The sequence below is a fragment of the Rhopalosiphum maidis genome, chromosome 3 (genome assembly GCF_003676215.2).
Source record: "Rhopalosiphum maidis isolate BTI-1 chromosome 3, ASM367621v3, whole genome shotgun sequence".
In the NCBI taxonomy this organism is placed as follows: domain Eukaryota; kingdom Metazoa; phylum Arthropoda; class Insecta; order Hemiptera; family Aphididae; genus Rhopalosiphum; species Rhopalosiphum maidis.
The window spans coordinates 27,517,945-27,590,033 of record NC_040879.1 but is presented as its reverse complement, the minus strand read 5'-3'; the positions used below and the strand labels follow the sequence as shown (position 1 = coordinate 27,590,033).

General features: G+C 26.5%; 1 protein-coding gene across 2 annotated transcripts; it reads left to right on the top strand.

Annotated features, from left to right (window-relative positions):
- Positions 1-40,744: 40,744 nt before the first annotated feature.
- Positions 40,745-71,220, top strand: LOC113556305 (ribonucleoprotein PTB-binding 2-like). Of its 2 annotated transcripts, none has more exons than XM_026961163.1 (7): positions 40,745-41,327; positions 68,604-69,146; positions 69,233-69,415; positions 69,484-69,574; positions 69,640-69,720; positions 69,792-69,883; positions 69,953-71,220. In XM_026961163.1, the coding sequence occupies exons 1-7, from the start codon at positions 41,052-41,054 to the stop codon at positions 70,865-70,867; spliced, it is 2,181 nt and encodes a 726-aa protein (XP_026816964.1). In that variant the 5' UTR covers positions 40,745-41,051; the 3' UTR covers positions 70,868-71,220. The 2 variants fall into 2 exon arrangements, with proteins under 2 accessions (XP_026816964.1, XP_026816963.1); XM_026961162.1 differs by having other exon boundaries at positions 69,233-69,421.
- Positions 71,221-72,089: the final 869 nt, after the last annotated feature.

The following is a 72,089-nucleotide window of genomic DNA, read 5'->3' as shown; positions in this document are numbered from 1 at the left end:
TGTTATCAATATTTTTTTGTTGTTTTTGATTTTCAATAACTCAACTTAAAAGTATTTAGCCCCTCCCCCATAATCATCATAAATTCATTATTGAAGAAAAGGGGGATAAGTATGCTACAAGTGAATTATTATCCTGTAAGTATAATTTTCAATGAAACCCACAGCCATAATTTTATATTATAGGTATTTTGGTACACGGCAGTCGGAAAAAAACAAAACTCGAATCTTCTGTAGTTCACATTGTGTACACTGTGTACACATTCACACATATAGCAATAACACTTCATATATTTTTATTTTAAGGGGCGATACCTACCTACTATTTTATTACAATCTGTAGGGATTGTATTATTATGATAAGTGTTGTAATCCGAAACGGTTATGTCAAACACGCTGTGTATAGGCATAGATGTGTGCAAATTTTTCTGCGTTTTGTGAATAATTTTAGCAGGGATAAATCTTCTTGATTTACTGTAGGTATGTACACTGTACAGGGTGATTCACTGAGTAATTTATCGGATTTTTTTTTAAAATAAATGTTGATGTTTCTATTTTAAAAGTCAGTTTCCGAGACCTAAGACATTACGCACTAAATATAAAAGATATTATACTTAAATACTTAATATTTTTTTTTTTATATTTACGAAAAAATTTAAACAAGAAATTTGATTAAATAAGAGCGATAAGTATTGTTTTTTTAATTGATTTAAAATTTATAGTAGGTAAGCTATATTAATCTATATGATTATTGATTAGTTACTTCATAATTTGAAATAGTTTTCTGAATTTTCTAAATAATAACTAATAAAAACATGACTCAACAAATATTAAATTTATATCTATTTATTTTATGTAAGTATAACTATTAATTATATCGTCTATATCCAAGTGTCCGATGTATTATCGAGAAATAATATCCTCAGTTCCTCGGCCCCTCGGTATATAAAGTTTAAGATATTTTAACATTTAACAAAAAAAATTATCTCTAATCAATTAAATAGAAAAAAGGTGATTCTCATTTGAAAAATTTAAACTAAATAGTTTCTTAATTTTTTTTTATTACCAAAATTAAAAAGTTTATAAATAAATGTAATACTCTTTTAGTAGGTACATAAATGTTTGTATTATGGATGTATACGATATACCTGTGTAAAAATATTTTTAAGGTGAAATATGAAATAAACAAAACTTTTTAAATAGTTGTAAAAATGAATAATAAATACTTGAGTCACCCGTGACCAGGCTTGTCTCTTTCTGTAAGATTAGCCTTACCCGTCAAAAGTTTTAAGCATATTTTAAAATCAAACTTTGATTAATTTAATTATTAAGGAAAAACGGGAGTAAGCATGTTTGATTAATCACTTTGTATACAGTCATACAGGTTATTTATTGATTATAGTTAAAGTTGTTTTAGCTTAAAATACATGTCTTATGTTTTTATGTTACATATTTTACTTTGAAATCAATAATGATTACTATAATATTTGTAAATAAATCCAAAAATGTAATTAAAAATGATGAGAATTACTTGTACACATGAAAATATGTAGAATTTTTAGATTTTTAGTTATTCAATTTAAAGTCGTTTTTTTTTTAAGTTTTTTATTTTGAATATTTTTTGTTGCAGTTTTCTACAATATTATACTATAATAGTTGGTTTTTACAATACAAAATGTTTGTTTTAATTGTATCAATATATACATATTTTCGTGCGGCCGTGGTAATGCATCGTCAACTTGGTTGCAGCTGCGCTGTCCCTTTATACAATTCTATAAATATCCAAATATTCTATATAGACTTTAGATGTTTAGTGGAGTAATAGTGTTCGTGTGTCGTCAACTGTAGGCAAAAAATAGAAAAAATTTTAAATTGTTTTAGTAAACATTATTTGTTTATTTAAAATCTGTAAAATTAGTTTAGTTTCTAAAAACATAGATAAAACATATTATAGGTACCTGCAATTATTCGTACACAATGCGTATGGTCTTGAACTATATTGACAATATTAAATGTAATTAAAAAAATCTCAATAAATGTTACACCTACTGATATCAAAAAACTTACTAAGTATAGTAGTTTATTAATTTTATGAAATAATAAAAAAAAAATGTTTCATGTTATGAAATATGAATGATTATGTTTGCTCGAATAGGGATGATTGAAGCCGCAGGTTGTTTAAGACATTTTTAATAAAAAACGTGTGTTTAAAACAATATTTTTGGTAAATTTTAAATTAAAATTATCTATGGATTTTTTCTACTCTGCAGGATAATTTTTTTTAAAAGATTTATTTTGTTGAAAATCGACAGTTTTAACGGTTTCAAAATTAAAAACAATGACATCCAAAAAAATTGGGCTAATTGTTGTAGATAAAACTCCAAAACAGAAAATAAACATGGCCCCCTTGGCTTCCTCCCATATTTAGATAGCATTATCATCCTCAGCGTCAAAAACTACACAAGTAAGAATAGAAAATAATAAGTTTTACAAAAAGGTATCCCGTAAGAAAGACATAATCTATATAGTATATATCTGTAAAAATAATAATAATACAATTAAATGATGACTGATGAGTGATGGAGGGATGCTAATTGACTATAATAATTTTTAGGAATTCATTAAAAGGTATATTTTATATGTTTTAAACGTGTAAAAAAAACATCTTTAAAAAACGTGTTTTTTTTCAATCCTGGTTCTAGGAATTTATGCTTTCAATACATAGACATTTTATATTTTTCGTATTTCTTGACAAATTACTCAAATGCATGATTTTAAAGACTACTACAGACATTAATGTCCTAATCGTACGCGTTATATTAATAATATAACTATATGTGTTATGTCTACTTATATAGTTTTATTGTAAACTAGCAAAATAAAAAAAAGTCTAAAAAACATTTCTTAAATTGTTTGTAAGAATTATATTTAAAGTTTTAACATATTTTTTTGCATAATTAAGAGTGCTCTGTTCCAACGTTCTATTGGTAAGTGAAATATACCTGCGTATGCTGCGTAGTGCTTTATAGAATCTTTTCATACGAAGTAAACTTTATCTAATTATCTAAGCATAACATACTTCATATAAAGAAACTACGCGGCTGAAATGTCCGGTAAATGGTAATGACTAATGAGTTATTACTAATGACTATAATGGACCTAATGGATACTAAACCACACCTATCGGATTTTTGTGTGTTATTTAAATATTCATATATTTCCATATTTATTGCATTTTGCACATTTTATTATTTAATGATTAAAATGTATTTGATTAACCAAAAGCCTTTTACTTATTTTCAAGTGGTTCTGTAATAATACAATTTATTTTTTTTTTTTAATATTTACATTTTGTTTTGCAATTATAATAATAATATGCAATAAAATATTTTTTAATTACTACAGAGAGTTAAATTATCTTCTATTATCGTTTTTTTTTAAGGTGACATAACATATTTACCGAAAATAATTATTCATGATATACCTAACTAAGTACTAAATAATACTGTAGGTACTTATTACTGTAAATCGTAATGTACCGTAAATTATTTGCTTAATTATTGTAAAACTTATTTTACATTTTTAAATAGTTATTAATTATTATACATCATATATGTAGGTGCATTATATAAACATTTTAAAACAGTTTCTTTTTTCGTAATACTTATTTCATTCATTAAAGTGTAGTGTAATATGATTTATATTGAATGAAAGCAATAATAATATACTAATATACATAAGTTTAAAATCTATATTAGGTATACATTACACTGTTAAAGAGATTAGCTTAAAAAACGTAATAGAATGTATACTAATATTATACTTAATATGACTATAACTAGTAGACAACAGTAATTAAAATTATCTAAACGATTAAAATTTAAAAAAAGCAACTGGATGTTTTTGTCATGTTGGTGGGCGGTGTCCTACAATGGTGGATATAATATAATAAAGGGACCATTGAAGTATTATCAGATATCACATTCGAAGAATAAATCTAAATAGTGCTCAGTTTTATATTTAAAATTATAACGTAATGAAAACGGCGTTTGATGTTAATTAAATATAATTCAGATTTAATACCTAAGCTACCTAATACCATATCCTTGGAATCTTGGATAAACATTTCTAGGCCATTCCTAAAATTACGAATCTTAAATTTTTAAATAAATATTTTAATGAATAAAAATATTTTACCATTAATGATACATCAATCTAATAAAAATATATATTTATATCTTATTATATCCAATTGTAACTAGAAATTAAATAAAATATTTCTGTAAATACCGTAACACAGTAAAAATAGATTCATAATTCCATAATATAAATACATAAATATCTTAAAAAAATCTAAAATTTCATTGCTTATGCCTTATAGTAAGGTTTATTATAATAATAAAATCCTACCTACATGAGAATTTAAAATTTCAACGAATAATGTTTTTAAGTCATAACAAACTAATTAACATCATTATTTATGTTTAATTAAGTAATTTAGACTAAATTTAAACTTAAAATGCATGTAAAAAATAATTACCTTTATTTTTAGATTTTATGGTTTCATTATGAGTTACTTATAAGGAATCTTGTATTAAATTTTCATAATTAGATATAAAAAAAAAAAAGTTTTTATGAATATCTAACTACAAAATAGTTTTCAATTTTTTGCATTTTTGTTTAAGTTCTAACTCCAAATGCATATAAAATGTTTGATTTTAAACAAGTCAAAATTAATAAATCTGAGTCATTTTTTTATAATTAAGGAAAACAAAAAAAAAATAGGAAAAACGAGAATTTTCACGCTAAACAGATCTTGTCTAAATTAAATTCTTTATTTTGTTATAATAACTTGGAAATTTTCAAGTATTTACATTATAGTTGTCTATGTATGATACAATTTTCAAAATGCTTTCATTTTTTATTTAGCTATTTGTAAACAATTAATACTTTCGATTTTTTTTTGTAATTTCAATAAAAAAATTGTAAATGGGTAAAAATACTTGATAACTTAAGACAAGGTTCTTTGTAAGAGGTTCATTTCCCAATTAAGAAATATCGAAAAGGTATTATCATAATATTTTTTTATAAGTATTTAAATTTATAATTTTGACAAAATTTATGAAAATCTTGAAAAATATAAGTTATTTTTTAAATTAAAATTCATGAAAATGTCTTTGTTTACAAAATATGTTTCAAGATTTGAAAAGGTTCTTTATACATTTTTCAACTCATATAATAAAACAAATTTACATTTTTACAAAAGCCAAATTAATTTTTTTAAATCATTTGAAGTACAAATTTTTACATCATTGGATATTCACCCATATAATAAATATTTCTATTCAAACGATTTTTGTTTTTTTGTCGTACTCATTAAAAATCAAATAACCGTAAATACTTGAAATTTTCACAAAATATTTATACTATCATTTTTATTATATTATTATAAAATTAAAAATATATATATTTTAACTCATTTTGAGCTTGCCAAATTTTCTATTTTTTAGTTTTTATTTATAAATATCGATAAAAAATTATTCACTAAGTCAACATTTTTGATCATTAAATATAAGATTTCATATAAGTTACATACATTTTTTTTATACACATTTTAAATTAGAAATTTGACAAAAAATTGTCAAAATCGCAAAAATTTGCAAGCTATTTTATATTTAGAAATTCATAAAAGCTTTTCTTTTTATAACTATCTATGTTTTAAAAGTTGATACACGATCCCTCATAAATAGTTCATACTTAAACAATTAAATCTAAAAAATAAATAAATGCAATTATTTAACCCTTTAGCGAGAGGCCCAATCATGAACCAAATCATCACTGGTTTACCTTTTCAAAATATATAAATTGACTAAGTATGTATACGATATGTATAGTCGTAAAGGCTACCTCAATAATAATTGTTAGTTTTTATGTTTGTGAAAATATTTAAAATAATGAGGGGTCACTTGATTTTATTAACGGCAAAAAATCCTCGTTAAAATTTATCGAGCTTACTTCTCTAGTTGTATGCAAATAATATATTTACAAGATACCTGTAACTGTTCAAAACAGTTAAAATGTAATTAATTTTTTCATGGGTACATTAATTGTTCAACTATAGATATAGGTGTTAAATAATTTAAGTTATTGTCTGTAGAATTTGAAATTATTTCGATAAATCATTACCTTAGTGTTAAAAATGAACTGTACATGCTACGCTCTAGCTTGAATCATTATCTCAATATAGTCATACATTTTAATTAATTGTGTTTTAAATTTGTTTATAATGAGGTTTATATTTTCTTTTGCGTTGCAATGTTGTTACGAAATTACAATAATATAATCATTATTGATATGATGTACATGCCTCAGACGGGATCGGCTGGGATTCGTTACGTGGTCCAGACATCCAGATGTTGATATGTCTCGCTTTTAACATAATATCAAGCACTAAGCATTAATTCAATCTAACATTATATAATAAACAGCAACAATTTAAATGTCGTTCCCTTTCTATACTATTGTATTTCGTATACGTACTACTATGATGGATAAAATATGTACCACTGGCAATGCAGTGTATCTGTATAATTGTATATATAAGTAATAAGTATACGACTATATGCGAGTATTATATCCAAAATGTACCAACTTAAGTTAGTAACAGATGTTTTTTATTTGTAATAACAGTGCGTGTATTCAGGGATGGATATAGCTAAATAGAGGCCCTTAAATGAAATATATTGTAGCGCCCCAAATAAATAAACAATAACAATAATAAAAATTTAATAAAAATATTATTAAATAATTTTTCAATTTTTAAATTTGTAAAAAAAATTAACATCGTTTTCTAAATAATAATAACTGCGTAGCCTCAGTAAAGATTATAGTGTACTTTGAACTTTCTAAGGTGTAAAGTGGATGTGCTTTCAGCTTTCAACTATACTACGTCTAAACATAATAATGATGGTTGATAGTACTGATAGTTGTTTTTGACGTAGAATTTTGAGCTAATGTATCAATGGTTATGTAAAAACAAATACGATAATATTGTTACGATGGGTCATACACGGCGATCACAGGTCGCACAAAACCCTTAAAATACTGTAACGACTGGTAAATAGAACACTGCTCATTAATTACACATACCTACTATAAGCAAAACGCAATTGCTCATATTATATATGTTAGTTAAATAATAAATGAAATACAAAAATACTAGTATTGTTTTTAAGAAAAATTTAATTTTAAATAGAAAAATAAAGTTTTTATACATAAATTTTAATATGTGTAAATTTAAATTACATATATTTTTTAGATTTGCATTAAATAATTACAAAACAGTGAAGGTCAGTGGCGGATTTAAGGGGGGCCCGAACGGCCTCGCCATTGGCATAAGTTAAATACACATATTTGTATGAATTTGTTAATTACTGAAAAATTTAAGATTTGCGTTTTGGACTATGCCCCCCCCCAACAATTAAATCCTGGATCCACCACTGATCTCTGGACTGCAGCCCACTCAGCTCCTTCCCAAATCCCTAGGTTAGGTCATAGACGCATAAAATAATTTAAAATATAAATATAAAGACTAATAATTTGTAATTTATAAATCACACTTCATTTTCTCTTCAAGATTTAGAATATTTTTGAAGTATTTTCAGTGTAATTTAATACGAAACTTAACAAAATTTCAATTTCGTGTGATTAGATCATAACAATAAGTATAAAGTCATATTAAAATTGTATAAGCACACTGTTATGCAACAAATACCTTTATAGGTACAAAATACTAAGGTATACAAAAATATACTTTTAGGTTATTATATAGATAGTAAGTAATCATAAATTACGAAATATTCTACAAAAATTATATTTTGAAATTATAAAAAAAAATAATTATATCAGTTGTTAGTTATAAGTTATAACTATAAAATAAACATGCTGTGTATATCTAGTAATTAAATGTGTACGTAAATTGCACAATATTTTTAATATAGGTATTGGGCAAAGTAATACCTATATTATTAAATATTTTAAATAATAAGATGTTTTTTAAAACAAAAATATTGCATGTCCACATTATATTATAATTTACGGTTTTATTTTTTATATTTACAAAAATTATAAATAAGTAGATAAAGGTACATAATTTGTTCGTAATATGGTTGTCACCATATTACCAGACATCTATAGTTTATAGTTGTATAATATTTTATTAATATTTAGTTTAGTAGATCATAACTTCAAAAGCCAATCTAAATATGTTCAAAACTATGAGTTACAAATATTACGATCTTTAATTTACGATGGTTTTTCTAAATGTGAAAATAACTTCTCGCTTACAATACTTGGTGACTGATGTCTTGGTACTTTCGAAATGAATGTAAAAATGTTGACATTTGATGTTATAAATTAAATGGGATTTCAACCAAAGAAATAACGACCAAATTAACCATAATCACACGTAGACTATACCTAGGTGCGTTTAGAAATGTTTTTAATGATATTTAAATGACGTAAATCGTTAGAATTAAAACGGGTGAATAGCATGAACAGTTTTTAATATTCAAAGATAAATAATGGTAATGATGTCTAATGTCCAATGGACTAATGGAATATTTGCTTTGAGTATTGTAATCCACTGTAGTAATTACGCGTTTTCTAATCCATGGATAATATTATACAATAATAATATAAAGTAATCAATCATACTATAGAATCATTGTACGTTAATAATTATTATTTGCGTATACGCTTGTAACTACATACGGTATCTACATTGTATATTAAGTCGGTAAGCACCGTTAGTTATTTCTCGTGAGCTCACAATCTACAAATTTATAATATTTACGATTTTTTGGACGGTAAAAAACCTTAAAAGTCGATGTGTGACCCCAATCTAACAAGTGAAAAACCAATTTATTTATTGGTATATTTCGAATCCGATTTTCTGTGTAGCATATTTAATAAAAGGGCACTGGAGGACTGTAGTCTGTAATAAATGTAATACCACGGATAACATGTAAAAAATATTGAAAATATCTAAGTAATTGGAGGAATTTTTTATATAGGTGTTATGAAAATATATGACTATATACTATACTACATTATTACATAATAATATAATGCTTGTCAACCCAGAAATACATTTGCGAAAAATAAGTTATTGACACGTCGTACACTTGCAGGTTATTGCAGACGGTAATAGTCGGCATGTATTCATATTATATAGTAGCTGATTGGAATATACATAATATATATGTATACATTTTATTATACGGTTTCTGTATCATATTGAAATATCAATATAATAATATATACTCACATCGTATGCGTGCTGTTTTTTTTGTATTTTATAATATATACGATTGAATAAATAATAATAATAAAAAGAATATCGAGAAGGACACTTATATGTGCAGCCACCTGCAGCATTTATGCGCTATCCCCAACATTCTATATTGTTAATATTGTTATCATTGTTCCAGTATTCTAATAATTAATTAATTTGATTTCTTCAAAATGTTAAACATAATATTATTATATATATGTAAGCATTATGTTTTATTTTTACAATTTAACAAATTTTACTCCTAAAAAAGTTATCGGTAAGTACCTATACGGTTTACCTGATTTATAATTAGTATGATTATATAGTATTATTCTATAAGACTATAATAACTTAATAAACTAATAATAATTATAATTAAAAATCGTGCAGATTATACATACAGTAGATAACTAATTATTAATTTCCCTAGCTATATAAGTATTATAAACGTGTCAATATTTGACAAAAAAAAAAAATAATAATTATATTAAAGTGATCTGTAGAAAATATATAGAATAAAGCGGATTGAGAGATTATAGGACGTCGAGGTAAAAACGAAAAAAATAAACCTATACCATTACATAACTATAATAACATCAAGTGTATTGGCCATTAGGGGGATATGTACCTATAAGCACCGTTTTATATGTAACCATTTAACGAATATTTACCATAAATAATAAATTATGATACTGATATATTTAAGTGTAGAACAGTGGGACATCAATAAACAGGTGACTCTACAAATACAAGTGCAAACTGTAGAATGTAGTGAATATTAGTATTGGTTATCATATCAATATATACGTCGCTCTGTAAGTTCAACTCAAGTCCCTTAGAGATACTTGATTCAAAATCAACTATTAACCTAAGTACTCCCCCTGTCCAAAAAAATAAATAGGCAATAAAAAATAATATGTTCTTTAAAGAATTAGATATTACATCAGTAACGTGCGCCCAGGCTCGTATTTTAGGTACTGGGTACACCTTCAAATTTTTTAAATGTGATCCTGCAAACTTTGTAACATTACCTATACTGCAGATTTCTATTATGATAATTATTATAAACATTATTATTATATTAATATATAATACCATCATTAAATAAAATACTAAAATTTAAATTTAAAAAGTATATATTGTATAATAATAGTATTTAGTGTAGTATGCAATATGCATTATATAGTATAGTATATTAGACAATCAGACTATATAATAAATACATGTATGAAATAAATTATTATTTAAATTGAAAATATTAATAAACAAAAGATAATACTGCAGTTAAATGATAATAATTCTTTAAGTATTTTAAATTTTGGTTATTTATATATTATTTAGGTTTCATTAGACATTTAAAGTAATGCATAATATGTGCATTTTAAAACATATTATTTATAATTTTTGTATCAATTAAAAAAAGCGTATGAACGACTTTTTGAAATAAGTTTTAGCTGATAATTGATTACGCAATGAATCTCTTACATCCACGGAAATGTATACAGGTAGGGTGAACCAATCTCGTTGGACACCTTTCATCTGTTTTTTTTATCCTTGTAAACGTTGTCGTTAAATTTTCGTAGATATATATGTTCCTACAATATAGCAATACCTTAGTTTTAAATAACAGTATGATTTTAAAGTAAGCAACACAATGTTCAATGCTTATAATATTATGTTGTTACCTAATCGTTAATGCTCATTAAACCTGAAACCATTCTTGTTTATATGCATCTAAAATAATATAGAATTAAAATTAAATAACATTTTTTTAAGACCAAAATTAATTCAAATATTTTTTATTCTATGGTCTATTATTCTATATTAGTTCTTCTATTATCATAATATTTAAAAAGTGTGTATGTTTTAAAAACCCGTATTATAAAAATAAAAATAAAACACTGTAGATACAATAAGTTTAAATCTAAATAACATATATAGCGATAATTTATTTGAAATCATGACAGCTAATGGGTGCACAATAATGAAAACCAAAAAAATAATAATCGTATTTATATCATTATTGTCAACACTATATTATAAATAAAAATACCTATAAAAATAAGACCTTAAGAACGCCTAAATATTTTAAGTAAGTAATAGATATTTTATTATAATTTAGCGTTTTAAATTTTCGCTAAGGATATTAATTTGCATTAAGCAGTTTATATGAGTTTTTCTTTTATCATGGAATTTAACTTAATAATTTGACTTTTAAATATTATTTAATTATTTAATTTAATATCAAACATTTTATCTATCTGTTGGAAGAACTTAATGCGAATAAACGATTCCATATAAAAACGTGGCTCGTGTCATAAATAATACAACTATAATGAATATACGAGAGTACATATTTTATAATATTAAAATATAAATGTTCAGACTGTTATGAACTAGATAATATACACAATATTTAAATTTTGATTCTAATATTAAACATTAAACGCTATTCGTAATAGTTAACTATAATTATAATAATATCTATTTTGAAAATTGTGTTCTAGTTCTTGGATAAAAATCAACACATAGTCATTATAGATTATACTAAGGTTCATACATTTTACGACTAACTGTTGACTGAATGCATTTCACGCAGAATATGATACAATTATTTAAAAACTTTAATCGTACAATACGTATTTAATACTTTAAAGTATTGATTTTAAGTATTGATACTTTCGGGATTTAGCGTTTTCGGTATAGGTTATAGGTACCTATCTGGCTATCCGTAAACATTTTAGTATTATAAATTTATAATAATTCAATATAAAAAAATAACGATTATTTTGTTTTTTGATTTACACACGTAACTAGTAACAAATATGATTGAGTCGCAATAATTGATTAATTTCATTAATATAAGTTAATATACTAATTCTACAAAAAGTAAGTACATTTTAATATTGGCATATTGCTTTAATTTAGTATATTAATATAGTAAATAAAATTAAAATTAAATATTTGTATTGATAAAATAAAATAAGTATTAACATATAATATTTCATACTTATACATTTACTTCTTCATACTGTGTTTGTTCCAAAAACGATTTTATTAGATAGCAAGTCATGATGGAATTCTCATGTTTAAATGGATAACATAATGTTTATGTCACATATATAGGTAACGTATGTACTCGTATATGTATATATATATATATATATACATAGTATATGTACACGATAATATTATATTTGAGGTGTATTGTATTACAAGTGTATAACATCTTTATTTCCATTAAAGGATTTAAAATATTGAATTCCGATGTTTGATATTAAATCACTATCAGTATTTAGTAAGATTTTAACTACTGATTTTTCCATTATTGTTTTTCTTATAAAATCTTGTAATTTATTCAGTCTGCAAATAATTGTTTTAGTTAAGGCTAAGTAATATATATATATTTGTTTTGTCAATATTTTCAGATTCTATACATTTAGTATTTTTTAGTGCAAAAACAGGTACGAGAACATAAGTGACGATAACTAAACAAAACGATGATTTATAGTATTGAAATAGTGTTATAAGTAATTTGCTTCGTATTTCTTAAATAATTTGACCATAAAAAATATTTTTTCTCGAGTAGGTAAGTACCTATTCATGTTTATGATTGTTCACAAAACACGTAAATTCCTTAGATTCTATTTAATTTATTTCACGCGTAAAAAAAGCATTTGTAAACCCTATATTCCTACAACTTACTTTTATCGTTGATTTTTCATCATTTAACCTTTGTAAAAAACAGTATTATACTATATTTTCTTTTATACTATAAATATTAACTAGTATAACTTATAAGAATTAAAAAGTTATATTCTTCAAATTTTTAATGAAAATACTGTTTTTTCTAAGTCTGTTGTAAATTGTTTAGTATAGACTCTTTTTTAAAACCGCTTGAGACACAGATCGCTTAATTAAGACAGTTTGTGTATATATCTATTAATTTTTAAATTTTAATAATAAAAAAAATCATATTATAATTTATTTCTTACGTTCTTATTTTTATAATATTATAAAGATAACTATTCATTGACAATAAAATATATGTGATACCTAATAAATAATTTAATGTTAAAACCAGTTTTTAGTTATGTTACCATACATTTTAGATTTCGAATGAAGCTATGAGGAATGTGTTTGTTTTACAATGAGGTTCTTTTCTTTATTTGTATTTTCTTTTTCTGCGAATGTTTTTTTTTGAATAGAAGAAGTGCCTGAAAAGTTTCACATCGCACTTTTAGATCAGAAACCGTATTTCAAGAATTTTCAATAGTCAATTTCTGGATTTTATGCGTACTATAGAGCAATAAAGTCATGTAGCCACTAAGCCACCTACTATATACTATACTTAATTAGGCACATGTCTTGGCTATATAGCTCATAAGCTTAAAATATTAGCCTTGGCTCGTTCAAAGGTGAATCAGCTCAGATATATGGTGGATATCTGCTGTCATTCTCAATAAAATATAATATAAAATATAATCATAAAACGTTGATAATTTTTAATGGCTATTCGCTATTGTTAATAATAGTTTGTGAAATACATAAAAAATATTAGTAAAAAGTAAATATCCAATCCAGAAAAGTATAATTTTAATTAATATAAAATTTCAGATTAATTTTTATCGTACTCAAATTTAAATCCCAATTTTCCAATTTGTCCAATTAGAATTACGAACTATATTTATCGCTGAATATCCCGATGTCCTACAGTATTATAAATATGAAATATATTTCAATTTTCTGTCAAAATGTTGTATATTTTAGAATGAGTTCGAGTAGTTGAAGTTTATTGTCTTACTATATAAATCGCCAAAACAAATTATCTAACTCCGTTTGCCATTATTCACTGTTGTACAATTATTATACACAATGCAGTGCACTGTACTTATTTGACTTAATTTATAATAAAGTTGGATAATAACAATAAGCAATAAGATATTAATAATTGTACAGCTATTATAGTTATCAATGATAACTTATCATGAATCCAATTAGATTTAAGTTTATAATGTTTATACTGTATATAATAGAATATATACTGTGTAGTTCTCTTAAATGATAATCAACCGTCATCGTAGTTGTTACGAAAAAATACGATGCAATAAAACTAAATTTCCACTAAAGTCGATCACTTTTGTTTTTGAAATAGAAAATACACTCTACATATTTGAAAATTTAAAAAGCATCATATTTTAAACTGAAACATATTGTACAACGGATACAATATTAAACCAGACAATTAATTTATTTTTGCAAAATCAATATATAAAACTATAAAAGCGCATATACTAACTTTGCACTTTTGAAAATCGTGGATAATTAATCACATCCGTAGGGGGCTTAACATTATTGTCTTGTCCATTAACGTAAACACACATTTTTAGACGCTTCTACCTACTAGTTAGCCTATGGCTTTTGAGCTATCAAACAAAATAGACAATTTGCGCTATTGAGTATCTCCATAGCAGTAGAAATATATACAGCTATATGGGGTTTCAGATGCAAAATCCCCGTGGGTCACACTTTTGACTAATATACTGTAGCTCAAGGTTTATGAGCTAATCGCACCGCACTACTGCCCACAGTGATAGCTGATGAGTGATCACTGTTGCGAAAAAAATTTGAGAAGTTTTAACTATGGTACAGGTTTTAAGATTTATTTATTGCATTCAAATTGAACACATAAAATTCACAACATTTCGCCATATTTGAATTGAAGCGAACGGAGCGAAACGTGTGCTGAACGTCCCTGCAGTATCTGCAGTGGTTATTGTCTGAAGTTTATTTTGTTTTTATCTCGTATTTATCTCTATCTCTCACTCATTAGTGTATGTAAATTATTTACTGCGCAGCGTAATCATAATACTCTACATTGCAACTGTTTAAAAAATTATGACTGAAAACGACCAAAATATTTAATAGGCGTGACACGGTATTTATCAATACCTATACGTGCAATTTGTATTTGTAGTTTTTGTTTTTTCACATGACCATCACGGAGGCACAGACCAACTGCTATAGATAATAATTAAAAAAGACCAGACTCGGCTTGTGATATGTTTCTATCTACTAAAACACCAACACTGATACAACACTATAACCATATTTATTTTATTTTGAAACGACGTTTTGTTTTTCAATTTATTCAAAACTAATATTGCACAGATTTCACAATACTTCACACACCGAGCATGCTGTATATTATGCTGTATAATATAGAACACAATTTTTTTCACTTTATTGTATTATTATGAAACTGTGGAGTAATTATTGTTATATATGCCTTGAGATAAAAATGTTCACAAATCACAGATATATCGTAACATATAATTATAAATATTAAAACAATATAATATAATCTCCTGCAGTGTTTCTACACTTTAATGCGAAATATAACTATACATATAGATGGTGCTCATCTGTTTTTATATTATATTTCAAGAATCATACACAATACTACATCTGTCATCATTTGTTTTATTATAAATTCTATAATATTATAAAGTCAATTCTGCACTAGGTATCTCGAAACTAATTGCAACGTGAAATGATGAACTTACTTATTTAAGGTTAGTAAACTATAATTTTAGTAATAACGATACTGTAACTTGTTGTGCTTTCCTCCGGTTGGATACTTGTGGATAGCAAATTAAATAAAAAACAAAAGATAATTTAATATATTTCTACATCACGAATAATTTTTATGATGATATTATACTTACTTATTTTTAATCTATATTTCTTGGTTTCATATCGTGTTGTTTTAATTAAATTTTGATTCCAATCATTAACTATACTCAGTCTACTTTAACATAATTTTTTTTACAAAATAATAAATCAATATTTTTGAGAAATCTGTACCTATTATCATCATAATATATAAATTGATTAATTAATGTGATAATAATCTTATTATATTAATTATAACCTTATTTTTATTACATTGCCTCTTTCCTTGTACTATATTTGAATATAATACATATAGATAGAAATAAAGTACATTAACATTATTACTATTGTGGTGTAAGTAAAAATAACAATTCATTAAGCAAATAAGTTAACATAATAAAATAATTTGTATTGGTGCATCAGTTAAATCAACAGTCAATACATAATTGTGAGACAAAAATTAAAAGTCTATGTAAAAATAAATATATAGTGAAATTAAAATAATAAAAACGTACACAATAAATGTATGTACAATGTATATTTATATTAAAATTAAATACATTTATTATATACCTATACGCTATACGGCTATACAATAAAAAGGTAAATAATTAAATCTTTATAGTATCTTCAAAGTATGAACAATCCTACGGGTGTATTGTGTGTATAAACTCTCTTCATTTTTATTTTATTATTAATGATTTTATTTAAAACAAAATATGCGTTAATATCTATGGGATTTCGGATTTTTATAAACTTGCAAAATAATTCAGGAAAACATTTTAAAATATGAAACATACATTTTGGATTCAGCCATACAATTAATTATTATGTAATATAATATAAATTTGTATCGAATCAATTTTTAAATAAACAGTTTCTTAAAAAATACACAAAAACACGAAAATTTGAGCCCTGGTTATGAGTGTTGAGATATAAAAATTACCGTGGATAAATACCCGAGATGGTTGCACAAATCAAGAGAGGTTAGTGAGTGGAGCAAAAGTAACAGTTTTACCTTTACATTATAATCCATTATAATACTAGGTATACTATAAATTGTTTAAAAATGTGTTATATTTATAATTACATCGACGTGCTCGTTTTCTTTAAATCGTTAAAAAACATCATTTTTCCAAAAATCTATTTTTTTTTAAATATTTTACTGCTATAATACTTCTAATTTTTTCAAATGATGACATACATTTTTAATTGTTTATTCCCAAGAATAATGTTTTAAATTATTTATTTATTTTTTATAAATTGAAATACTCCAAGTAATGTAAAATAACGAAATATAAAATTAAAATTAGATGTTATAATTCAGAAGAGTTTAACTAATAAAAATAGTTAAAATATAACTTTTTTTTCCAAAAATGTTGTTTTTATGACTGAAAATTATGTAACAGAAATATTTTTTTATAAAATACCTGTTAAAATTATTACATAGTAGACTACTGTAAATATTTTATTTATAGTATATATGAGCTTAGTGAGTTGAAAATTTACAATCCCTTCAATACGACACTGTGTGGCGATAAATGTGGTAATTAAATCATGGAATTAATACATTTTTTTTCTGAATTGTAGATATTTTTAAAAATAATAATTTATCACGTTCATCGACTCCTTAAAAACTATCACTTTCATTAAATACAACTACACAAAAAAATTGTAATACTGGTCATTGTTTGATATTAATTGTATCAGATTGAAACAATCCTTCCTTTAAAATAACACATTACTTATTACACTTAATCAACATATGTGTTCGAGTAATTGCAACAGCTACGCCTTAACACTATAGTCGCTTAATAATATAAATATTATTAACATAAGACTGAACAGTAAAAACATTTTTTGATTTATTTAAAGACACTCCTACACTCCTTAATCCTTTGCGAAGAAAGATTATATTTTCAAATGTTATAAATAGGCAAAACATATCTTAGTTGACTTTCAATTAGATACAATCGTATAGCATGATGCTGTATTGTTAATATTGTTTTGATATGTAAAAAGTAAATTTATCTCTATTATTTGTTTACGCCGTGGATGTAAATTTTATTTAATATTAAACTGATATATCACTATATACTATCACTTATCAGGCACAATTAGATCGTCCAAAAGAGTTTTGGTTCATGTTAAATGTATCATAAACCTTAGGAAAATTAGATTATAAATCTATCCATATAAGTAACCACGCATGTTCATTGCCTATGTGTGAATTTTCAAGGCGTACCACTATTAGGATGCTATTGTACTCAAGCTCTCATTCTATGGAGTGTGAAAATTAATGAAATAATACGTAGGTAATATTATACTTTATATTATATGATATATCATGTATTATATTACATAATATTTTGATGGTTTAAATAAAATACACCAACAAGCAACAGTACAGTGTATACAATATTGTTAATACATTTATTAAGACAATAAAACTCAAGAATAAGGCAAAGTACATTTGACTTCTGGAAATGTTTTTTTGAAAAAAAAAAGTTTTTATTTTCTTATTTTACTTAGTCTTTTATATTTTTAGTATTTTAAGCACCTCATGCAATTTTGAAAACTTTGCACCTATGCAAGCAAATAGCTTAATATTTTGATGGGATTTGAGCTTTTTATTCTTTCGTAATTTTGACAAATAATAACTGATGTCACCTTTTCCCACACCAGAAACATATTCGTTAAAATAAAAAAAATGATTGTTTTTTAAGTATCTTAGTAGTATCCAAGTATGATATATTGTATACTTTTTTTAAACGGCGTTCATTTTTTACAAATGTATTTATAGTATTATCGTATGTATATTTTTTTGAATATTATGTACCTCTTAATTGAAGAAAAAAAATAATATGTACCTATCGTATCTATAGGTTAGGTACCTACTAGGTTCTATTTAATGAAGACTTAATTTATAAAAGGGTGCAAAACCCTCCTAACATCTATCCTTCACTTTTTTACACCTATAGTCTAATTATTATGAAATACAATAAATTTCCGTTATAACGAAAAAAAATTCGGTCCTCTGGAGTTCGTTGTAACGGGATTTTACTGTATTACTAAAATAGGTAAAAATTATTTATCATACACACATTGCTGTAGTTGAATATGTTCATTCTATTTTAGTTTTTAAATTTCTGTTTATAAATTCACAATGATATGGAGTACACAAATAATATTAACTAATAACGTTATAGGTAAGTACATATATAAATATTCCATTATCTTCATAAACACTTAGGAGACTGGTTAAAAATTAAAGTGCTTCAATGTATTATTTTTCAAGTGGCTTGTTTGGTTAGAAGACTGTATTGAGTAACAAGCAATTACACATTTTCAAAATATGTTCACCGTTAAATGTTAATTATTCGTTTACCGTATGGACAATATAGACACCATTATAGACATTATTTTAGAAGCACATTTAAGTACCTATCCAAATAACTATCGAATACTTTTATTTCATTTTTTAAAGCCTCCAAATGCTAAAATAAATTTGAGATCTTATAAGCTAGATACCAGTTTTGATTGAATATTATGAACTTTTATTTGTATACAGGGTGATTCTTTTTCGAACAACACTTAAAAAAAATACTTTTTCATAACCGTTAATAAACTTTAAAATAATGTGTGTTGTTTGATAAAAGAATCACCCAGTATAAGTAGTATTTACAATAGGTGAAAAAAATTATATTATATTATTTTCTAAAACAAAAACAGAAAAAAAACATCAATCATGACTCATGATAATATTATAGAATACGAATCATATGATTATACGATAATAATCGCTTCCGAGTTTAAAAACACACCCACCTAATCAAAACAATGACCTATATTTGCTGCATAAAAGAATGTCCGCCTTTTGTCTTTTCTCTTGTAACTATAATAATTATAATTTATAATTCATACAAATAACGATGGTATGTGATATGTACGGAAACGCGTTGTTACATAATTTCATTTTCACATTCTAAGCAATACAAAAATATATGAATTTTCTTATAATTTTTATTATAGTTCTATATAAATTTTTTTATCATACATGTACGGAATGTTTAATTTCCAATGCCGGTTTAAGTGTTAGAAAATAAAAGATTTTCCGTCCAGCGGACAGTAAAATATGCTTATTAATTATTATACTGTCCAAAACAGGTTAATAAACGTATTGATACACTTTATTCAATATAGTGTTTCTCCAACTGTGCTCCAAGGGTAGAAACAGCATAAAATTATTTATTGTTAAAAATGTTGGAACCTACTTAAGAGAACGAAAACGTCGTACCTGCTTGTGTTTTCTTTGTTTTACTAACTAATAACATGACAAACTTTACGTTAAGAAAAATCCGCTTTACTATGTTATTTTTAATATAAGAGTGATCTATTATGAAATTTAAAGGTAAAATATTTATTCAGAGAACTGTGTATAATTTTTTTATATTTTAATTTTTTTTAAGCAAATTGTAAGGATTTAAAATATACAAAAATGTACAACTTTAAAACGCTCATAATTTTCATTAATTAATTATATTCACGCTTTTTATTAAAGGTTAGATTATTTGAGAAACTGTTGTACAATTTACTCAGTTACTTACTCGTGCAATGAACATATTTATTTGTACGGTCAAGGTAATATGGTAATTTCATTTCACGTATTCATTGAATGGTCATTTGATAAAATTGTGTCAAAGCAGAATGAGTGTATTATACAAATATATTTAAATTAATTATATATAACCTATATTTTTAAGTATACAATATACCAACCGCTGTAGCGACTTATATACGATCATGACTAAATATATGAAAATACGAGTATAATATCAATTAAATGAGATTTTAAAATGTTTTCCAAGAATTTGAAAACATATAAGTTGTATTAAGTACTTACCATATTACCTAGTACCTAAACAACTAGAGAACAAAAATAAGTGACATGTAAAATATTTTTAAATCGTAATATCTGTTAAAACATTTACCGATGAGTCTACCTACCCAATATTAATTTGTTTATAATGCCCTATAAAGTAAAAGTTAATTATAATATATTTCATATATAACATATTATAATACCCGTGTGATATTTAGTGTCTGTAGTACACTAGTGACTAGTACCTATATATGAACTTTGACATAACATTGTATAGGCATGCATAGCATACGTTTAAACCAGCATTTCCCAAACTGTGTTCCGCCAACCCCTAGGGGTTCGTGACCATAAATTGAAAATATTATATTTAAAAACAAAAATACAAATGTAATACCATATTACACTGGAAAATATCGAGCTTAAAACAAAATTATCCAAAAATATCAGAAGTCTCAATAGTACCATTGATTATGCTTTTTTTAATAACGTATTTCTGTGAGAAATGATTTTCTATTCGTGTGTTTACTAAAAATAAATATAAAAATCGATTACAAGAAGAATCAAATTTACGAATCCCACTATTTAATATAGATCCTAATATACCTGATTTTGGTATCGAAGAAATAATACCACCCATTGTCACATTCAACCTTTTTTATACTAATTATATAAATTATATTTTTATCTAATTATTTTTCCTTATTAATTCAGTTTTATATCAAAAAAATATCTAGGTACATTAACAGTTAAGAAAATAAAGCAATATAATTTATACATCATAATCATTATTATTGTTTTTTTATTTTTATTAAGGATTCTCGAATCATATTTATTATCTCTAAATTTAAAGGGTTCATCGAAAGAAAAGTTTGGGAAAGCTGGTATAAACAATTTAATAGATAAATTAATTATTGATACCTACACTAACTACCTATACAAACTTGCAGTATTCTAGTACAAGTAAATTGAAGTAATACAACTAAACAATAAATAAAACTATAAGATTATAAAATTCAAAGAAAAAACACATGCAGACACAGGGAAACACTATAAGCTTACGTTCAAGTGTATATGCGTGTTGTATTTAAACATTTTTTTATTCATCATTGAATATTGTTCTCAAAAAGAAAATTTCACTTAAAATAAATGGACAGTCTACATTGGCTACATTCCACTATCATCTAAGTTATTCTATAAATTCTTATTTTTTCAGTAGGTTTAATTTGTATTTAAGTCATACCAAATAATTAATTAATCAAATCCTGATTGAATACGAATATATTGAACATATCGTACTGATATACAATGTGAAGTTATAGTATTTCCGTCGACCGACAATCGAATTATGTCCGATTGACTTTATAATATACACTAAGATTGTGCGCATATATTAATATTTTGAACCGTTAATTTATATGGAATTTTTCCAGTAAATTAGGTCGTCCAAAACCAGTACCTACTTTGTAACTTTTCACTACCAATCCTATAACCATTACGTAATGCGTACAGGTATTTAGATTTTTGTTGATTTTTATTATCCAGCCATTCCATGATATTTACGAAAACCGGCTTCCGGAATATCAAAGGTATGTAACAACTTAAAATTCTATTCATTTTTAAAATAGATATCTACATCATACATTTTGCAAAATAAATTAAAAATATATTGGTGTATTTATTTCAATTTTTGATCTATATAGGGCATAGGTACAACTAACAGTATTATTAGCATAACGAAATTAATAATTAATTCTTAATTTTTATAATCTTTCTTAAACACATACTTAAATAGAACTTTTTCGTTTTTTTATAGACTGAAGGTCGACAATTATTTTTAGTGTATGGGAGGATGGTTTTATATATATTTTATTCTGCTAATAACTTTGTGTTTATAGGCTTATGGCCAATAATATTTAGCACTATATTTTTCTACTATATAATTAAATTTTTTGTTAAAGTTGTTAAACGGAAATATTTTATTTTAAATTCGTGAACTACGGTTAATTAATGCACTTTGATAAGATAAAAAAATAATCATGAAATTGTTTTATACAAATTGAAAATAAAATTCCATGTTCAATATTATTACGATAAACAATAATACGATTGCCTACGTGTTCTTTTCTGCTTTATAAACAATGTCGATATAAATTCTAGATTTCAAGACCACATTATAACAAAAGTAATTTCAAAAAATAGAATTTTATTTTAAAAATTTGGGGGTTATACAGTTTTTACGTTTTATAATTATTTATTAATGAAATACAAAACAGTTCATTCATTTACAAATACAAAAAAAATATAACACGAAAATTTATTTTTGTAATAGTCTTATATCATACACATAAATTATAGGAAAAAAAAAATTATAATTAACGTTCTAGAATCTAAATAAAATGAGTAATAAATAGACATTTTCAAACATTTTAGTTTTGTTTTGTAAATGTCGAGAAAGAATGTTTCTCTTTGTCAACATTTAGAGAATTGGAAAATTCAATACAAAGTTCCTTATAAGTTATGATTACACTAATTAAAAAGTATTAATAATATATAATCACAATATTTTTTCAAAAATATTTAAATCATTTTGCTTAATATAGTTAAAAATTTAAACAATTTTAAGTATTCAAATGTTTAACGTTAGAACATTTTTTCGCTTTATTAAAAAGCTTATAATAATACAAAGACACAAGTTTAAAGGTTTCTCAAAATTTGTTATGTAAAAAATTAAAGATACATAAACAAAATTTTTTTTATACGTTTTTAAAATTCAAATGATCACAAAAATCGTCAAAAAAACGAAAATTGTCATGTAATATTTTGTTTAAAATGTAATACGTGGTACTTCATAAGCCTACAGGCACGTACTTGAAGGGGCGATGGTGGCGATCACCCACCCCCAAGAGCCCAAAGTTTAGTCTATTTTAGTATGTATCTTATAACTTATAAGTAAATGAAGAAAGAAATGAGAAGTTATAAAAGTAAAAATTGTTAAAATATGCACAAAAAACAAAAACAAAAAATATGCCAAAAATATACATAACATTTTTAATTATAATTAAAAATGAAAAAAAAATGGGCAAGTGGGTATCGGTCTGCTGTATAGTAGAAATGGAGAGTAGGTCACTGGTTACTATAATGGATGTGTTAAATTTGAATGCAATGACGGGTATTATTGTATACAAAAAACGATTCTGAACGGAGATGATTTTTTAGTCAATGATAATTAGTTGAATATTATATATTATTATTTATCACCTATATTTAAATTGTAATATATCGTTATTTTATGCGATTTAGTAAAAAATTAAATTTCATACGCTCATAAAATGTTTACTATATTGACGCTGGAATTTTATTTTGCAGTTACTTGAAGGAAAACTTATAAATAACCTTATATTGGATTTTTGAACCTTAAGTATAAATCACAAAAATTTTATAAATTTTTAACTTCAAAATTCCTTGTAAATTTTCGTGATTTTGATATATTTCGTAAACATTTGAACTTTAAATGCTTATAAAAAAAAATTGTAACTAACGATTTTGATTTTTTTTTACTACGATAAGTACAACTTATAAAAAACCTTACATTAAATTTTGAAGATTTTTTGGATAGCCAAATTTTTTTATTGGCATTTTAAGAAAAAAAACTTAGAAAAGTCGAAAAATTTCAATTGTCTATAAGTAGCTTAAAAAAGGTCAAAATATTTTGAAAATTTAATCGTAAATAGATAACCATAATATAAATATTTTGTGAAAATTTCAAGTATTTACAATGATTCGTTTTTGAGTTACAGCAAAATCAAAAAATCGATTTTGTTTTTCCGTTATTATTTCAGGGTTTCCTGGCGCTTTTGAAAACTACTGGAAATTTTTTTACCTTCCTCCCCCCCAAAAAAGTACAAACTAGATGAATTTTTCTATTTAAAGAGGGGCTGAAGTTAAAAATCGAAGCATTATTACTACTTCAAAACGTGATGACAGACACAAAAAAAAAAACACACATCATTGTAAAATCAATACATTTATCACTCCGTTCAAAATCTAAAAATTAAATTATATAAAAATAATATAATATAATACAATATTTATAAACAACGTCAAAATGTCTAAATGTATCTAATCGACAGCTTCTTGTTTCAACATCTGTACTCTGTAAATTTAACATTATATTATTATATAAATTTTTGTAAATATTGTGACACTCACATTTAATTTTTATTGTTTTTTCATACCTGTAAATTTGTAAAGTTGGACAACTGGAACTTTTTTAAGATAGTCAACGTGTAATCGACAACGATTGTTCGAGAGTATATTTTTATATTTTTATTTGAGTATAATATTTGATAAAAATATTTAATTTAATTATAATCTTCGATAATATTTACTGAATATGCATTTTTATGCACAAAAAAATGTTTAATATTTTATTTTTAAAAAATGTACCCAGATATGCAAAAATATGCAAAACAAACAACAAAAATGAACTCTCTGTGTTATGAAACGGATGTATAGCTCAACTATAGCTATATATAGAAGGCATATACAAAAATATGCAAGTCCTATAACTTCTCATCCCTAATTATTAATATTTATTATTAAAAATGTGGAATGACCAACCTTTTTTATATAAGAGACAAGAATACACCGGCACAAATGTATTATGATGGAGGATTTGGATTATTCCTAAAAAAATTAATCGCCTCTCCCAAGATAAGGTTCCAGATACGTGCCTGTTCATAAGTAGTTCATAGTTTCATACTAAACCATTTATCTAAAAAATATAACTATACAGTACCTGCTATAAAGCAGAGCGGTTTCTTACTTTACCCCTTTTATAAATATAATAATAAATAATATATTCTTGTATCGCTTGTATGTATATTCCATAGGCGTGCGCAGACTTTAGTCGCTGCAGAATGTGCAATTGATAAAATGAGCTCCCACAAAATAAATCTTCATATCATTGCCAAAAAATATAAGGTTTTTCAAAAAAAAAAATATTTATGTTTAAAAATAAAACATAGATAGGTACTTTTATAAAATAGTGTTTATTAAAAATGATACATTTTCATGATTCTTGTCACATAAATGAGCCGTAAATATCTATCGTGCCTAGTTTTACTTACATATTTGTTATTTTTATAGTACTACTAAAAAATTGTATTATGATAATTTGGTCATATGCAATTTAAAAAATGGCTGCACCCGGCCTACAGAATGTGCAAGCCATACCCTGCGGCCTGCATACCCCTGCGCATTTCATAACGTATTTCAATTAAACTTCTATAATATAATGATATGTCTTCAAAACTCGACTTTATTTGAAATTTAGAATATTAAAAAATGTTATTATAAGTAAAGTAATAATTACAGAGATCATAGGAATACAGTTATATCAAGGCTGGGCAAGTTAATGATTTTTTTTAACTCAGTTAAGTTAATATGCATCAATAAAAAGAAGTTAAAAGTTAATACACATTTTTTTAAACTTTTTATGAAGTTAAAAATAATTTTTTTTTTTATTTGTTAGCGTACTTTATTTACACAACTAAATTACAGACTTATGCTTATACTTCATACAACATACAGTAGTTATATATAGTATGTGTTTTATTTAATTTTTTTTCGTTAGAAACCAAAAAAAAAAAAGTCATTTAAATAATAGTTAAGGTGCCTAAAAGCTGAAAATAATTAATTTACATTATTAAATAAAGTCTTTCATACAGATGTTTTTTGTGTGTTTGTAATAGAGTATTAGTGTATTTTTTAATAAAGAATCACAAAATATTCTATTAAATTGATAATAAGGTATTTAATATACATATTAAAACAGTTTAGTTGTTTCTATCATTATATCATTATAAAAATTCACAATAAAAATATTTTTTGACAAAAAAACGACTGAAATAGTGAATGTAAAAAAAAAATTAACCTAACTTATTTCTTAAAATGAAAAATAAATTCGTTAATTTCACGTTAATTAAAAAATAAATTTAGTAAGTTAATAGTTAAGTTAATGAAAATCCAAACGTAACTAGTTAAGTTAATAAGTTAAAATTAACTTAACTTTTAACTTATTAACTCGTTAATGCTCAGCCTTGAGTTATATAGACCAGTTTAAAAAAGCAATAGTATACAGAAATATCGTTAGTATAGGTATGTAAGTAAATTGATTCAAATATACAATGGAAATTATTTAAATATCAAACTAGATTTACATTCATGCATTAATCAAATAAACAATATTTAAAAAATATTTTACGTAATTCAAACTTCGGGGACACTAAGTTCGTTTTTTTTCCCCATATCGATGACTACTGCGTAGTAGAGTGTCTCCTTTACTAAAAAAATTGGAAATGATATTATTTTTGTTATTATACATGTTGGGGCAATCGACAATCCTACAGTCGATGACCGACATGATTAGTATTTCTTCGTGTTTAAATATGGTAATAAATTACACTTAAAAATCTATTTGTATATTGTGCATAACAGTATATAGGTATGTTACAAGAAGATTATTCTTGAATCTTGAGTAGGTATGTACGTCCAAATTAAAATGTGTAAACTAGTTTTTTTTTTTTAGATGTAGGTACCGTTACTTTTATGCTCGTCGCTCATGTATACATATAAATATTACGAAACACTGCAACGGTTAAATAAATAAAATTAAGTATTAAAAAACCGAAGAAGTCGCTCTGCTGTATAGTAGACTTCGAGTGTTCATTGTCAATAAGTAGGTCACTGTAATGTATACAAAAACGATTCTGAACAGAGACGGTCTGTGGTCTATCAGCCTATTTTTGTAAGGCTATTGTATCTATATTATTTAATTATTTATATTGCGTTATACTTATATTGGTAATTTATTTTTATTTAAATAATATACAGGATTGAGGAGGATAGGTTAACTAATTTTTAACAAAAACAATTAGTATATAATATTATATTACAATAAAATAGCTTAAAATTAATCTAAATATTTTGAAAACTTCAGTGTGTACTTATAGTAAATAAAAACATACATAAAAAAACAAATTTAAGTCCCAACAGATAATATTATTTTTAAAAACAAATAAAAACTAAAATCAATATTTTTTTTTTTTTTGTTCAAACTCCAATCCCCCGTGCATATCTAAGTATTTTGCCACTCTTATCCCTACAAGCTACAATATAAGTTTATTGCAGCATTAATTATTAAATATAAGTAGTAAGTACCAATACAATTTATAAAAAAAAATAGAACGATAAATATTTTATTATATTGTTTTTTAAATAAAAAAAATAATAGGTAAGTAATAAATACATATATAACACAAACAATATACTACATAAAAAATATAAAAAAACTCATTTATAATTTAAAAATTTGAAACAGTTATACAATGTACGCCGTTTATAAAACTCACTTTGGGACTATTCCGTTAAGTCAATAAATAATTAATAATTATATAATGCTTATACTCGTATTATATGTATATTAAAATTATCACTTTGTTCTCTGTGAGTTTTTTGATAAGAAATATTTTCATTTTTTCCGCCATTGGACCACCCTTTTGTCACCTTGAAGTTAAATTTTCCGATATTTTTTACCAATTTTCAGCTTTTTGGCGTAAATATCATTATTACTGACTTTCATAAAATATTCTTTCAACGTATCATTATGATAAGATGTACATTTAAGCTACTACAACACAAATAACTTTTTAAAACTAATTTATTTAAAATTTTTACAAAATATGTCTACATTTTCTACCATTTATTTTTACGAACCATCTTACAACCGAATGATAAGGCATTGAGGCATATAACAAAGTTTTGAATCTTATAAGCGTTTTAAGTGTTTAAACCTCATATCTGTAAGTTGTATGATCAGCGTTCATTGTAATACATCATGTATTAAATAAATAAATTATCATTATATATTTATAAGTAAACTATTGCCTATTGGTATAGATCAATTCACAGTTGTACGTAATCGATTAATGTTTGTATGCTATGACTAATTTGTACATAAAATAAATAATAGTAATAATAATTGTTTTATAAATGAGACGTGAATAATGTTTTTTTTATAGCCATAATAATCGACGGTCAACGATAGACGAGTCAATAAGCCGTTTTCAGGGAAAAACTAATGTTTCGTAAAAAAATAATAAAAACGAACCAAATAAATTGCTGCCCGCATACTGTGGTCTATGATTGTATAATACAGCTATGACGTATACAACTTATTTTACATTTATTTTGTATGCGTTTTAAGTACAAATATAAAATAATTTTTTTCAAGAAAGTCAAAAATACCTTACAAATCTTTCCACCCGGGGTTATAGCCCTTGATAACCACGTATATATAAATACGTTTCTGTGCCTACTGGAAGTTAGATGGGAAAAATGGTGCATTTTTAAGCCAAATAAATTATAAATAAATTATTTATTCCAAGTATATTTTATTGAACAATTATTTTGATCTATTATTTTTTATTTCCAAGATGAATAATCCAAAGATTGTGTATGCTACCCAATCAGGAGAATTCAAATAGAATCATACCTAACTATTCAGCAATCATAATACTATATTATTATTTTATTTTGTCAGTAATTCTTTTAAAATCTAAAGAGGTAGAGTTTAATAGATAACTTATAAGTTATAATATCATATGTTTGTATATTACTATATTTTTTATAAAATTAAAAAAATGCAATAAATAGTTTAAAATGACGTAAATAATTTGATCTTGCGTTTTATATTTTTATTCGTATTTATTATAAATTATAATTGTACGTATACGCGTAGTATACCTCTACTACGGCTCTTCATTATAATTACAGCTACCTACTTGATAGTAATAAAATAACTAAATTAGCTTAACATGCGAACATTATTTCAATATTTGTATTTTTTTGTCTTATAAATAAAGTATAATTTTATAGGGTATAATTAACGCACCTCATTAATGCATGGTCAATGGTTACAACTAATTAATTAACACAATTAACTTACTTTTGATTTCACAAAACACTATAATATATAGGTATCTTGTACACAATTAATAGTCAAACATATATGGTGTTATGATCTTTCACATACACATAAGATCCTTTTAGATTCTAAGTGAATCAAAAATAAAAAAATAATAAAGTGCTTTTTTTCACTTTTTTGTTTTTATACCATTTTTGGAGTAGTAAAACTATTTTAATTTGAGTGTGATTTCTAGTAAAAAGTTAGATCTAGTTAGTATCGATGAGGGAGATAAAATTTTCATAGTAATCGGGAAAAATCAACAATTTTTAAAAAAGTTTGAAATCGTTACTATAAGTTCCATCTCATAAATTGTTTTTGATGGAATTAAAAAAAAATAATGGCTACATTAATATATTTTTTTTTATAGGCATTCAAAGTTAAACATTTTTTTTAAGATTCATCTAGAATTCTAGAACGCCAGAATATGCAATTTTTTTTTAATTAAACTAGCTGCTGGATGGCCGTCGTAATTGTCGGAGAGTAATCTTTACTTATTGATAGGTATTTAATTTTAAAGAATGTAGTTGAATGTCTTCTCAAAAGCAAATGTTGTTTTTTGTATTGATACCAATAATTTGGTGGTATTTTTCATGTCTGATGTGTATTTTTTTTAAATTTAGTAAAGTTGTCGAAAGCTTAGTATAAGTGTCTAGTTACTCTTGTTATCACTTATCAATTTGAAATATTTTATAGCTGGTTTATCTAGGTAAGCAAACGACGGCGACACTTTAGTGATTTTGTTTTTTATATAATTATATGTATATAACTACACAACATAATGTAAAGCTGATTTATGACTGTGTGAGTGTCTATAGTTATCAGACATCTATAATGGTCTAATGAAAATCGATTCCTAGCTGTTTTTGAAATCCACCTGCGGCGGATAGAATTTCGCTTTAAGGGCAAGTAGATAACCTAAAAAAATAGTTCGTATCACATATCATCCACGTAAAAAAAATAATATTATTTATAGTATAGGCACACGGGAAATAAAGGTAAAACAACAAAGTAAAAATAGTCGAGAAAACCCAGAGGGGGAAGGAAAAAACTTTTTTAAAAATTAGAAAAAGTTTTTAACTAACCAGGTCAGGTAAGCTTGATCAGGAAGAATGGTAATCATAACTTTGTTATTCCTTGTTTAAATATGTAATTTTGTCTAAATTTGATCTTCTAATGTCTATAACAGAAAAAGTTTACGTTGTTTAAACAGATATAGTAACAACTTATAAGAAACCTTGTAATAGTTGTACTAAATGTCTAAATGTTTAAACTTTTTAACACAACATTTTAATAAATATTATAATTTATACTATAATAAATTTTAGCAAAACTTTTTTTATCGGCAATAATTAAAAAAAAATATTTTACATGTCTATAAATAGCTCAAAAAGAGCCAAAATAATAAATATTGAAAATATTATCATGCATAAAAAAATTACAATATAAACATTTGGTGAAAATGTATTGAAAAGTATTATTACATTAAATGGTCATTTGTTTTTAAGATACACCAAAAAACCAAAAAAGTAGTATAGGACTTTGAAATCGTAAAAGTTGCATATATTTTTAATATATGCTTTTTGATTTATAACAAACAAAGATATAAATCTGAGCTACACAACGGTGAGTTATTTAAAATGCATCTTTTTTCATCTTTAGGGAAAAAGTACTTGTTTAATTAATTTTCATACTCCTACATTGATTGATTTTTTTCTTAAACCATATATTTTAAATAATATTGAATATGTAACTCATTAATATTTAATGCAAGTATTTTTTGTCATCGTAACAGTTAACTATATTATCTACTAATTCAACGACAAAAGTGCGATGCGTATTTATTTAATCTTTATCACATTAATATACGTCAAAGTTTAAGTTTTCTGCCTTATTTTTCAATATTATACAATTATTTGTGCATATTTTATCTTTTTTAACTCCTAAAACTACAAGCCATATCTACAGAGTGTCTTACGAAGATCTGACAAATTAAATAACTTTTGTTCTAATCAATATTTAAAAAAAATTTTTTTTTTATATAATTCATAGATACTTGCGCTACATTTTTAGTATACATTTTTTATTTTTTAATTCTGAAAATAAAAAACCAAAAAATTGATAAAAAATTTCCAAAATATTCGAAAATAGCCAATTTGTGAATCTAATTTTAAAAAAAATTTAGATGATAAAAACATTTATTTAAGTCCAGTAGCTGATTTTTTACAATTTTTTTAAAGATCAATATTCTTGTTAAGTAAATTACGATCTAGTTAATAAAAAAATAATTAGATTTTAACATGCACTTATTTAAAAATATTTATATAAAATATTTAAAAAAAAAATTAAATTTTTTGAAATTATAATGTTTCTACATAAACTAAGTCGTAATTTACCTAACGAGAATATTGATATTTAAAAAAATTGTAAAACATCAGCCACTGGACTTAAAAAATGTTTTATCATCTAAATTTTTTTTTAAATCAGATTTACAAATTGGCTATTTTGAATATTTTTAAATTTCTTTTAATCAATTTTTAAGTTTTTTATTTTCTGTATTAAAAAAAAAAAAATGTATACTAAAAATGTAGCGCAAGTGCCTATGACTTATATTTAAAAGAAATTTTATAAAAATATTAATTAGAACAAAAATTATTTCATTATTTAATTTGTCAGATCTCCGTGAGACACCCTATACCTGATGACAATGACAAACAAAAAAATACATATCATTGTAAGATATATGTATTTATCGCTCCGTTCAAGGTGTATTTATTTATTTATTATTATTATTATTATTATTATTTCTTTTTGATAAATACACTTTGGCTCCGTTATTCAGAGTCTAAATATATATTTATTATTTACTTAAGCATGATGTTTTGAAATTACAATTGTATAGACGATGGACTATGCACTCTGTGTTTAAATAATACGTATTGGATATTATATCAGCTTTTATTTTCCTATCTTTATATAACATAATATTTTTTGTAGACTGGATTATTTTTTATGCCTGTTTTTCATTAAAACTGAGTCTAGTGAAATCCTGGTTATGTAATAACTTAATATATTGATATGCAGATAGTTGGATATCAGAAACGCCCTCGCATAATTTGCTCTCCAGATGCCATACATTTGTGATATATGATCCGTAGTCAGTACTGCAGTGAGCTATGCGCCTATGGGCTGTGACACCAAGTTTCAGCATGACCCCACGGCTCTCATCGTATTCATTATTTTCTTTAATCAAACATGTTTGTATTGTCGATGAAATTAAAAATTCTTTACATTTTCAAAAAAAAAAAAATTTATTTATTTTATTTGTAATAAAATTAAACAAAATAAATATATTGTTATTAGATATTTCTGGTACACTGGTACTCATCATCACGATAGTTTGCGATTCTAAAGTTACCTACAAATTATAATTTAAACTATGTGCTGTCATTGGAAATAATGTAATATTTTGTGTGTATGCATGTGTATAATAAAAAATTTACTTAAACATTAAAAGACTGTAATTTATAATAACTAGAATTAGGATATTGATGATTTTTGCATTTTTTCCTTTAATTCTATACAATGCTATTCTAGCTAAAAATTTGATTTATGCTCTCTTGATGCAGAATATTCCAATTTTATTTTGCATTTTTTTGTGTTTTAACGTCATTTTTCAACATTTTCAAGTCATTTTTTCATCTTTTAAGTCATTTTTTGTAGTTTTTGTACCATGTGGGGCAATTTTAGATTTTAGAGCAAGTGTTAAACTCAAGTTTGGAAACTAATTTAATTTATATTTTACTTTTTAATTTATTTTTAATAATTTTATATAATGCTTAAAATGTAAATGTATACTATTTTATTAATATTATAATCTACAACTCATATTTTAAATTACTAATACACCCATATCACGCTCATATCTCTAATAAACATTATTAATTATAAATACATTTTTTTCACTTACTTAATTAGTTTGTTAGACCATTTTTAAGGTAATTTTTTGAAGCTTTTAGGGCATTTTTGCATTTTTATAGGGCATTTTTGTGTGTTTTTTAGGTCATCAACATCCTAACTCCAATAATAATCGACCTACCTTATTTACCTATAAGACTATAACAGTATAACTTAACATTTTACTCTTTGAATAATCTATAAATATATTAAGTAGCCCTTTATATAAATTATATAAAACTGTATAGCTTTCTAAAACTATTTAAAATAAACATAGCACATTTTTTTTACAAAAGTTCAAAGTCCAGCATTTTACAAAATTCATCAAGACGTGAAAGTATTCAAATTATTTAATAGTGAAAAAATTGTACAATTTTAAATTGTAATACCTATATAAGATTCAAAAAATGTTAATACAAGCTTACTGTTTTTCTTACAGCAATTCAAAAATAACGAAATTCAAATAATAATAGCACATTTTTTTTACAGCTGTTTAAAATTAACATTATGGGATAATGGATATTTTCACGAAAAAAAATTATTTTTCTTCTAAAAATAGTAATTTTATTACAAAAATATTGATTTCAAAATATTTTTAGTATTTACACCAAGAACTTTATTAATTTATGATACGTTGATATTCATTTATAAGATAAAATAATAACAATAATATATACGATGATTTCGTTAAAAATTAGTTTAAATTCAACCTTCTGTATGTTATAAATATAGTAATATTAATAAATTATAAAATTCTCTTAGTATTATTAGAGGCTGACACGCTCAAAATTGTTTTTACTTATTTTTCAAATACAATATAATTTATTTTTAAATTTAATAATTTAAATTTAACACACCCATTACAGTGACCTAGAAGATGTAACTCAATGACAACTGGACGTCACACACTCGAAATCTACTATACTATTACAGCAAAGCATCTTCCTCAATTTTCTTTTTATCATTTTATATGTTGCAAAATCCAATAACTAAAGAATAAAATGTGTACTTAATAAACTTTTTCAGAAAAAACTTTAGGAATTTTTGGTCTTGATATTTTTTAGATTTGTTTTTATTTTTATTAAGACCAGTTCATTAAATTACTCCTCAGTTATGATCACAAAATTAAAAGTTACAAATATTTATGAACTTTCGCATAAAATCATATGAACTTTTCATGTTGAACATATAATATGGTCGATGGACGCATGACCAATTGTCCCTTATCCTTGAAGATAGTATTTAAACGAAAAATAACGAATAAATTAATTATTTTGTTGATATATTAAATATTAGTTATAGAAACACGAAAAATTCCACTATTAGCAAAATTGTTATTTTCTGTACACCATAAGAGTATAAACATTTTTGAAATCAGACTATGACTAGAAAATGTTGACACGCATAAATTTGGTGAAAATCACGAGTATTGAAGTATGTGAACTTCAATAGCTTCTAAGAAATGTGCGACTATGAATTTTTGATATTTTTAAACTGTTGTAATAAATTTGTATGCAAGGAACCTTGTTTAATACTCAAACTTTAGGCATTAAGTTTAAAGGCAGGTATTCATATAAGTATAGGTATATAATACTATACTCATTTTATTTATATTTTTTATTTATAAATTCTAATATCTATACATAACCATTGATTTTTATGAATTAACATGAAAAATGATCTAAAATATTAGTAGGTACATTATAAACCTATCTAAACCTATATTTAATGTCTATATAGAATTGTTTAACGATGTTTGCCAAATTATCCATTAACCAATCTATTTCAATAATGTAAATACAAATCGTTAAGGTACCTATTATTGTATTATTTATAGAACATTTATATTGTTCGTTCCTTATGTATTTACTTTTCAACTTAAGTACTTGTCGATTAACACAAAAGAACATTGGTAAAAATAGCTAATGCTGCGGTATCTCATAAATAATATATCAAAAATAACATAGCTTTTATGCAGTATATTCGTCATTTTTCTTCGTGAAATATTTTCATAATGGTTTTTGCACAACATATGGATATATTATTTATAATCAATAATCTTCGTCAGAACAAAAAAAAACAAATTATAAATAATTTAACTTGTAAACGCTATAAAGTTTAAATGTTTAATGAATTGGTTCGGATGAAATCGTTAACGTTCTATTATATATTAACGTAAAAACGTATTTTTAATTATTTGACATATGTCATTAACTATTAAACGAGTAATAAACAAAGTGGGTAAATAAAATTGAAAAAAAAAAATAATTATTTAAAATTTTCATATGTTTGAAAAAATTATTATTATTATAGCCTATTTTAGGAATTACATTTTTAAATATAAATTTTAATTTTGATATATTATAACTACGTATATAGCTAATATGTTTTAAACTATGAACTTAATTAACAATCCGTAATTTAATAAAAACTGATTTAAAATGATCAATTGTACGTTTCCTTTAATAGATATAGGGTATAGTAATATAAACATTACTCTATGGAACTTAATTAATAATGGTTTTTTTTATTTTATTTTATTGTGTCAATATACTTAATATAACTTTATAAGATGTCGTTTCTGCTTTTGATGTCTTTGTCTTATACTAGCGTAACATGGCAAGTTTACGTACCTGATTCTTATTACAGAGTTTAGATTTATTAATAGTTAATATTAGAGCGCATTTACATATCAATATATCATCAAATTTGTAGAGGAGAATATAAACTGTGATTGAAGATTTTTTAAGACGAATAACGAATTATATGAATTTGAAATTATTTAAATACTTATGGTAATCGCTAAAAAATTACAACATTTTAATTTTAAAGATGGGTACACACGAACATACAATTGTAATAACATGAGTATTATACATATATATCAAATTTCAAATTTCATTTTTATTTTTTTCTATGTTTTCATAAACTATTTGTAAAATTATATATTATTACCAATAACAGGAAATGTCTATATTATATTATCATACTATTTTTCATTTTAATCTATCTTACGAGAAAAACTTCTGAAGCCGCACCCCCCCCCACCAAAAAAAAAAATATATATATTTCCTAGCTCATCTCGTCAATATAATAAATTATATTAAAAAGTGTTAATTGAAATTTCTACTCCCTCCTCCCTCAGATTTTTAACCATATTTATGACTGTATAATATATATAATAAGTAATAACTATACTATATGGACTATATAGTAGATATATAACTATTATAGCAGCGTTTCCCATTAGAATTTTGGAAAAGGCCGAATATTAATTTTGAAAATTACTCGCGGGCCGCATGCAGTGAATTAATTTGATTTGCGCAATGTTGACCTTTAAAATATAAGTGGGTGCAAATATTTAGTTACTAGGTAGTTACATTTTTAATGATAATAATCAAGGCATTTAAGAACAATAAGATGGAACAAATAAAATATATTGTAATATAATGTATATATTATTATATCAATTATCAAAGTAAAACAACAAAATAAGTATTTTGTTTTATTTTTTCTAAAAATGTAGAATGTTGGATTTTAGAATGACGTATGATTCTGTTTCAGTGATACCAGTGCTAGTTATACAAAATTTATTAAATGGCCGCGTAATGTGAACCGCTGGTATACGTATAATATATTATAATATAATAATATTTTCAATACGATATTTGTGATTTAAAATTTTTATAAATTTCATTATATTATGATATTTACATTTTTGATATATTTCTTTTATTTCAAAATAAAATAAAAATATGAAAAAAAAACTCGTCGAGCATATAATATATACATATATTTAATACTACACTCTTTTTACAAATTTTATAATAATTAATAAATGTTTTACTCTAGTATTACATTATTACCTATTTATAAGCTATAGTAAGAATTATAAGCGTAGATTTATCGTGTTATCTAAGTGTTAGACAAGAGACAACACATGCGGGTACAACGTCCTGTTTAAATATGTTAATCATTAATTCAATTATTTATAATAATTAACTATATAAATAAAAATTATATTTATTTTACAATATTGCATACTTTAATGATGATTTATTTAAATGTCCCGAGCTCTCACATAAGTACATATTTTGTACATTTTACCATTTCACAATATTTTTTTTATTTTTACGTATTGATAAACCTTTTATAGTATTAATAGTAGTATTAATAAGTACTAATTAAAAATAGGATTTCTTATCGAATAAATAAGACTATACTACCAACTACATATTTTACTGATACACTTACTTGAAACTTTAGGAACACTCCTGCATTTCTGTTCGATAAATGTTTAGAGAAAAAAAAAATTAGAAAAATTTATAAAATTTTACGTTTATTACTTTATTTTTAAATTTTAAGATACAGAGTAAAAAGTTTTGGAAATTTATTTTAAATAAAAATGTGTGTAATTAACTGTTTTTTTAACTATCCGTTTTTTAAGATTAACAAGTGAAAAATATACTATTGAAATAGAAATTATATAAACGATATAGTTTCGTTCCTCAGATTCTCAATACCTATTTAAATATTTAGAAAATAAATGGTCAAATCGTTTAGTTAGTTGCAACGTACCTAAAGTGGCACATAGCAGTTTGTGGAACCACTCTGAAAAATAATTTATGAGAGGGATAAATGATTAATGTATTAATCAACCAGACTTGAAAAATCTTTTTTCTTTTCATTCAGTCCTTGCTCTTTGGTACATTCAATACTTATATCGTAATAGATTATAACTTAAATTAATCATTTTTAATAGTCCTATGCCCCTATTGCCTATAGTCTGGTAATACGATGAACAACCCATTGTTTTCCGTTATTCGTTTGCCGAAACATGTCATATACAGGTTAGTACTTGGCTCTTAGCGATAGGTACTGTTGTAATGTTAAGATTAAAAATATATACTTATAATATTGCTTGTTTTACAATAGTTAAAATATCAATGCATTTACAGTGAAATGTAGGGACCTATAAATTAGTGATATGAAAATACTGTTAACCATTGCTCTGAGACGATCTTGAAGGCAACTCAAAATAGTAAAACTATTTAGTCACATTTAGTCACACTATCATAATATATATATTATGTATATTATGCAGTAAATTATAATATTAGGTACTAGAATTTTTCATGAGCTGCGTTGCGATTAAGAATACGCCACACTCGCGTCCCGCACGTATTGTTTCCATCTTACAAACGTATAACTTATTAACATGGTAAATTATTGTCGTTCAGTATAGAATCAATTTTGTGTGTTTCGCAGCTAAACTTTAGTTTAAAGATTATAATAAAATTACCTATTATCAAACTCAACGGTGAAAACATTATCTGTGTTCTCTTGTCAGCTCTTTACGGTATTTTAATTTTTAAGCAAATTGTGAGAATGTAAAATATTTACATTTAAAAATGTTCACATGGTTCAGTTAAAAACTAAAATATCTAAAAAAAACCAAAGAGAGAACACCTTGTTCTCGCCTTTAGGCTTTAAGTTTGATAATATGTAATTTCACTTATTTTAATTCTAATATTATTTAACTAAACACAACATTGATTCTACTGAACGAAAATTTGCCATATATTACGTTTGTGAGACGGAGACAACATAATATGCGGGTGTGACGTCCTCTTAAGACATAAGTAGTAATTATATTATTGAAAGTCCACTATGAGGGCACCCGACTTAACAATAATTAAAATTATTATGATTAAAAACAAATGATGACGTAAAGCAGAAAAAATAAGGCCCCGGGCGCGTATTTAGGAATTAGGAAGGCTAACTGATTCGGAACTATTGGACATAGTCACTCGAAATTGATGAGTTTCTATTTTCATAGATTGTGTAGTTCCTATGTTCCCTATACTATTGTATAGGCAATATTTATAAAACAACATTTTTATTTATTAATTATACTTAAGTTAATTAAGTTAATATGTATGATGTATCTCAAAAAAAAATATAACGCAATAATCTATGTATATTTGTTAAACTATTAATGTTTTATACATAAGTACTATTATTTATAATTAATAATTATTAATGTTTTAAATTGTGCTTGCAAACAATAATTACTTTTTACAAAAAAAAATTCAAAAATGTATTTATGCCATTAAATTTCTATTCCTATACAGTATACTATAACTGCCAGTATCTTGATTTCCATATTATTTTGTACTTTGGCCTTTAGCGTATAATGCAGTCATTTATAGAAACATATTTTAAGGTATATTTAATAAAAAATTATTAGAAAAACATTATATTATTAAACTTTAAATATTATTTGTTATGCATTTACGTGGCTAGCGACTGTAGTAATATAATGTATATTTTATAAGTATTTCCCACGACAGTACAGGAAACGTAAAACAACACGTTTTACGGGATCTCGCCGATTTCGGGCGACTATGCCCGAAAATCTGAAATCAGTTAATCTTTTGAAAATCGCTCTCCGGGCTGATAACTTTTGCCGCCACAATAAAACCGGCACGCGCGACTCCGTACGCTGCCCTGCCGTTGTCGTCATCGTGTCACACGTTCCGTTTGCCACCGCCGCGCTACCAGCGGCCGCGTCGTCGTTGTCCGGCGTCGTCGCTATGCCGTCTTCACCGGCCGCCGAACATGTGCGTTCGGAGTGCGCGCGCCGAACGGCGGCGGCACATAACCATACACACGCGCGCGCGCGCACACACATTTACAAACTCGTGCGCACGCAACACACAGTCACTCGTACACACGTACAGATTTACACGTTCTCGCACGCACACATACACGTGAAATGTGCGGCGTGGGGTACTGCGCGTGCGTGGCCCGGTTCACCTCCTCTCCGACACCGCGCCGCCGCAACCGGCCAGGTATTTCATTGTCACTCGTCTTGGCGCTCTCGAACGTCGTCCGGTACCGTCGCCAACTCGAGAATATTATAACACCGACGACGACGACGACGACGACGACCGATGAAGACGACCGTTTCGATACAGTAAAATTATTGTTATAATAAATATTTTTCGAACGTTTAAACGACTGATTCTTTTCAACCACGTTCGCGTCAATCGCCTAACCATTACGTACTGCAACTACGACGAAGGCGATCAAAAAAATAAAAAACCGTTAAGTCACACGTTTTTTTCAAACGACGCGCAAAACATATCTGTGGTGACCGGTTCGTGTTGTACCACACGATGACGACGGAAACCGCCAAATCGGTGTTCACCGTCGAGGGACACCCGTGTTTCAAGTACAAGCTCAACGATCCAAAGGCGTTTTGGAACAGTGCTGGTGCCGGCGTCGGAATCTCCGGCAACCACCAAGTACTGCAGGCAACTGCATCTACCGAACGATTTTGGGAAGAAGAACCGGAAGAAGAGATTAAACGGAAAGTGCAAGATGCCAAAATCAAATTTCACAAGGACAGACAGCTGCAAGTCAAGCATTTGCCTAGAAACGTTAGCGAGGAGGTGAGTAATGTCGACCGCAGAGTAACATATTGAATTATAGTAGGTACTAAGTAGTAGTAGATAGTTTGGTAACTAGTAAGTACCTTTATAAAATATACTAAAGTAATTAGCAAGTAAGCAAGTTCTAGTAGTAGTCGTTACTTAGCAATAAATAGTTCGGCAACGTTTTTTTTGTGTTTTGTAATGATTATAATACGTATGTACAATAATTGCTTACAACCGAACGATATTTTATAATCTTCGACACCGGAAATAGAACCGGGAAATGCCCTGGGGTCATGTTTTTGTGTGCCCGCTAGGCGGTCCTTAAACGTTGGCCTTTAGATTCGGCCTCGTCTGTCCCGAAACTACGTCATCGTCTCTACAAAGATGATTTTCGACCTTAATCCTAACGTTTTTATAATAATCGCACCATTGTTTGTTGTGCGGCTGGATTGATGCACGACGGCCACGCGCACACCGAACCAAGATAATCGATCTAAATTTAATTGCGGCTTCCGACATAAATTGCAATTATGGGTTGACAATTTTACATTATCATTGACAGCTCATACGACAAGCTCGTATCGCATCGATTCGGATTTCCCCAAGTTAAAACTGGTTACGTATGTGTCATGTCGCGCGAATATTCTCATTGAAAGCAATCTCGTTATTATTATCATTATTATTGCAACGCATCGTTTTAACGTAAAATAGAGAATTGATTAATAGCTACAGGTACTACTTCCGACGATGCTAGTAATAATCGTATGTCTATTTAAACAAGGAGGTACCTTACTTATAAATATCCAACGACTAATATATAATATTATTTTCGCGTTAGTACGTTGTAACTTATGCTGCATGACGAGTTATTCGAATAATATTAATTTTAATAACGTACTCTGCGAAATTGTATTTTTAATTTTTGTTTTATACCGACTGCCGTTCTTACATATCCATTTTGCGAAAATGCCTTTTGTGATGTAAATTAACTGGGGTGGTATTATAAAATGTTTTGAGTATATTATGTTAAAAATTGTATACAGAGACCGTTGCGGATACGATACCGGAACGGGAGTGAGTCTCCCGTATTTTTTTAAATGGTGTATCCGTATTCAATCTGGTATCTAATTATTATCATTATTTAGTTAATACTATTTTCCATTTTAACTTTTATTTTTAAGAAAACAATTATGAATATGTAACATTTTTATCCTCCTTATTTTTTTTAGATGACTGGCGTAATTATTAAGTAGGTACCTATAATATACGAATACAAACTTCGACAATATTCGTGTTTATTTAACTAATTGCATTAGTATTAAAGATATTTTAAACAATAAAAACAAATTTTAAATTGTTAAAGATTGTTTTGTACGCATATGAAATAGAATTAAAAGCCGATTTAACAATTTATAATATTTAAATAATAAATATGTGTAATGTATATTTGTCTACACTTAATGTTTATTTACGATTATAAGAAACGTTGAAAAGATATTTAATATAGATTATTATATTCGTGTAAACGTTAGCTACTTTTATTTTATATATTATACAGGTATATTTACTAAAAAATATTATTAGTATTGATATTAAAAAAAAACAAAGAATGCTATGATTAAATATTGAATTAATGTATGAACCTTAAAATCAATTAATTTGTTCATATACACTAGAATAAATTAGGAAAAAAATGTATTCAACTCTGTTACCTTAGTAAAAAATATTCATATCATAAATATTTTTATGTTAATGCTTTAAAAAAATTAGCACATCTGAAATTATTTTTGAGTTAAAAATAATAATAATGTACCTATCTGATATATTAGTAAAACGTGTGATAAAACCAATCAACAGTATATTTATTATAAATTACAATTTTGCAGTTATCTGGTTACTACTAAAATTTATCGATCGTAAAATAATAAATGTGTACCTACACAAAAATATAAAATATTAGAGGATATCTGATCATGTTTTTTTTAAAGAAATTAAGATGTAAATGATATTTAATTATAAAGTGTTATATAATTGTGTATAACAATATAACAATATTTAACATCAATAAAAATAATATTTGTATCTTTTTATTACAAAATTTCCATTAAAGAATTTTATTTTAATAAATTTAAATTTTGAGAATAATGAAATGTCTTATTTAATGACTTATTTGTTCCCTGTATTAGTGAAAATTTGGGTGACTAGTTTTCTTACATTTCTGGAAAACTTGAATGTAGTGATGTATTTATTTTTGTTTCATTGTCATAAACGATTCGTATAAAACGAAAATGATCTATTATTAATTAGACTAAATTATATTATTTGACTTAATAATCATTCCTTAATAGCTATTTAGTTATATTTTTCTTTCTAATTTAAATACTATTTGTGTGATGCAATCGACAAATATAAAGTAATAGGTAATCACAATTTTACATTTTTAAATCGGTATATCCACTCGAGTTCGTATTTGCCACATTTACAATATTAAATGCTAATTACGTTTTAATTATTATTTTTAAATTATTATCTCATCAGAATTAGACTCGTTAGTTGTCACAATGCAATCTATTTTGTGCTACTTTTTTGGCAAGGTCTTCATAATATTTCATAAAGGAATATCTATTACGATTTGTTATGATTAATTTTTAAGATACATCTCTTATCAGTTTAATCACGCAGTATAATATGTAAGGTATTTTAGTTGTCATATTTTGGCATTATGATATTTTGTTATTTTGTTATTTTACTACGTTTTATTTTAATTTAAAATGTTATCTAATAGTATAAATAGTATGACCGCCTATTTAATTACATTTATTTATGATTTTTGATATTAAATAAATATTAATAAAAAGAAGTTCAAATTTAAAATTCAAAAAATATAACGAGTTTGTTGCCCTCTTTGTTTTGGCCTTGTATCTACTTCAAATTATTATACATGAAAAATATTTTTACCCAAATCACTACAAAATTACCGGTTATTACATCTTATTACTAACGCGTTGAATTTAGTTGACTGGATATTTTATTTACCCATCACTAGAATGAATTTTATAAAACATTAGCCATTTGATATCGATCAGATAATCAATGGCCCCGTCAATTTATTGAATATTTTAAAGTTGAAGTTCAATATTTTATTTAGGTTCGAATGTTAAGACATTACCTTACGCCTATACTATATTAAAAAATCTTAATAAATTAAAAATACACAATAATGTTCGAAGTAATGTAATTCAAACAACAAATTCAAGTTAATTGGAAAGATTCAATATTTTGAATTCTTTGGTTCTAAAATCGAGTAAAATGCTTTTAAACACTAAATTCATTCGTCATTTGTATATCATATTTAGGTACATATAATATTATGTGTATTGTATCTATATAATATGTAGGTGTACGGTCGTAGTGTAGGGTATTCAATATACTCAGCTCTATGAGAGAATTTAATTAATATATTACAAAAAAATCTGTTATATATAACTATATTATATTATATAATATTAGTAAATCACTTATTTTTTTTATTTTGTTAAAGACTATTATAAAAAATAATTCAATCACGTCGTTATTTTTTTCTCAAACTCAGCAATTGAGTCCCTGACCCTTCAATATTTATTTTATTTTACAGTAATTTTCTAGTACTGAGAAAATATTTTCTTCAATATTCACCCCTTGAGTAATTCGGATGTGCTTTTATTAGAACTGAATTCATGTATTCTGAGAAGGAATTAAGTCACAAATAAAATAGAATATTTTATTTCGTTGTTTATTTTCTATAAATTCAATTCATATACTTAACCTTTATGTATTCATGATGTAAAAAGTATAAAGCACACATAATTTATAAAAATAAATAATTGTAATTGAAATCAAATTATAATGATTATACCCGCTTAACTAGCATCTAAATGTCATTAAAAGCATATTTTTACTAATGAACGCTCTAATGAAACGAATCTTGGAATATTTGCAAAAAATGTCTGTTCAATGTGTAGTACCATGAAATGTATTTTTATCTTAATTAGCATACTTTAAAATAAACAACAAAAAAAGTATGTAAATGCTATAGTCCATATTATTTGTCTATGCTCTCTAATCATTAGGTACCTACTTGTTTTTGTTAAATCATTATTATAATATAAATTATTATTTGTCTAATAATTTTGTACAAAAGTAGTAACGATTCATTTATACATTTATAACCAGTTACTACAAGTTTCTCAAGTGCTTTATGACTCACGTTTCACAATTTCAATAAAATAAACGATGACGTGAATTCAATATAAAACCATGAACCCTGACCCGATACATGACAATTCGCGCATCGTACATACGCTACTTATAACAAACCTACATAATAATATATTTATTAAATATTATGTTACGCATGTTAACTATCCTGTTGTCCTGTTGATCATAGTTTATATCAATAAAATAATTGTTATACTAATATTAACTTATACATAATAAGCATCTAAAAAATATTAATAATTTCTATTTTTGTTATATATTTTTTGTGTACTACATATTAGTACCTAGGGTATGGGTTTATAATATACCCATTGCTTTGGATAATTTTATAAAATTTAAATTCAACATGGTTTTTAACGCGATCTTCGGACTTATATTTCATTTCGTCAGTAGGTGGGAGAGAAATTACGTGACTTGAAAACGTGATTACTTGATATTTTATTTGAAAACAAGGATGAAATTGAAGAGTTAGACCTTGATGGATTTAGGCATGTAATTTTTTGCGCTCTTGACAAATGTGTAAAACGAAAAGCCCGTTCTCTATTCCAAGGTAACTACGTGGTCAATGAGTGTATTTCGATTTTTGATTTTTAATTTACAAACCAAAGTATGAAGTAAAGAATACTAGGTATATTATGTTTTATTGTTTTTTCTACAATTTTTGAATTTGTAAAAAATATTATATAAAATGTATTTTATATTTTATAAATTTGATTCGCGTGGTTTAGTTTTCTTGAATTCTCAAGCGCCAAGCCTAATACTTATTTGTACCTAACTTAATTTTTTTTTTTAAATAAAGTATACGGCTTAATAGGAAATGTTCTTATTCTTATTCAATTCGGTGCAATTATTTAAATCGTAATGGCCCAATCTTTTCCATTGTTATTCCTGAAGACAGAAAAAGGAGGAGTTTGAACCCACAAGTTTTCTATTCATTATCATTTTTTCCTCGGTGCTAGTGAGTCGCATAACCCATATTCATAAATGTGCGTGGGCTTATAGATAATTATTTCATCTGATACTTGTTTAGACTTAGATGTGTGGGAAAAATACATAGTGCGTTTATTTCCTCTTATTTTAAAGGTTTTTTTTACTAAAATTACTTTTTTTATTATATGTAAATTAATACACACAATTATAACAGTTCGTCAAAACCGCTAACATGCAGTTTCAAAAAAAAAAAAAAATGTCTATTTACAGATTCAAAATAGCACACTATTTCAAGAATAAATTTACATTAGTAGATGAATAGATGATTTATAAAATAGTAAAAAAACAACATTAAATTGAAATAAATATTGTACAAATATAAGTTAGGATATTTGTCGGCTTGTCGCATTAGTAAAGAGCCATGTCTTTGTTGACAAATCCTAAGCAATTAAGAACTATTTTTCGTATTTTTTAATTGCACGAAACTGAGTCGGATAATTTAAAATTATTGATTAAAAGCTGATAAATTATTTAATCCACTCCCAAATTTTTATAAGTATTTTAATAAAGAGCCAAACTTCTCAAATCCAAAATCCAAATGCTACATTTATTTTATAATTTCGTGGACAGGATGCTGAGTATTTTTTGTTTTTTTGTTTAGGTATACTTGATTAAGATAGTTGTCATTTTATGTATACTAGTATATATAAATAACATTTATTTTATTTTATTTTTTTATTTTTACATATATGAAAAATATATAGCGTATATAAATACGCTTTTAATATTATATTAATTTTGGAAATTAATCATGTGGTTTTTATTATTATTTAACACAAATTAAATTATTCTTTGTGCAAAAAAAAATATACACAAATATAATTTAATATTTTTTATTATTTTATTTGTGTGTGCTTAATTATTTACATTTATTTAGCGTTTTGTAAAATTATATTAATCATTTCGTTATTGGCAAATGTGTTTGAACATAAAAAAACATGTTCATTTTCTTTTTATTTCAGATATATAAATAAATAATAGTATACGCATATGAAAAGTCTTTAATATATTGTAACGTTATGGCTTTGGTCGTCCATGGTGTAAGTAATCACTAAAAATTATAACTACTGCTTTCGCACAACACACGAATCTATGTATAGAAACTAATTATAATGTTGTTCTTTCTTGTTTATCTCTCATTAATGGTAAAATTAACATCTTTATTATGATCATTGCTAATTATAAAAGAATTATAAATATAAATATTATACACAATTATTTAAATAATTGATTATTATTACTAAATAATATCAGGTATTGAGTAATATAGTTTGAACTTGGAAGTCAATGAATGGCGATGGTTGATGATAATTTTGTATCAACGCAATGGAGTAAATATAATGAAGTCGATTAAAACCACGATTTATTGTAATACATATAATACATTTGAAAGTCGCTCATATGTGACGGTACCACCGTCCCTTATACTATTCCCGTGCATTTTAAACTATAATAGTCTCAAACTCTCATGTATAAAATAGGAAAGAGAATTGAAATCGTTTACACACAACACACTTTATATTTCTCATATATTTTATAGGCAATATATTGTTGACCTGAGTATTCATGTACTGGAGGTTCAGGAGATATTTTACTAGATATTTTCGGTTTGTTATCTTCCGACGGCCGAAACGCCCGAAATCAACGATGTTATTTTAAAATTACTGATAAATAAAAATAATAGTGCCTATAATACCACCAAAAAACGTAATAATATATAATTTTACATTAGATCATACCTTAAATTAAATTTTATTTGGTCATTTAAAAATATATCCAAACGTTTTTTAACTGAAATTGTAATCAACGCTTACCTTGCTTATTATGCATGTCACGCCATTGGATTAATATATAATATATTAACTCCAATAGGTTTGGCAATACATAGATAACTATTATATAGTTTTTTACATTATTCTACTGTTAAATTTTTGGCCGTTCCGAAGAAATATCATTTCCGCGGCGTTATGATAATATCGGATACAAATGATACGAAACTTTCAATACTAATACCACGTGTTTGCACCGCGTCTCGCCTTCACAAGGTTACCTATCGTAATAATTATTATATTATTGTAATACAACATACGGTATACCCGTATGGTATGACGCGCGCATAATATTATTATAATACTATAAACAATTTTTATAATATTTGTGTAATAATCTCGTAGCCGTAACGGTGTTTTCTTCGTTGCACAAATAAACGACTATGTATACGAACGCACACAATAAATATAAAAAATTATCTTATTATCATATTGTGTGTGAGCGTACGTCTAAATGTGTAATATTACTTGGAAAATTCATTTTTAAAAAGAAAACAATTATTGTTCTTTTATATACTGTATCCGTCGAACATATGGGTAATGCAGCAAACCTATGTATCAGATTTTTATTACAGTTTATATTTTATAGTTAATAAATATTAGGGCAAATTTATTAATCATCGAAGTATAGTGATTTTTTTCAAATTTTTATTTTATAACGAGTTAATAAATACTTAATCAGTAATTTTTTAAATTCATATAACTTGCTTTAACAGTTATATTCCACTCTTTCAATTCAATAACGAGTAAATTTTAATTAATATTAACTTGTGTTTATGTATATAAAAAAACTAGTAACAATCCGGTTCGTAAATTTTCAGTTGCTCGTGTGTTGGTCTCTGTTTTACTAACGTATAAAGGTAAATTTAAAGTTTAAATGAAATTTTGTTATTCTTAATATTAGAATAAATTGACTTATCATTAATTTTAAAAATAATAATATCATCTAATGACCCTCGTGAGGTTTCTTTTTACATTTTAATTTTGAAAATTGTAAAATTTTAAAACGCCGTCACAAGTCGTGAAAATCGGTGTTTTTTGTTTTGTTTTTTTTCTACTGCTCTCCCCTCCCCTTTTAACTCAAGTAACGTTCTACCGCCGACCATGATATTATCATACACACACACAACATCGTTTTAATAATATTATGCCTACTGTAACAATAATAATATCGACGACGCTCGCACAATAGGCGCGCATCGCCCCCGCCGCCGTTACACCTGTTGCACCGACGACGACCGACTACGCGAGGTGTAACGAAATACTACTCGAGGCGCATCGGCGGTGGGTTCAACCGTGTATAAAACGCGGACGGGTAAAAAAGACCGTGTCGGTCGACGGGGGGGGGGGGAGTTTGGTCGCTACCGTCGAAAAAAAAAATATTAATTTTTTTTCTTTTCGGAGAGAAAAAAATAATATTATTATATTTAACGCGTTTCTTATGGTCCGTTGACGGCGGCGGCGGCCGGTTACTACACTCTTGCTCGGCGGTTATACTATAATATAATAATAATATTATTATTATTATAGTCATAGTCGGACGGTGGCGGCGGCGGTGGTGGTAGTAGCCAACCTGCTGATGCGGCGACCGAAGAACAACGGCGGCGGCGGCGGCGGCGGAACCTTGAAACCGTCGCCGGTCAATGGCACCGGTCCGCCAAGTTCAGTACCACGGGCACTACACTTGCGTGTCCGCCACTGCCGGTTGTTAATATTCTGCGCGTGCGTGCGAGTGTAAGCAACTAGGAATAGTAGTGGTAATAGTATTGATAGTAATAGTAATAGTTGTTGTTGTTGTTGTTGCGCTATTTGTGCGTTATAATGGACGGTCGTGCAAAGAATACCTCCCCCTCCCCATTTGCCGCGCGTTGAAGCTGCCGCCGACGGAGGAAAAGCCTCTTTGCTCCCTACCCCTCCTCGGACGCCGCTCACGATTTCCCTACGACCCCGGCTGGTAGGTACAGATAACCGCCGCCGTGTCGTATTTGTATATTGTGTGCGGCGCAGCGCAATATGACATCGGCACACGGTTTTCAGCCGTTACGGTCGACGACGCGCTGAAATTGTAGATGGCCTTGTTTCGTCTTTTCTCGTCGATGTCCACCAACCGAATTCGGCTCCTGGGTTGACTTTGGTCGTCTCCCCACCAACAAAAATAAAATTAACCAAATACTTTGACTGTGTTTTATTTGCACACACGAAACATGTTTAGACCATAAATCGGTGTATAATCCGTAGATCGTTGTGTAGGAAAAATAAACGCGGATTAGGAATCGTATGAAGCGAGACAAGTCTTATTAGTTATTTTATATAATATCGAAATAAATTATATTATACGTTGTATAAATATTCAGCTTTGATTTCATTACTCAAATTATCATTAAAATTATTATTTTATGAAAATAACTAATATAAATAAATAAAGGTAATTTCGTAAGAAATAATTTTAGTCAAGTTTTACGTCCCCCCTTGGAGATTGAAAGAACTAGTTACGTCTAGGAGGAGATGTAACCCCGATCAATTTTCTCGTTCAGTAGTGTTCCGATCTCGGTTTAGTACTGCGATTAATAAAACCACATTACTATTATAAACAATAGGTATTCCTGCAATAGAAAAGGGGGTTTGCCGTATACATATTTTTGTTTCTTGTAATCGACTGGAAGAAAATTACATTTTATTCTTGTTGTGTATGGTGTCGTTGCACTTCCGGTTATCTAGGTGTATCGGCCAAACCAGTTTGACACGTGTAAAAATATGCAACTTATCGTTCCCACAACCTTGCCGATTGAACAGTGGAGTATTATGCGAAACCACTAATTTGTTTGATTGGTTAAATACTTTTTCATAGGAATATTAATATACAACGATGATTCCCATGTCTTCAATATATCGTCATATTGTTTTATGATAATAACTCAAAACTTTATGCTCGTGTGCGCGCGTTTGTACGTTCTCGCCATTTGGTTTGCTATGCTATTAATACATTATTATTTATTATATACTCGTAGTTGTTTATGATCGTTTTCTTCCTGTGATAATATACAGTTCAATGTAATTGCTTTTCTTGTTTCTATAATAGTAGCTCCAAGTTGTTGGGGTCCAACGAACGTCACTGTTTAGTTTACCGCGATACTATATAGAACAATAGTTTTTGAAATTTTCTACGATTATACTGTGATTAAAGATCGATTTTTTATGTATATTTATATCGGCGTAATAATTATAAAAAACTAGGCATCTACTTATCAAAATAGAGCGTTTATTTCGATGTGACTAATCTGTCTTGGTTTTTTCTTTAAATGTTATTGTCATATTAATGATGTCCATCGTTGCATTATAGTCCATGAAAAAGTAACTTATTGTTCTAAATTCAATCAGAGATCTTTTTTAGGTTAATGGGACTTGCAGGAAATAAATGACTTTTCTTTGTGCCATATACATACTACACACGGAAAGTATACTAAAGTTTTGCGCGTGTTTATCATATTGTATTAATTACTCGGCGTGTGTCAATGTACGTCAATGACCTACCGCGGAGGCCACGGGTTGTCCAAAATATATTATTATTATTTGCTTCTTTTGTCCCGAGGCTCAAATTGACCTATAAAATGTTGAGCATAACTAACGGAGGCGAGACTAAATGGTTCACATATGACACACGCAGTATATAATACACCACTTCAACTTATTATAGTATTTTAAAGCGCATATAATATTAATATTACCATTTTATTAAAAAAAAAAATAACTGCACTTATAAATGACTTATTAGTTATTTCTCGACATTGTTTACGCCCCTTTCATTTGATTTAATGTAAAATCCAAGTACGATTTTTTTTTTATTCTGTTTACGATTTTCTCTGTGTTGTACTATTTTTTTTAAAGTTATCTATAAAAATGCATAAAAGAATAATATTATACTTCATGCCGTTAGTATTTTTGTTTTATTTTTTTTTTCATTTAAATGCGTTTATTATATTATAATATTATAAGATAATAATGTGCTGATTTAGAACTGATAAGTTTTACTTATAGCCGTTGTCATAAGTTGTATTTTTGTGTAAGAATAATAATTATGTTGCACTTGAATTTGGTTTATCTTTAAACGTTCATTACACAATATAAATTATAATATTATTAAATTTAATAATAGTACACGATTTAAAATCTAAACGCAAGGTACAACAGGTACTGATAATCGAAATAGATTTATATGCCTTGCATAATATAAACTTATAATATACTTATATACTAGGTTATATATGTAGGCATTGTTTTCATTAGTTCACATATAGTTAGATTTTCATGACGTTTGATTTTATTTTTACTATGTAACTATGCTAATTTTGTTGCTAATTGTTTTATATTTTTATTCAAATATATGACATTTATTGTATCATTATCAGTTGATCAATAAATTTTTGAATTAGACGTTTTCTTGTCATAAAAACTTGATATTTAAATTAACTGCAGAGCTTATGTAGCCTTAAAACGCAATGAATCATCTTAATGGTATTTTTTGGGACTTATTAAATTAATACAGTCAAAACCAGTTCTTAAACAACAATAATAAACCCCCATTTATACAGCTTTTCCTTTCTTATTAGATTTTTTTTTATTATTTATTTTTCAAATTCCAAACCCTTGCATAATAAATCTGGCACTCGCGCAAAATAAAAACATCAGAGATTATTAATATACGAACAAACGCGTAGTTATCTATCACCTTATAACGAAAGTAGTTTAATATTATTATATCAATTCATATAATATTTTATGCTTGAGTGGCTAGGCAAAGGGGCTGTATTTCAGAATTATATCTAGTTGTCCCGACAAATGGTCTTAAATTTAGAGACATTAGCTAAATGTGTTATAACTCCTTAACTTCCTAACCTTAAATAACAAAAAATAATATATGTATCTGTCTCACTTAAAAAAAAATTAATTAATAGGATGCTGTATTCCTAATTTGTGTTTTAGTTTAGATCTTGTTTATTAATTTATTAATTATTGTTTATTAATATCACAAAATAAATAATAAATATTTTATTAATTTTTAAAATAATATCAATATAACTCATAATAATATATATCATTTTTAAAATTTCAATTAATTTTGCGTATTTTTCTTTTAACTTTAATTCGTACTATGTTCAATTAGAGCCATGATTAAACAGTCAAATGACTTAAAATTCGGCCTATCCAAATCGGATGTTAAAAATACGTCTTACCATTGAAAAAAATGGTTTTTGTATTTCGTAAGTGATATAATGAAAAGAAGGTCAACGTTTGAAAATCGACAAAAAGTATGTACTTACCGCTTGCCGCAGTATTCCTTATCTCATCCTGAAAACGCCATATTCATCTGAAGTCATTATATAGACAGAAATATTTCTTGTTGCAATATTTAAAATGAATAAAACAAGGAAACGTGCTGTATATAAGATATAATATTTATTTATAACTATTATACATTATCATGTTCTATTTTCATTTAGTAATTTCTTGTTGGGTTTAAAAATTACTTTTAAATAATTTTTTTTTTTACAATACCGTGTTATTAATTATTTTTTCGTTCAGTGATTACTAATACCTAATATTATTAATTGTTTTATATAGTTTCAAATTACCGTTATTACAATGCTGAAACGCACGTACGAATTCGTATTGAAATCGTTTTGAATGTATGTTTTTTTCACGTATCATCCTTCCAAATCTGTTGAGACGTTGGGAGTACTGTTTGGTAGGTATGTTGTAAGGACTAGTGTGTCGATCGGATTTCGATAGTATAATAATAATAACAACAATAATAATATAATAATAATGGCGAGTGGTGTCCATCCATTGTGTCTTGTATTTTTGTACAATTTTTTTTCAAAAAAAATGTTATCATATTTTCTTCTTTTGGTCGAATCGGTCGACGACATGCACGTCGTCGCTACTCGCTTATGGTGTTTCAACGCGACCGTGCGAATTCGCCATGAAAAAAATCATGTATTAAATAATCACGGTCCAGAGAACGCGTCTAAATGACATATTATTAACCATACTATGTCATATTCGTTCCATTATTATTATTAATGTGTGTGCACACGATAATATATTATATCAAATATATATAAATCGACATCAGAATATAATCATCGTTCGTATACCGTTGGTTCGTTCACCCGGACGGCCGGACTGCTCAGTATAATAATAATATAATGTTGTATTGCTATTATTACTATTGTTATTATATATCTGGTAAAGAAATCGTTCGAGGAATCGGTTCATCGTCGTTCCGACGGTGTACGACACGCAGTCGGCCAGTTGACCCAGAGCGAATAGTCTGCGTCGATAGCGGCAAATAGTGGTGGTCGCCAAATAACGGTTTTGTCATTTATGCGTGTGGTTTGGGCTAGATAGTACATAAATACATAATATAATATTATATACCCATTTACCATTATACCATATTATATATTATAGTATATACCAGGTATGTTATAATGGTTAAATTTTTAAATCTACCGAACGGTACTGCAGTAGAAAACCGACCTGTAAACGCTGTTTATAACCCAGTTAACGAAAACTAAAAAATACCTTATTAATCGTCTGTATCTACGATAAAGAATATTACATATTAAATTGTGATAGGAGAAGTAACAAAGGAATGCTTAGCTCGAAAAACACTATACGTTGTAACAGTAAATAATTAAGTCATGAGGACGTCCTCGTCTTGGACGGCGTTAGAGTGGTTAGGACCACCACCACCACTTCAACACCGTCGAGACGATAGTGCATTGAACCCGTTGACTTCTTAAGAATTGACTTCAAGAAACTTTCAGCCAAGTATACATATATAACGAAATCTTTGAGTTTAGGAATTTCGAGGTTTTTCAGTCTTTGTGTATATTTAGTTTTCTTGCTAACTATAGATCATCATTTATTATAGTGTTATACTGTTATTCTTAAGGTTATATTTTAAAATGTTTGCAATTTATTCAAGTGAGTTTGTGTACATTTGTCCCAAATAGGACAATGTAAGCAGTGGGCGCAGTATTTGCTTATAAATTACCTGTCCGTAATACGTAAAAGTATATTCTATTAATACTATTATAATACTTATTATTATATTATTTAAAGTTACTCCAGAATGGTCTAATATGTGTGTTTCGCTAATGATTAATTTAACTACGCACTCGACCACGCATTAATAATAATATTATTTTATTGTCTTGTCGATCGCTTAGACAATGTCGTTAACATTACAATTCTCATTGGAATTGCTATTAAACATTAAATCGTAATATTTCAATGTAACCGATTACCGATTTATAGCTTCGAATATTATTACAATTTTATTGATTATAAATTATTTATAACTATTTTGTATGATGGATGTTCTATATACTTGGGGTGAATTTCAAAGTCGATGAATTAAGAAAAACTATCATAGATTATGATAAAAATGCAATATAATATATACCAATTTTAAATATACATATTTAAACCCGCGATGTGCGCGTATTTGCTTTAAGTATTATAATTGTATTGACTAACGTAGTGAATCGATAATTGGTTAATTTAATTCTGCGTTCTGTTATTTTTTTATATTTCGTTGCGTCAACTAATAATAATATTTATTATTAATATATTATACTTAATACTACTGTATTTATTAACCGGTAAATGATTGGTAACTTAGTCAAAAAAATTCCTCGGTAAAGCTGATGCGAGTGATATTAGTTTTCACCGCCTTTATTTGAATTTTGTGGTTAATTAAACAATGTTTGTTAAAAAAATTAAAATGTAAAAACTTTTGAAGTTGAATATTGATTTTAAATACACGTTTTATTAAATGGACCTTTTAATAAATTTCATTTTATAACCCAATTGTTAATACAATGAAGACATTTATTGACAGTTCTCAGAGAAGTATATCACTTCAATTAATTTTTTTTTTTTTTTTGCTTCCTACCTATAACTATTTACATATTATATTCCCTGTACATTACTGATTATAGTTCGAATAATCAAATTTACCGCTTTGCTTACGTTCGCCCATCTTTCTTTTCTTAATTTTATTCAGTTCTATTTCACTTCTACTTACTTATCAGTTGTTTACTTATGTATTACTGTACTTAAGCCTAGCCCGTATTTATCAAAAACAACGTTTATTTATAAATTGCTTGATGTGTAGATTAAAAAAAAAAAATCTAGTAAATTAGCTATTACCTAAGTATACCTTTAAAAATCAAATTTACAGTCGATAAAAAAAATAATTCCCAATTTATTTAAATTGTCTTTAGTTAATCACAATATCAACTAAAATCAAACATTAAAAAAACAAGTGACTTTTCTGTGGGTAGAACTTCTTTCAGTGGGGTTTTTGATTTGTTTTGATAGTTTGATTCGAATGATTTCCAAATAAAATAAAATATACTCGACCGATGTAAATTCGGAAATCAACTTATTTATAATACATCTTGTGTCGAATCGCCATTGGTTTTTTTCGCATGTTATTTTTTTTCGGTTGTGGTCTGTACGTGCTAAACGCTCGAATATCGTACCGGCTGAACCAAAAATTCATAATATAATATAATACGATAAAAATCGAACATGAACACGTTTTTGCGCGTATTACACAGTCGTGTAGCATTCGATTGAAATAACGATAAAAAAAAACCATCAGAATTTCGACCGAACAATAATCCGTATTCTTACCTTTACGGTTTTGAACAATAACTTACTTGTACAAAATAGGTAATATGTTATAAATTTTGTATTTCTTATATAAATACATAACAAAGTGGTAACAATGTGACATGTATTATATTTTACTTTATATAAAATATAATAATATTATACATAATATAAATCGTCCCGTTCGTCTGAAGATGCAAGTCACGAAGAGTTAGGCACGTACGTCGTTCATCTGAGGATGGATAGGAGTAATACGATTATACAAGAATAATAATCACAAGTCTTTTGATATTATACGTTTTAGCTATAGGTCTGCGATGGTGTATAATTTATTACATAAAGAAAAACATGAAAAGCGCTGCGTGTGTTCAGATATTGCGATTTCTGGGAACAACCCCGATTTTAAGTGTTACCCCCATGGCGATTGTATAGTGTGCTATGGGTTGGTAAATCGCATCGGTGACTGCACCTCATTGTCGCTGCACCGACCTCACACACCTGATTCTTCCTGCAGTCTTGTAGGTCACAACGACGTCTGGACGGCGCCTGACATTCGGTTTCTGCCACTTTTCTAGACTCGAAATATTATCGTGTGCGCGTTTGTTCATCGATATTGAATAAGTTCAATAACGAATCACTCACTTTTACAACAAAACACAACATATCGATACATTTTGAGATATTTACTGAATTCAGGATATAATTTTTTAATTTTAAACAACTTTTCAAAGCAAAATAGCCATATTATTTACTTTATGATATAATTGTATTACGTTTTTTTAACTAATTCAGTAATCATATGAAAGTCAAAATGCATTATTATTGTATTTCAATTTGTGGAAATCTTACGTTAAGTTTGATTTTTGTGTAATGTGTATTTAAATAATCATCAATATATTTTATAACTTAAGGATTTCAGAGAGAATTTAATTTAAAATACATTAGAAACAAATTCTTTATAATATTTTAGTTTTAAACTAATCGATTTTTTTCAAAACTATACGTTTTGAGTTGAATTGGTGTGCGAAGTTATAGCCCGATTTTCGGATTTTTTGTTCAGCTTATACTGTATGTTACTACTTACTACAGGTATTCGGTTAATATTGCTATCAAAAGAATAGGACAATTTCTGCCACACGAACGGTATATATTTAAAAAATAAAAAATAAATAAAGGAATTCCAAACTGATAGTTTTAAATGTTAATAAGACCTATTACAATTTTTAAAACAAATTAATTTTATTATACAGTTAATATAACTGCTACTTTTGTACTACTATGAAAAATGTTGTAATAATAATTCAATATAATTAATTGATAAAAATGACATTTGTTTTTGGTATGTTCAAATCACCAAATCGGTTTCTCATCATGCTTACCATTATTATTTAACACTGAATAAATAGAACGTGTGTCTAGCGTGTTTCTCATAGTGTCGTCGTTAGTTTTCATCTTTTTCATTAATTGTATTTTTTTTAAATACGATAAAAGAGAAAATAAAACGGCGTGTACACTCTAATTAACAATATTCTTTTTTTGCTTAAATAAGTACTGATATTGTTTATGTTTTTAATACGTTTTTTTCTTCCTCGAAACATCGAACCATGTGGAAAAACTGAGTACATATAACTTCATTAATAATATACCGAATGCAAAATAATATTTATACTTTTACTTATGTTAAGTATATATTGGGGTATATATCATATGGTACTTTTCTTATTGATAATTTTGATAATTTGAAATGTATAGTTGAATATTTAAATTACACCACGAACTCTCGTTTCCTTCACAAGCCATCATAGATCCTGAAGATTAACCTTTTTTATATTTATTTTAATATTTTAGTCTTGATACTAATTTCAATATTTTGTATTGAAATATTGTATCATTGTAAATAATAAAACTAATTTGTATTACTAAGAAATGACAATAAATATTATTATTATTATGTTCTATATTAAAACCTCTCGAATGATTGGTGTAGTTAACTCGTAAGTATTTAATTTAAATGTTTAAATATCATTTACAAAACGTATTATTTTTAACTTGTTTTTACCAACACGTATTATGCTTGACTTTTTTTTATGTACATCGCAAATGTGTCAAAAAGTATAACAACGAATCCGTAGTATCGAATTGCAGCAAAGTAAGATGTTATATCATTATTATCGCATGATACATCATTTATACATTATATTTTTATAATGAAAAAAAAATAATAATTTGTAGATAATATTATGGAAGTAAGAAAAAAAATGCAAACGTCGTGTCCCGGAATTCTGCGCGTGTATTTAAGATAAAGAATACGATAAGAATACAGTAAACGACAAAGTAACGCGCTGCAAAATATTATAATTGAACAATATTATAATATTGTCACGGCGCAACATAGTAATATCATGTTTAGTTATAAACTAAATGCGCTAACGGGTCACGAGGGATGGGTTTCACGCGTTCGTTTTAAATATTACGATTTATTTCTATAGCGACACTTATCGTAATGCATAATGTGTAACAATAATAATAACTATTATTATTATGCATTTATGCTACTCGTGTCCAGTGATATATCTAAAAATTGATGATATTTTCTTTTTTCCACTTTTCCAGTCTCATCTGATGATCCACAACGGTCGACAGCCTTGTAGATGAGTGTATATTATACTTTATCCTTGAACACAATTTTTTTGTTTTTAATCCGGCCGAATACCGTTAATTCACCTTAATAGTATCCAGATTCAAACTATCGATTTGACACATCAGCTCTATGATCGTCATTCTTGTATATTTTTTTTAAAAAAACTCGACATTCTTTAGCATGCGTCTTATCGTCGTCACTCGTACACGATAATAATATATGTAATATTAAATCACGTAACCTAATGTTTGTAGCGTATAATATCGTATACTAATTTTATGTACCTATAAGTTATAACAGTATATACCTAACCTGTATTATATATTATTATATTATACACGCATGATAAATAATATACTGACGCCGAAGAACCGTTAGAATTAAAAATCATGTGTGTGTCTTACAAAAGTACCGTTCTCTAGGGACTTGTCGAGAAGATTCCTTCCCCCCTCCTAACACTATCTCTCTCGCTGTCTCTCTCGCACTGTGCTCCGTGTTCTTGTCCTTGGGCGAGTTAACGCTCTTGTCGATTGTGCCCACAGTTGAATTTTTCGTTATTTTTCGAACATTTACACGGTGTGTTATACAAACGATTCTTCGTTTTAAGGACATTCTATTGACAGTATTGAGAACACGGTCGGAATTCTTATTGTGTATTTTTTCCGAAATTCGTTTAGTCGGTTTGAATGGTATTTTCTTTTTCAACAATATTCATATTATATATTATTATGAGTTATTATACGTATATAGATGTTGTATAATTCGTAAAATGTTTAATGTACTTTAATATCTTGGCTATTTTTTCCCCGCACATTTTATTCCTTATGCCTACTGTTGCATTCCATTTTTCTTTATTACAGACGAACACAACAAAAAGTTTATTTATTTTTTTATCGCGTGATATAGTTATTAATTATCATTATTGTTCCTCACTTGCTAGTGTCATATCTTGTTAAAAAATAATACGAAAAAATAATTTTACACCTTTTAATATTAAAATTAAAAAAAAAAAATTATAACGTGGATTGTGATGACTTTATCAACAATTTGTATAGATTTTAGTTGAAAATTGTAATATTTTATTTTTCATATTACATTTTTCAAGTTTGTTGACATCTTAATTTGATTGTACACTGTAATTATTAATTACTAATTAGCAATTATATTCTTTACAATTTTATCTCTGGGAATTCGGTTTTAAGTCATTAATACGTTTTTGGTTTCCCAAATTGAATCATTTGTAAATAATTATCGTCTTGGTTTCCGCGCCTGATAAAAAATAAGATATTATGTATATAGGTACATTTCGTAGGTATTGTATTATTTGAGATTATTACTACCTATATTGTTGATGATTTAGATATGCAAATAATATTGATTCGATATATTAGTGATCAAAACAATATTAATCGTGTATTTTTTTTTATGAAGCTATAAACTGGTGTGTAATTTAATTGATCATTTTCAAATGCACTGTTTATAATAAAAGTTGAAACTATATTGTAATATATGGCAATATGCCTATATTTATTATAGTATTATACTATTATCACCCATTTTTAAGCGTATTTATTATTAATCTATCGTCGTGGACGAATGGATACAAACTAGTTTTTATTGTAATACGCCTTTTTAGAATAATACAAATAAATTTATATATTTTTCACCTCATCTAAATTTGTATCCTATAACGATTATGAATGTGTAAGCATTTAACTTTTTTACGACCTGTTCGAAAACTGTGTATGACACTGTTATTTAAAATCTCTGAATGAATTGATTAGTTAATTCTTCTCCGTGTACGAAAAGTTTCGAAAGTTCGACATTTTGTTGTTTGTATAGAATAGAAAAGTATAATATATCGATGACTGTTATATTTTTGTCTTACAATCAACAGCATTTCATTAGCAATAGTAATATGAAACGAGTTTGTCTATAAGGTCGTATTAAAAAAGAAAAAGAAAAAACCAATTAAATATATCATGAATTGAATCACTGTATTATTTTGCTTTGCCGACATAAAGAGCAGCGCGTGCGTCGTCTCGTTGACATAGATTTGTTATTATTATCAATCAATTGACTCGTCACAAACACATCCCGTCGACAAAATAATAATAATTTACGTTGCATTGGTCTATATGTGCTCTAAGAAAAATGGTATTCATTAACGCTCTGTATACATCATTTTAGCTTTATATATATTATTACGAAGTATTACATTTTAACGTACGGGAACAGTGTCACATAGTAGCCATAATTTTGTTTGTTTGGTATTGTAGGTATCTACTGTTCGTTTTTCGATGTAACCATCGACCCGATTCGACGAAAAGTACACAAAATATTATACACACGTAGTTTTAACAAAAATGTAAACTGCTTTTTTTGTCAGTAAATTGAGTCACACAACGGATGACACAATAGTCACCAGCAATATTATAATTACAATTGTGTAATATTATACCCTCTCTGATCTCTCGTCATCATGTCTGTTAATGTAATGGTTAACGAATTTTACATTATTTATATTTTACGATCAGATAATAAATGGTATTAAACATATCACATATTATAAAGCTTTTGCTTGTGTACATAAAATATATGTAGTTATTATGTCAGTGGCACAATTAAGTATACTTGGACCCCAAAACTTTTGGAGCTCTACATTTAAACTACAAATTGTTTTATAAAATTCGACGTTTTTCTTTGATAGTTTCATTTAACTTAAACTCTAATAGTTTTTTAATTTATTTTACTGATATTAACGTTAATGATTTTTAAATTGATTCAAAATTATGAAACCAAATAGTTAACTCGTATAAAACAAATATTGTATACCTATTGGCTATTGCTTATCGTATAACTCGTCAGTGTTGATTTCTTAAAGTAAGAACAAAAAAAATAGACTATAGTGTACAAATTTATCATTTATCTTCTTTTTTTATTAAATTTTGATTAAAATAATCTTCTCATTACGATTCGATCCATACACTACGCACATTTTCTGTCAATTTCGCCACTGTTTATGATTATTATAGTTGTGGTGATGGGAGTTTAAACCTCATTTGGGAAAAATATGGCTGTAACTCAAATAACTAGCTCTATCCATTGTGTTGTAAATAATAGATTAAAAATAATATTTCCGTCTGATGATGATTTCTGAACTAGCCTGCACTTATTATATTCTTAAAAAATGGTCCAGTTACATCTGTTAGAACGACATACAACAAACACACATTAGTATACTTATATAATATTTAAAATGTTCACACGTAGCAATAATGGCAATAATTTAAAAGGTGTATAGAAATTTTGAAATAAATCTTCAAGTTTTTGCGAAGTATTAATTTTTTATTACTCAAAGTCAAACGCACTAGATACTCAATACGGTATTACGGTTTATTATTTTACTATACGCTGATGTATCATAAACAAATTCACATTAACATAGGAGAATTTGCTTCGTGTGACACATTTTGAGAAGCAGCACAATTTAAAGTATCCATTAAAAATTAGGTAGATATATGTATTTTAATAATGAATTATAAATAATTTTTATTTTATTAACAGTTCAAAATATATTATGTTCAATTATCATGAAAATGTGTTTAAATAATTTATAAACTGAAGCCAAAAAAACTTGAATGAAACATGACACAATTGACACACGTGTATTTGCATTGATTACTTAAGTAGTTGATTTAGTTTAACAATGTATATTGTATTACGTTTTCTTATCGTTTTCTGTTATAAATTATAATTAATGTATGAGGCTATAATATTGGTATACAAATTTTTTTTATACTCACTTACTTATATCTAATCTTATTTTTGATTTAATATTTGGGATTTTTGTTTGTAATATTAATCTACAACTAACAGTACCTATGTTATGAACAGTTTACGAGTGTCTAGTGCACAGAGTTAGTTATAGTTGCTGTAAACTACTATTTGTGCTTGTCGTCTTATTGTAATTGGCTTGTAACGCAACATTTTCGGACTTAATAGTACTTAATATTATGAAAAAAAATTAGTATTCGTTAAATAAGACATCTTTTTTCAAGGGTAAATTTATGAAATATTATATAATGATAAAAATTAAGTACTGTAATCACCATCTATTGTCAATAAAGTAGAATTTTAGTAAATAATTTGACCGTTAAAGTAAGCCACGTACTTTGAATTTGGATTTTAATAATTACTATCCACTGATCTATATTGTGTTTGGGAAAAAGACTGATTCATACTATATTTTTATCAAAGTGTAAGAATTGATTTGTTGAAGCTGTCAGAAAAAATAATTTATAGATTCCATATTATTGTGTAATGTTTAAGTAAAAATATTTATAATATAATATGTATTTACTATTTATAGATATTTGTGTATGCATGAAATTGTATAACAAAAATTAGTTTGATAAAATTCCCTACGAATTATCATTATTTTAGCGAGGTATTTGAGTGTGGTGCCCTCTTAAATTCGTTTGTGATTCGAATTAGAATTATTCTCGGACTACGTCGATATTATAGTCTATAAAATACTATACATTTATAATTATAACTATCGTGTTTTAGGCGATGGAATATTTTGCATAACTCTCTGCTGAGATAATAAATAATTTCCACTCGTGGTACGCTGCCGTTAATAAACTTTCGGCGATTGGTTTCTTCAGCGTATAGCAGATAAACGAAAATAACGAGTGCCATCTGTGTAGTTCTCCCGTATTTATATGGTTTTCGCGACCGAGAAAATTCGATCATTATTTATACGATTACGACCAATATTATTAAACACAACTGCAGTGGGTTTTTTCTCGTGATTACTTATATCATGACTTATCATCGTTTAAAATACGTAAAGCACAATAATTATCGTCGTTTGAGATGACATCGCATCACGTTCATCGCGCCCGCGCCAGCGTTGCGATATTTATGACTATCGCAAAATAATTGTGATAGAGTAACAATAGTCTACTGCAGTTATTAAATTATACGCAGAGTAATTCACCGAGCGTGATCCCTCTCCCATGTTTTTAAAAAAAAATCTTATTAATAATTAATATGAAAAAATTTGAATCTCATTTGTAAAGAATATTAGTTTTTGAAAATATAGTCATTAAGTATACTTAACAAGTCGGCGTCAGATTTTGTGATTCTTTTTGTACAATATATTATACTGTATGGTCTTTTGGTAAATGGGGAAAAAATTATAGATATTATATCACAGACTTTTTTTTATGGGAAAAAATAAAGAAAAAAAATGACATATATAATTTTTAGAATCCAGCCATCTTTTCCACTTTTTTTTAATCTTGTTTTACGGTTTGGGACAGAATATCAGTAATATATGAGTGGGCTACGGCCTGATTAAACATCGCGAGAAGTGTGTTCTGGGGTTTCGCTCTTAAGACACGATAATAACAAAACTAAAAAGAAAATAAATTATTATATACTCCTATGGCCCATAATGCATGTAAAATGGCAGCAGTAAAACTTTAATATTATATTACGACGTTGTGCGTATGTTATAATAACAATAATAATAATAATAATGATCATAAATTTGTTTACAGATAATGTATCTATTGTTCTTGCTGTTCTGTATGCTACTTTCTCAGGGGTGTCTTTAAAACAGCAATACGATTTTCCCATTCGCAGTGAAAAATAATAGATATAAAAATAATAGAGTTTATAAATATTTACTTATTATATAGACTCAATAGTCAAAAAAATTGTATCAATAATTTGATAATTATTAATTTTACAATATTACAAATAATTTAAAATAAGTTAAACGATACTTGATGCAAAATAACTAATTATTTTAATGAAATTACTTAGCAAGGTTATGATTATACGGTTAAAAACAATAAAATTAATATTTTATTTTTTTTTTTATATATATTTTTATATTTTTTACTCGTAATCGCAGTCGACAAAATTTATTATTGGAACTTTCTACTCTGTGAAATATTAATTTATATTTTTGTTAAATTTTAAAAATTGTCAAATTGAATATAATTTAATTCCACATTTACAATATTCTATTGAATACTTCGGGTGGATATAGAGTTCAAAATTATCGGTGTCATTGTGCGTGTAAGATATTTATTTATTTTATGGTTATATAACATTATTATAAGGCATGGTATATACCATATTATATATATCATGTTTGGAAATGGGATAACACGTGTTATGACTTTGTAAAAAAAAATACTTCTACACATGGCCGAGTATTGTTATTTAGCCATGTTTACATACATATTTGACTGCATGGTATAATGAATATAATATAAAAAAAAAAACATTGAATACACTCGGATCATATATGTATTATTTTTTGTATGATCAAAAAAATATTAAAATATGCTTTTTAAACGTAAAATCTATTGATATGGTTTTCTGTCGAGTCGTATCATTTTTAAGTCCGGTTATAATACGCGGTGGTTTTAATCGTCATTTGGGTCATTATTCATCTTTATACTCATATGGTCATTTTGACTTTTCTGTATATTCGACTATGATGTAACTTCCTTTTTGCGCGATTTTCACTGGCGTGTCTTTAATTATATATGTATTTATACCGTTCAATTTTAGTACATTTAACAACGTTACTTCCAAATATACTGAAGAACGATATATCTAAACGACTTTAAACAACCTGAAATGGATTTGGCCCCATTCTAGATCATTACTATTAACATGTGTTTTAATACTCATTTTTTGTTTGTAATTATTGTACATTTAAAAATATATATTAACATCATACAAACATAATATTTACCTACTCTAAAAAAAATTCCATCTATTACTATCATTATAGGTGTAATAATATTTGAAGTTTTAAGTACGTAATATATTATAATATTATATTTTGTTCTATAATAATAATTAGAATTTTCATAAAAAACAAAATATTTTAAAATCCGCTAAAATGACATACTGTATATTACATTATAACTTTTGCTTTATTTGTTTATATTGATGCAATAAAATTATATCATGCCAAATATAAATGACTAGATAATAAGGGACCATAAACCAAATTTTTGAGACTTAAGTCTACCATAATATTGATTAAAAGCATATAGCGTATATTGAATTGTTCTAATTGTCTATAGACAAATTATTAATAATCAAGACAACAATTTAATATTATCACACCTGCATTAAATAATGTATGGACATAAGACATATATACCAATATGAAACAATACTACCTATTATTGAAAAAAACGGAGCAACATAAATTATGATGTAACCATTTTTTTTAAAAAAATTTTTGTAAAATGTTCCTGCAAATTGTATATTATATTGCATAATTATTAACACAATATAAACTAATATTACGTATTTTTTATTTTTTATTATTAACTTATTCTTTTGTGAGCTTTTTGTAAAATATCATAATATTTGTTGAGAAACAAAAATAAAGGAATTCGTAATTTTTTTTCCTGTAAATAACATTTAAAGGTCGTTGAAATTCGTTATAATAACAATTATATTTGTATGGAAGCTTATTATAACAAAAATAAAATACAGAATGACTATGAAATAGTGTTTAATACATATATATGTTAGGCATGCCCAACTGTTTTCATTGTTATAAATATTTTCTTAAAACCTCGTTAGGTGTATACAGTTATTATGAATATAGTAGCATTTTTTAATTCACGTAGAAAAATTATTGTGGTTAAAGTAATATAATATGGTATCTATGCTAGACGAATCAATGTGTTAGGGTAAAATGGTCACATGTAATATTTACCGTGCCAAATAAAAAATTAGTGAAGCATGATATTCACCGGAAGTGCAGTTTACTCGTTCACGTGTTCGATATTTAACATTTTTTTTTTAACTTAACGATGTATTATGTATATTTGTTGAGATTTTAATGTTGGTAAAAAAATCGATTAAACATTAAATTTCAAATACCGTTTATTTTAACTACTGTTATAGTTGGGCTTCTTTTATTTTCAAAATGTTTATTTACGCTGTATTTGTATGGCTTAATTTTGTACTATAATATACAAGTATTTATTGCAATACTTATTTTGTTCAACTGGATCAGTACTTATAAAATAAGTGTTTTTTTAAATAATTAATTTTAGTTGTTTTATTTAAAAAAATTGTAATTGCCTATAGCTTACGTGGCTGATAGACGCTATTATTATAGTAAATTTTTTTATTAAAAAAAAAAAAAAGTACATCACAAAATCTAAGTCTTTAGGGAATAAAAACTGAACACATCTATAAGTAATATTAATGTTAGGTAGGTAATTATGAATTCGTGACAATAAAATATATCTTTTTTTTTATAAGTTTTTTTTGTATTGAAGGACTTATTTCTTTTCTGTCTATAATTTATGTATTAACTTCTACTCCGTCTACCGTAACAACCAGACATAATTAAATTTACCTACCGAATAGGAAAAATAATCTATGATGTTAATGTTATTAGCTTTATCACTATAATAAGCGAGTTCGAAAATCGGGAAATTCAGGTCTAACTTGTGTGGTAGGTATATATGAGTTATGTAGATCGTTTCTGGTCTTATAGTAGGAATTTCTAATTTTTTCTTAACGAAAATAAATTCAAATGTACTTCTTGTACAGGGATTGGATTAAAAATTATCTAGCTGCCTGAGTTTGTTAGTGTATTTAGGTCTAACGTGTAATTATATTCGTGATAAAATGTAAATATTTAAAATAAACACCTATATTTGTAGTATGATACTTTTTTTTTAAATGTAAGACAGATCTGTGAATCGTATCAGCCCAATCGATATTTTCTAGTGTATCGTTAGTATTTACCTATACATTAATAATAACCAGTATAATAAAAATGAAAAATCATTTTTTAATTTTATATTCTGTTTGTCACAGGAAATCAGAAAACTTTTAATCGAATTCCCTGTTGAAAGCATTCATATCAGCACTACATCTGGTAGCAGCATGGCCCGAGTGACACTGGAGGATCCGGAACTGAGAATGGAAGAATGGGATTTCCATAAGCAGTTCGTGTTAAGAGGACAACGCATACCAGTGTCCCCAACTCCCACTGAAATGCTCTTGTGCGTGGCAAGATTGCCGTACAACTACACGGAGGACCAGTTCACTCGGTTAGTGCAAATGTACGGCGAAGTTCGCAAAACGTTCCTGATAATCAGCGAGAAGACCGGTGAGAGCAAGGGTTATGGATTCGTTGAGTATTTGAACAAAGAGTGTGCGATCACTGCCAAATGTGGTCTGGACGGCAAAGCAATTGACGACTCGACACTGGTCTGTGATTGGTTAGATGGCAGTCACATCACGTACGAGTCGCTACACTCCAAATGCCTGTACGTGGACAACTTGCCCAAGTCATTCAGAGACATGAGCGAATTCCGGAAAGTGTTTGCCAAAGTCGTGAACCCGCCATATTGCCAGGTATTCATGGCGAAATAATTATCGCGTTTGTTAACCTAGTAACTATTGTTGTTCAATCGGTGCTAAATTATTAATCTGTTATTTAGATTGCACTTAAAAATGGTTGTCCGTTAGACTGGGGTCTAGTCGAGTATAACACAGCTGAAGATGCAGAACGAGCCCAATCGGAGTTGAATGGACATACATTGAGAGGCCATAATATTCGCATTACGTACTATATACCCGGAGTCAGAGCTATAAATTTGTTTTTGAAATTGTTGAATGAACCGGTAATGGTGTGAAACAATCTAATAATTGTTTATATTCAATTTTCTATAAAAAAATTTTTTTTCATCAGAGTAAATCTAAATGTGGTGGACTCCTACCAGACCCTCCTCAAGAAGTCATTGAGCAATCATTACAAAACCTTTCCAAACAGAATCCAATTTGTAAGTACCTTAATAGTACATATTTATTCAAGAGTTGATTTTAATGATATTTTTTCAAATTTTAGTTGCCCAAAATCTTCAAAATATTATTTTTAATCAAATCAAAGCTGCTCAAATGGGGTCTGAACTGCAAGATTTTAACGATTGTAAGTTATTAAAATGTTTAATTATTTTATTAACTTGTTCTATAACTGAATTTTATTACAAATATTAATAGCAACACTGAGATCACATTTATCAAACAACAAGGCTCCACCGACTATGTTACATTCTCCAACAAGTTTACCTTACATGGGTACTGCTCCAGAGGTAAAATAACATTTTTTCATTAAATAAATAAATGATTTCTAATAGTTAGTTTTTATTTTGTTATTTTAGACTTATGGAACAAGGTTATTACCTAGCCCCCCTGTTGGAGAAGTTCCGCCACATTTAAATTCTGGATTATTTGATGGAGATATAAGCAATCCACTATTGGCAAATTATTATAGAGAACTATTAACCGCTCAGATTTTAGCTGGTACACAAAAGGCTAATGGATTTGGAGGAATGACTGCCAACCTTAATCCTGGATTTGTTGATACTGTACAACAAACTACAAATAACAATAATACTTTAAATCAAATTGATGCTGTACAAAAAGTTTATCAAAACCAAAATTTACAAAGTATTGGCCAACAATTAGCTCAACAAATAACTCAACAACAAATAGCTCAGCAACAGATAGCTCAACAACAGATAAATCAACAACAAATGAATCAACAGTTAGTTCATCAACAACAACAACACAGCAATATTGGTCAACATAACATAAATCAACAACAAAATGTTGTTATTAACATTTATGGAGGTGTTAACACTACTACACCTCCAGCTACACCAACTCCAACTACACCTACTTATCCTTTTGGCTCGTCATTATCTCTCAACTTGGACCAACCATGGCCAAAAAATACTCAGACTTCAACAACTGATTCATATCTAGCCAGTCCCATTGCTGTACCTGAAAAATCTTCTTTGAGTTACTCTCCATCATCTACATGGTCTTCTATGCAGAGCATTGCTTCGACTCCATCGCCACAATCTATGTATTCTCCTTTAGCCCCGAATATTTGGACACCCACTTCGTCAACATCATCGTTGTCAAATCAACATGAAACAGCTCGTGGTCAAAAAAGAGGCATTCCTCCATCGCCAGAACTCAGTCCTGAGGGTATGTATATTGGACAGCATTCACAAGGAATTGGCGGTCATTATGCTGATTCCTATTTGAAACGTAATAAGAAAAATTAAACTCTGTCCCCAACTTAGCTTTCTATGTTTTATCTAAAACGTACATAATTTTTATGTTAATTTCATAATCCAGGACTCAATAATTATTTTATATTCTTATTTTAATGTTTGATTTAATTATTAACAAAACAATTATAGATTTGATTCTGTTTGTATTTTATGAGAGCATAATGCCAACTCTTAATGCAAAACAAAACAAAAACCTTAAATGGCACGCGTGCAACTTATCTATTTCTGTTTTCTATATAGTATTTACATATTTATTTTTGATTTATTAAAAAGTCCTGGCCTAATTTATTATTTTCAATATTTTTGTTTTGACTACAATTCAATGTTGACTGAAATGATATGATTTAATGTCATATTCATAGTTTTTTTTTTTTTTTTTTTTTTAATTTTCTTGATTTATTACAATTGTCTAAATTAACTTATTTTTATCTTCTAAAGTACTCATTTTATGTTCATGAATTTTTCACAAGACGTTTCAAATGGACTTGTTAACTTAATTCACATAGGCGTCAACACACTAAATGATACTTCCGATTTATTATGAAAGATAAATCATTTTTATAGTTAAAGTTTATACTCATACTCTAGTTTATGTTTGATAATGAGTTAAATTTGACAGATTTGTCCTTTTTCTATTTTTTTTTTTTATTTTTAGTATTTTTTCTTTCTTTTTTTATTGTAATCCAAACCAATTAGTGTATATTATTTTAATATAAATATCAAGTCTTAAATAATATAATTATCAATCTTAATAAGAAATATTTCTAATTTTAAACTTTCATACTATTGGGCTAATGCACAGGATCTATTGGATCAACAATTCCTCAATCCCCACTATCATTTACTTATTATAATATTAGGAATAATATATAATTATATATTATGAACTACTTAATAAATATAAAAATATATTTTAAATTTGTAGATTTTTAAACTGTGATTGTACAATTTAATATTATCGAATTTATTTATAAGCCAAAGTTATTGTATTTTTTAATGCTTATTTGGTCTTAACTACACACAATAATTTTCACAATATTTTGTTCAAAATAATGTTCTATTAGATGTTGACAATCAGAAACAAAAATAAATAAATATATTTTGTATCCAATCATCCTAATTTTTTATATTAAGACTGCATAAATATGATAAGGGTATGCAATTAAATTGCTATTATTATATATTTTTAAAAACTTAAAATGTTTCTAAGAAG

Bases quoted from the DNA above. Each gene is read 5' to 3' on its own strand.
- LOC113556305 (XM_026961162.1), top strand. From the start codon at position 41,052: ATGACGACGGAAACCGCCAAATCGGTGTTCACCGTCGAGGGACACCCG. The intron at 69,147-69,232 runs GTATTCATGGCG...TCTGTTATTTAG, and splicing joins TGAACCCGCCATATTGCCAG to ATTGCACTTAAAAATGGTTG. The intron at 69,422-69,483 runs GTGTGAAACAAT...TTTTTTCATCAG, and splicing joins TGTTGAATGAACCGGTAATG to AGTAAATCTAAATGTGGTGG.